The sequence below is a fragment of the Phoenix dactylifera genome, chromosome 13 (genome assembly GCF_051530095.1).
Source record: "Phoenix dactylifera cultivar Ajwa chromosome 13, Ajwa_hap1_PhDact_Kaust_v1.1, whole genome shotgun sequence".
In the NCBI taxonomy this organism is placed as follows: Eukaryota; Viridiplantae; Streptophyta; class Magnoliopsida; order Arecales; family Arecaceae; genus Phoenix; species Phoenix dactylifera.
Genome location: NC_143202.1, coordinates 20,324,963 through 20,385,910, shown reverse-complemented (window position 1 = coordinate 20,385,910; position 60,948 = coordinate 20,324,963). Strand labels below are relative to the sequence as shown.

At 39.8% G+C, this 60,948-nt stretch overlaps 2 protein-coding genes across 8 annotated transcripts; both read left to right on the top strand.

Annotated features, from left to right (window-relative positions):
* The first annotated feature begins 3,760 nt into the window (after nt 1-3,760).
* LOC103700031 (uncharacterized) lies at nt 3,761-9,878 on the top strand. 4 transcript variants are annotated; one of them, XM_039130972.2, is made up of 6 exons: nt 3,761-4,106; nt 4,210-4,338; nt 5,291-5,362; nt 6,109-6,207; nt 8,605-8,687; nt 9,582-9,878. In XM_039130972.2, the coding sequence occupies exons 1-6, from the start codon at nt 3,939-3,941 to the stop codon at nt 9,595-9,597; spliced, it is 567 nt and encodes a 188-aa protein (XP_038986900.1). In that variant the 5' UTR covers nt 3,761-3,938; the 3' UTR covers nt 9,598-9,878. The 4 variants fall into 4 exon arrangements, with proteins under 4 accessions (XP_038986900.1, XP_038986901.1, XP_038986903.1 ...); XM_039130973.2 differs by lacking the exon at nt 5,291-5,362; XM_039130975.2 differs by lacking the exon at nt 8,605-8,687.
* A 5,921-nt stretch (nt 9,879-15,799) lies between these two features.
* Nucleotides 15,800-22,187, top strand: LOC103720276 (uncharacterized). Of its 4 annotated transcripts, XR_016398201.1 has the most exons (6): nt 15,800-16,375; nt 16,479-16,607; nt 17,590-17,661; nt 18,409-18,507; nt 18,588-18,796; nt 21,895-22,187. XR_016398201.1 is itself a non-coding variant. In XM_039130977.3 (5 exons), exons 1-5 carry the CDS (start codon nt 16,208-16,210, stop codon nt 21,898-21,900), a joined length of 474 nt encoding a protein of 157 aa, XP_038986905.3. In that variant the 5' UTR covers nt 15,800-16,207; the 3' UTR covers nt 21,901-22,187. The 4 variants fall into 4 exon arrangements, 3 of the variants coding, with proteins under 3 accessions (XP_038986905.3, XP_038986904.3, XP_089783072.1); XM_039130977.3 differs by lacking the exon at nt 18,588-18,796; XM_039130976.3 differs by lacking the exon at nt 21,895-22,187 and having other exon boundaries at nt 18,588-21,887.
* The last annotated feature ends 38,761 nt before the right edge of the window (nt 22,188-60,948 follow it).

Sequence of the window (60,948 nt, the reverse complement as noted above, 5' to 3'; positions counted from 1 at the left end):
GTTGTCTTTATCCCTGGAGACATTTGATGCTGAGTTTCTTCACTTGCTAACTGAATGTCAGTATGCAGTCTGTTATTCTACAATAATATTGTATTCAAATTTGAATATTATATGAACAATCCTTCAAGATGACAAATTTAGCAAGCAGTCTCTTAAGGGTCTAGTCATGATTTTGTTATTTGACATCAATATGATCTTAAGGAAGTTTTGAATACAATATGATTTTGTTATTTTCTACGTACCATACCCCTAAGGCCCACCAGAATTTGGTGATAATAATTACAGTTGACAGGCTAACAATGGTCAAAGTTCAGTGGTAATTTAGCATTATATCATAACGTACCGCAGGTGGTGATCTAACTCCAAAAGTTCTGCCGAGCCCTAGCTAGGAAGATAACATGGCATTGACATCATGAAAGTTGGGAAATAAGGTTATATTAACCAAAATTTTCTACATATGGTTCTGCACCTACTATGGATTCCCTTCTTAATCTCACTCCTGCACCTGCTTCCTGTAATATATTCTAAGTGTCCTCTTCCCTGTTCCTGCAACCAAACTTAATATTGATTCAGGTGACTAAGTATAGGATGGGTTGCATGCATGAATTGCAATTGCCTACTAAGGGGTTGAAAGATAAAAGTTTGTTGACAAAAGCAGTCATTTTATCTCACAGATGACAGTTCAAGAAATTCTTAAGGCAAACTTGCATGGCTTGTGTTGATAGAGTAATTAGCAAAAAATTGGTTCCAGAAATTACAATGAAGAATGGCGATAAGTTACATGGGATAAGCTTGTCATCAATTCCATAGTAGTAATGACTAAGGAACAAGCTCAGCATGTTGCTCCTAATAAACTTTAAATAGCATCTAATTTTATAATCACTTGTAGCTGGTTGTGAGATCGATCTCACCATCAAATGATACAGAACTTGTCCGAATAAAAGAAAATGGCCTTCTTATGTCCATTCCATTAAACTGCAAGATATAGCAACATTTTTAACATGTTAATTCTCGGTACCATAATACATGCATCAGTATATTACTTGTTAGGTAGCTTGATCTGAACTTTAGATTCTTGACCTGATTTATCATTATGTATGACATGATAATTACGGACCATGTCTCTTTCTATACCTATTCTCTTAATTGGTTCAATGTCTAGGCATTCAACTTTTTTGAGTATTCTAAATCTTCTTTACTGTAAATGTTACATTGTATATTCATTAAAAAAAAAGAAGAAATCTTTATTTCAAGGAACCAATTTGCTAGAATATGTGTAGTATCATCTTCCGAGCCAATTTGCATGAGTTACTGACTGAATAACTGGTTACTAGTATATGCTCCCAGGTTACTCCTACGTGCCACCGACATGGCGGCCGTCGAGTCAAGAGCTGGCATGCCCCTGGCTGGCCCCTGCCAAGGTTCGAAAGGATCCATGCAAGGGCAAGAAGACTCTTGCGCCGCCGCCGCCGCCGCCGCCGCCACCGCCGCCGCAGCTTCGGCCACCAGTCATAACCTACACCGAGTCGCCCAAGGTCATCCACACCAGCCCCTGCGACTTTAAGGAGCTGGTGCAACGCCTCACTGGTGCCCCCCCCTCCTCCTCGTCCTCCTCCTCCTCTTCTGCCAATGCTGCTGCTTCCCGGTCGCCTTCTAATGCTAATACCGTTGGAGCAGCAGGGCCCTCCGCTGACGAGGGGCCGAGAAAGGGCGGAGAGGATGTAATCGATCAACTAGGAATTGATGATGGCGTGTCTGACTTCTTGTCCATGGACCTGAATTTTGACTCATTCCTTGAGGATCATGCCTTCTGGGCAAATTTGGAAGATATAATATGAGGGTAGAATCAAGCTTAGAAAAGGTGCTGTCCAACTGAAATGGGAATTGAATCATTATGGCAGATTTAATGACTGCCATTCTCGCCTCTCTGAGATAATTTCTCCTGAAGTGGTGTCACTGGTATTCTGCTTTGGCGTCTCGGTGTGTCGTTATGAAATCTTGGTTCTGCAGCTCTTCAAATGATGCAAAAATTTTGTCAGTGTTTCTTGTAAAATGTTGACTGTTCATTGGGTTCGGTTCTATTACGATATGTACAGAAGCACGAGGAAGAATTTAAAAATTGAAAACATGATTCCTATTGATTCTTCTACCTTCTCATATCCACAGTAATTTTGATCAAATAAAAAGGGAACATAATATTTTCTTACTATCAGTTTTCTCATCTTAGCTACAATTAAAATGGATGCATCTTTGTTTACTCTGTGCTTTGTCCTGGATGGGCTGATAATTCTATATTTACTATAGCTCCCATGTACGTAGATCTTAGAAATGTCCATTGAATCCCGACGTCAGCCCTTTAACAGCATATAACTGCCTGCAATGAAAATTTAGATCTATATCGTACATGGAACTGAGATACAGGGTCTAAGTTTGAAGGTTTATTTAATTCTTAATACAAGGTTGGTATAGGACCCAAATTACCGTAGCTTGGCTATCATGGTTGGCCAGCCAGTTTGCCAACTTTCTGCTATTGCTGCTACTCTTGTATTTTTAGAATATGCATGACTTCGACAAGGCCTGTGGCATGGACAATGTCCCTGCTATCCAAAGAATCACCTCACCTCACCTCAAATACCCTTTATTATGATAAGGGTATAATTTATTAAACATCACTCTTAGGTTATGTTCTAAGGTTTCATGGAAAATTATTTATATTTAGTACAAAAGCATATTTGATGGTTGATTCGGACATTAGATCAACAATGAAGGCGAATATAATTTAAGTCTGATCCCAAATCAATTCATGTTGGATTTAGGATTTAATTCAAATCCTTTTACTGCTTTCATATAACATGACCTTTGGATTGTGCACCAGGGTTCTATGATAAACTATTATTTATTTTATAGTTTTCACCTGGATATTGAGTCGGCACCAAGTCCAACACAATTTGTGTCGGTCTTAAGTTTTAATTCAGGTCAGATCACGGCAAATTTAGGATTTCGAGTGTCATTTCAATTTTTAATGTCATGGCCCTTGAATTGTGAACCAGTTCCTTGTGACAAATTAATGTGTATATTAGATTTAAATATTAGGTTAAGATTTAAACAGATCATAATTCACATGTATCTTCCAAACTTGGTTCATGTAAGAGTAAGAACTCAAATTAAATTGATTTTCCAAATTTTGTAGGGCACGCCCTTAGAATTGTGCACCAAGGTTAAAGACACATACATATGCATGTACATATATATAATTTCAGTTAATATTGAGTCAATCTAATAGTCATCTTAGACTCAACTACAATTCATATCCAATTCACGTCTGATGATGTTGGATTCATGTGAAATCGATGACCCTTGGATTATACACTAGGGTTCTATGAATTAAAATATGCATTATCTATGGTTAAATTGAATGTGAGTTAACATTAAATCTATCATAGTTTATACTAAATTTCATCTGGATTTTTTTTTATTCATGTCAGATCTAAGACAGGGTCCTCTGAATTATGCATTAGAGTCTGTTATGGATTATTTAAAAGTCCATATCTAATGAAGGACTTGAATCAAATTATATCCTCACAAATTATTTATACATTCTTTATGTTTGAAATAGATTATTAGGTGGTTTACATTCAACCATCCCCTATCTTGATTATTAAGTGCCACGTGTACATGGATCCCGTTGCCGTTCCGGGCCGCGGTACTCCTTTCCCGCCCGTCTCTCAGTATAAAGCCCCTGTCCTCCCACCCCCTCCTACATCCCCTCTCCTTTCCCTTCTTTGGTAGAGAGCTTCTTGTTCCAGGGTTTCGGACTCCCTTCCCCGATCTCTCTTCTTGTTTCCTTCTCCCAACCCGAAATCCCTTCTTGGGGTTCAGAAGATCGCCATTTTCTTCGTCACTGGCTTAGAGTAGGATCGATTCTTAGAGGTGTTCTCATGGCTTCCTGCCCTCATAGTATGGATGAATCCGCCGATTGCTTCTGCCCGGCGACCATGTTGCTGAGGCTTCAGAGCTGTCTGACCGCTCGAAAGCACCTCCAAGAACGCATCTCTTCCCTCGAATACAACCTTAACCACAAGAAAAGTCTCCTAGAGAAACACAAGGTTCCCTTATAATTATTTCCTTTTTCTATTCGATATGATGTCCTTTTCTGATCCCTAGGGTTTTCTTTCTATCATAGCTCTGATTCCGTTGTAATTGTTATAGTTTGATGCTAGAACATATGACGACGCGCTGAAGAAGTGCATCGAGGACAGGGCGGCGCTGGAAGCAAAGTGCGCCAGTTTGGAGAATGAATTGATGATATTGACGATGCCCTGGGAAGAGTTGGCAAAGGTATGAGATAGAGAGCTTCTTGATTCGATTTGAATTGATTACCCTCTGAATATCGTCGGATTTGAATCGTTCTTGATTGAATGTTACATGTTTCAATATTCTTCATTGCATTCTTGGGTCTTGATTCTTGATCGCTGGCTTGTTTCTTGAGAAAAAGGAAGAAAAAAAGGATTGTTGACTTATTCTGGCTGTTGAGACTAATGAATTTAGTAGAGTTAAGCTGTGCGACAACACCATCTTGGATGTCCTGATCTTACAGTTTATCACATAAGTTTTCAAACGTGGATTCTTGAGCGATCCATTTATCCTTTGATTAGACAGTAAATGCTTCACCAATTGTTGTTTTTGATGAAGTTCATATGTTGATACAAGATTATAAGATTCTGCTTATTCGAAAAAGAAATAAAAAGATTATAAGATTACGTCTGTTCTGGACTGAAGAGAGAATGAGTGCTCAGCATTTGAAGAAGTTCATCAAGGAGGAAGTAACCACATCAGAGTGCTGACAATTTTTCTTGACTGTTGAAATGCTCAGACTGGGGAAGATCAAGAAAAAAGTTAAAGCAATGCTTAAATTGTTGATATCTTGAATTTTGAGTGAAATCATTTCACGACACCAGTTTGGATGTCCTGATGCCAGTTTTAATATCTCAGCTCTTCAAACTTGTATGCTGGATGTGGATCAAGTTCATGTACCAAAACATGATCATAGGTTGTTGTCTATCCGATATGGAACACAGAATTATCGGGTTGTGATTGTCTGCATAGTCTTGGAGTGAGTTAAATTATGCAACAACACCAGCTTAAACATCTTGATGCCACTGTTGATATCTTAACTCTCCCATTTTTTCAGATGATATTTCTGTATGATACAAGATTTTTTTGAGATGTTCTTTAAATAGTTCATGGAACTTAACTTATGGCAGTCCTGGTTCTGTCCTAATTGCTGTAGACTGAAGAAAGCACATTTGCCAATGAATCAAAGAGATTGAGGCATGTCAAGCTGGAGAAGAAACTGGGGCAGGTTGGAGATTAACTTTCTCAATTTAGTTCTTATTTATTGGAATATGATATAACAGTGTGTTTGTATTTTATATCTTGATCATAGAAATGCTCAAATTGAGAAGAAAGGACAAGCAGATGAAAGTATTAATTGCATTGTCAACATGTTAATGCCCTTATTTTTGACATGATGGTGACTGAAATTCTTGGATTATGATGGTTTAATTATTAAGAGTTTTAGGTAAAATCGTGCAAAAGCACAAGCTTGCATGTGTTGATGTTGCTTTTGATATCTTGGATGTTCAAACTTGTATGCTGATTATGTTTCTCCATAGAACCATTTGATATTTGGCTAGGCTGTGGATGCTCCTCTAGTTTATCTATATGATGTCCATGAATCAATACAAGATTATAGCACTTTCTCTATCTAATTCAAATTTAGAATTCTTGGATTTCAATTGCTAAGAGAGTTGATTTTTTATTCCTTTTTTTTTTGTTATTAATGCTCTGAGAGTAGAATTTAATTTTGCAACAACATCAGTTTGGATATCCTGATGCCACTGTGATGTTTCAGCTTGAATGCCAATGGCTTTATGTTCACATTCTCAAGGGATATTTTCAGTTAGAACCATTTTTTATTAGATTGGGCAGTTGGTGTTCCAACTTTTTTCAGATATCCTTATGTGTTAATACAATATTATAAATTGTTCTCTGTCCAATTGCTGAAACTCTTTGATGGTAGCTCTAATTCCGTTGTAATTTTTATAGACTGATGTGAGCATGAGCACTGAGCAGTTGAAGAACTCCAACAAGGAGAAGGAGATGATAGCATCCGCGGGCATCCAGCTGGATAATTTGATGGAAAATGTATGGGATAAATTTTTTTGACTTAGTTCTTTACTAAAATTTGGCAACAATTTGATTGAGTTTTATCATCTTGATTATAGAAATTCTTGGATTAAAGCTTAAAGACAAGAAAACGGTGAAAACAGCAATCCTTAATTTGAGAAGAAAATACAAGAACGAAAAGGGCATAGTAGTCGGGCATTGTTTTGTTAATATATTATTTCCATTCTTCTTTGACTTGAGGGTGACAGTATGCACATTGAGCAACATTTTGCAACACCCCAGCTTGGATCTACTGATGCCACTTTTGGTAACAAACTTGCTTGATCATTTTCATTTTATAGGAACATTTATTATCTGTCTAGGCAGAAGGTACTCCATCAAACTTTTTAGATGATTTTCATGTATAATACAAGATTATTAGATGTTCTGTATGTAGGATAGGGAAGGTGATGATAGACTTCAAAAAAGATTCTCTTTTATGCAACACTGTATTTCTATAAGAACATAGAACATGACTTTGAAACATAGGTCTCTACCCGACTCACATGTTTTCCTTGTCGATTAGGTGTTACCATCCTTCTCATTTCCTTCAAAGTGAGGGGCTTTTCCTTAGTAGAGATAGCCTGTCATTCCTTGTTTGGAGCCACCAGGCTCCAACACCACAAACATACATTGAGAGAGTTGACCTTCATTAAGGCTTATATTTTCCTTATTTTGTATGTATAGTTGTTTATGATATTACTAGATGATGCCAATCAGCACGTCTGTTACCATATTTGTCTTGTATCTGTGAACTATATGTGGTATTTTATTTATATCAGTGAACTAAGCCAATCATTGGCCTTTAGATACTTTGTCTAGTTGTCCTTTGATGGTGTTCAGTGGTTCATTCAAACTTGGACATGTTATGTCCTTACGCTATATTTGAGTCTTGGTTTTGTGATCTTGTATGTCTAGAGGATTCTCATTCTATACTGATGCTCAAATGATAAATTTTCAGAACCAAGAAACCTGATTTTTCATTGCTGATAACTTTTTCGACTTTTTGTACTTATCCTTGGAAAATTATTAGTTGAGCACTACAGCTATAGAATGTAATAATATAGTTAGAGGATTTCTGAGTTTTCTTCAGATATTGACCATAGTTGTGTATGGCTTCCTTTATCCTACAATGGAATATGACTTAAATTTAACCCTAACATGCACTAGTCTACCGGTTCCGTATCAAGTGACTTAAGTTTAATCCTGAAAATGCATTGAACATGGATGGTCCTTAATAGCCTGAGTCTGAAAAGGATCTAGACTGATTCTAAAAATGTTCTTCTCTATTGTATTTCTGTTGCTTGTATGTTTGAAGCAAATTTACAGCTTCTAGAGAAAGTTGTACTGAAGGTTGAGTTCTTGTAAATTCTCCACTTGTATGCTTTTGAAAGTTAGCTCCTCTTTGTCGTGGATTTGAAACTGGTCCCAAATGTAATATCGTTCTGCATGATTTAAAGGAGATGACTTTGTTTCTTTCTCGTAGTTCTTAGAGAAGATATAAGATGCAGTGTTTCTTCATTTCCATATAAATTTTTTCCTTTGGATATGCTATCTTGATTCTGTTTTTGATTTAGTTGTGGTTTTGACACCAAGGAATGGAACTTTAGCAATTTGCTCATGTTTTTCAATATCTCTCCTTTTCCCCCTTCTACTATGACTTGCATTTCTTAGAACTTGTATGTTTTGCTGGAGATTTGTACATTATCCAGACAAGAAAATTGCCTGCTGAGTTTGCATCCTTGGAACATGATTTAGAAAGTGTGATTATCAATTTCAAAAGTGCTGGAGAAGAAGTATGATGATGGGAATGCTTGTATCCTTTTGATGAATATAGACATTGGTCTACCGGTTCCCATATCAAGTGACTTGAATTTAATCCTGAAAATGCATTGATTATGGTCCTTAATGGCCTGGAAAAGAAAAAGACCTAGGCTGGTACTGAAAAAAATTCCTGTGTTTTATTTCTGTTGCTAGTATATTTGAAGCAAATTGACAGGTTCTAGATAAAGTTGTACTGAACGATTCGTTTCTTATAAATTGTCCACTTCTATGCATTTGAAAGTTACCTCCACTTTGTCCTGGATTTGAAAGGGGTCACAAAAATACTGCCATTATGAATGATTTAAAGGATATATTTTGTTTGTTTCCCCTAGATCTTAGAGAAGTTATAAGATATAGTGTTTGACCATTTTCATTGAATATTTTCCTTGGATATATGATCATAATTCTGTTAATTTAGTTGTAGTTCTTACATCAGAGAATGGAACTTTAGTAGTATTTGCTCATGTTCTTCAACATCTCTCCTTTTTGCCCCCTTCCTACTAGCATTTCTTAAAAATTGTTTGTTTTGCTGGAAATTTGTGCATTATCCAGACAAGAAAATTGGCTGTTGATTTTGCATCCTTCAAAAATAGAGTTAGAAAGCATGGTTATCAGTCAGAAGAGCTGAAGAAGAGGTATGTAGATAGAATAACTTTCTTTTTGTATTGTCTCAATGAATATTGACTTGTATGCTTATTTTGTTAAATGTCACTTCACTCCTTTGGGAAAAAAGAGCTATGCTGAGGTTCTTAAGTCAAGAAGGATTACTTGAGGGATCTGTGGGCAAGCTCTCTGCAACTGATTTAAAATAAGAAAAATTTTATACTTAACAGCTTTGCTATTTGATTAAGAATTTTAGATCACTTTCTTCATGCATCTGTGGGTACCTATCATAATTATAGATGGAGTGATTGGATCTTATTGTTTTAGTTGCTAGGCACCTGGAAATAGCTAATGTCAGTTGTTGTAATGATTATCAAATGCATAGTAATGATTCCAATTTCTATTTGACATTACATCTCTGTGCCTCCAATTGAGCAACCACCTTTTAATATTGTCACATTATATTTGTTCCTCATCTGGCATGCACTTGTCTATGAGTGTCAAATCCAGTGATCACAGCTTGACTCCTGTAAGCACTTCAACATTATAAAATACAAGTGAAAATTGAAATTCCTTTTTGAGGAATGTTTTTTCATCTACCAACATCTATCCTTTATACTTATTGGCCATTCATAATCATTGAGTATCTTTTACCTTTTATTCTCACCTCAAACTATTGCTTGTCACTCGTACTAATACTATGGCCATTTTACTAGTCATCTTGGAATCATAATTTAGTAGGTATCACCTGATTTCCATCCCCATGTTACTGTGGATGACTAATGAGTTGATTTATGCCATAAATATTTTTATCATTAATGTTATTCAACTAATACGAAGAAACAACAAGAGGTGTTGCTGACGCTCTGTTCTTGTAACATACTTTGCTTGATCTGCTGATTGACGTTTTTAAGTTTTCTTGTCAGTTCTAATTCCTTGTAGCTGGTCTGAGGGAGACAACATCAAGCATAAAGAAATCAAAAGAGCTGAAAGTTGACTAATTTCAGTGGGCAGCAGCTTGAGTAACATGGTGTTCTGTGAGAGGTGTAACATTCTGTCATTATGAAATCTGGGTTATGTAGCTTTTCAATTGATACACAGTGGTGTCACCAATTCTTGTAAAATGTTTGTTCTTGCTCTTGGTTGTGTCCTGCTGGTTTTTGTTGTTGTACAAAGCATTGGAAAGAACTTAGATGACAAACTGAGTTTTGATTCTTTGATTTTGGGCATGTACTAAATCTCCAGCTAACCAAAATATCTGTGCTAAACTTGCAAATTCTCATTAACTGGTTGTTTCATTGGACTAGCCATTTCAATTCATTAAGGCCTACTAGCAGGGCTTCATGGCAAAATTTTAGGGGACGTTTGGATGCTCAAACAACCTGACCTTGGAATAAGTCAAATATGGTTTGTATGTAGGAGAAGCAAACTGTGAGGGAAGAAAAGTCTAACTGATATTAGAAATTTGGATTGATAAAATGCCAAAATAATGGGTAGATCATAAATCATATTCTATAATGGAACTTGGTATCCTGATGTTTTGCAAATACAAGAGCATGATGCTTCTTGGATCTAAATGAAATTCTTCTTGTAAGTTACTGCTAATCCTTGAAACTTTCGACTATAGTTGGTAGTTATCCACTGATAGCTTAATTGGGAATCCAAACAGGATCTAGAGGCCTATGGATGTTGGAAGTTCTTATTTCTAGTGGATCATCATATGGTCTGGATTTGATGCCCACCAAAATTGAAATTGCCAGATTGACCGACCAATGGCTGAGCAACACGTCGTGCATGCAATCAACGCTTGGATGGACCTCCAAGTGAATAGTGTGGATGATTATAGCCCAACATGATCTCAGGGTAGCAAATAAGGAAGGATGAAAAAAGCTGCCTGAGGATCTTGCGGCCAGATTGTAACACACTATTACCTTCCTCTCTATATGAACCAGGCCAGGGGGCCTCGACATCGGATCTTTCATGTTGCTCAAAGCTTGTAGCTCATATATTTTAGCTCTCATTTCTTTTATAAACTTTATTTTGCAAAATGTCCACCTGACATAGGCATCGGAGGGTTTCCCTCTAGATTAGTTCTGATAACTTTTGATTATCTTTCTACTAGTAGGTCGGATCCCAAACTGCGTAAGCCAACCTTACCTGGCCGACCAATCACCATCAACAGCTCCAACTCTGTTTTAGATAGCAACAAATTAGCGTTACCTGTGGGAATAAGAGGAAAGAAGATATGAAACCAGGAAATTCAGAAGGAACAACCACCAATCCATCACCAACCAGGCATGGTTGTCTAATGGCTCCTAACACAACCCCTAGAGATCTTAGCCCCCTCAACTAATCTTTGGGACTATTAAGACTATGCAAATCTATTTGCTCGTGCAACAAATGCAGGCCTTGATGATGATGGTGTGAGTTTGAGGGGACAACTGCCCAAGCTCCCACTTTCAGCTGAGCTCCAACCTAAACAACTCTTTGTTATGCTGGCCAAAAAGGCTCTTTAGGAGGGAGGCCGACCTCAATCATAAAATTGAGGAAATGAACAACAAAATTGAGGCATTAAGGAGAAAGAATGTCAAAACCGAGGACAACCAAGGCCCCCTTCTCTGGGGAGATTGTGGAGGAACTCTTGTTGAGGAAGTTCAAGATGCCCTAGTTCGAGATCAATGATGATACCTCAGACTTGATGGACCATCATGAGAGCTTTAAGGCTCTCATGACGCTGCAAGGAGCAATCAATGCAGTCATGTGTCAAGCTTTCCCAGCCACTCTCAGAAAAATTGTTGGGCTTTGGTACTTCAGTTTCCGACCTGAGTTTATCCATTCCTTCGACCGGCTTAGCTACTAGTTCGTTGCCCATTCATTAGCAATCAAAGATAGAATAAGACCTAGACAAACTTTTTTGTCATGAAGCAGAAGGATGATGAATCCCTCAAAGACTACATCTATTGCATCAATGTCGAGGCATTGGAGGTCTTTGACTTGGACAAAATAGTCATAGTGACTGTGGTGAAGAGAGGGCCGAAGCCCTCACACCTCTTCTTCTCATTGGAGAAAAATCCTCCCAAGGATTTGGCTAAGCTACTGGCTTAGGCAGACAAATGCATAAATGTCGAAGAAATAATAGCTGCTCGGAGGGAAGCAACAGGAGGTTGAGGCGGCAAAAAGCGTAAGGGTCAGGAAGAAAGGGACGAAGCGAGGAGGAAGCAAAGACATGAGGAAAAGAGGCCCAAATGGTTGAGGAGTCCACCTCGAAGATTTGAGAGGTACACTTCTCTCAATGCATTAAGAGTTTAGATCTTGATGGAGATTAGAGACCAAGGTTGCCTGCATTGGTCTAGAAAGATGAAGGCTTCCACCCATAGGCGGGACATCAATAGGTATTGCTGATTATACGGGGACCATGGGCGCAACATTGAGGAGTGCTTGCAATTGAATGATGAGATAAAACCCCTCATCTGGTGAGGGCACCTTAGTCTATTTGTGGACAACCAACAAGGATAAGAAAACATTGGTAGGATGGAAGACCTTTGAAACTAGGGAGGGAAGTAATCAACACTATCTCCAGTGGACTAGTAGCTGAAGGATCTAGTTGAAGGACTTATGCCTGGGTAGGCTAAGTTGGAGAGATGGACCCTAAAAGGCCGAGGACAGGGAAGACATTATTGTTTTCAGATGCTATATTGCCCAGATAGCAACCCAAGAGAGGGTGAATTGGGTTATAAAATTTTACATCTAATGTGAAATTGAATTTTAAAGTATGTGAGTAAAGTAAAAATGCAAGAGTATGAAGCAGAAATATAAGCAGCAAAAAGTAAGCAAGACACAAAATTTATAGTGGTTTGGTGCCAAATTCAGCACCTACGTCCACTCTATCGGATTAACCCCGCACGCATTGCGACGATCGCAACAGAAAGACACGCGTGGGGTCGTTCATCTCATGAACGTTCTAGGGAACGTAGATTTCAAAAATTTTCTAGAGTTCTTTAACTCAGATTTATAAAATCTAAAGGAAAGATTAAAATTAAAAGACTAGATTAATTTCAGATCTACTACAATTTCTAATTGTATAGAATTTATAAAGATCTAATCTTTACCTTTGAGCGGGTGCACAAGAGTTCGGCCTCTACAGGTATCCACACGAGGTACAAATCGCTCCAAAATCTCACCGGGGTGCTTGCTCCCTTGCAGAGATCACCTTTAATGGTTGATTTCCTCTCTTTAATCAACTCATTGATTACTTTGAGAGGAAGAAGAACGAAGACAACGAACGTCGAAGAGGAGGAAGAAGAGGATGGCGGCGGCTCTTCTTCTTCTTCTTTTGCTCATGCCAAGGAGGCAGAAGGGAGAGAGGGTGGAGGCAGTAGGAAGCTTCAATTACCCTTATGCTTCATGCGAGGGCCTTTTAAATAGGCATCTCATGCCCATACAAACAAGGAATAATTTCAGAGATCAATCACTCCTTGATTCATCCCTCCAAAATCTGCAACACCCCTTACTTAATTCTATCACATCCCTTACTTAAAAGAGATTAGAGAGAATCCAAGGGCACTCCTCATGCCATGCGGCAATCCGCATGAAAGGGGAAGGAGGGCTATCAGCCCTCCATGTGGCGTGGACCAAATAAGTAAGAAGGGGCGGACGCCCCTCCTTTCTTCATGCGTGTGAGAAGGAGGAGGGGCGGACGCCCCTCCTTCTTTCCTTCTTTGCTTCACACGCATGAAGGAAGGGTTCTCTCCCTTCCTTCCATGCATGGGTCTCCTAATCAAATTAGGATTTACATAGTCCCACCTAACCAATTGAATTCTAATCCAATTAGAATCTAATGTGTCCTCCAAATTGATTTATATGATTCCTAATCTAATTAGGACTTGAATTAGACTTCATGAATCAAGTTCCTTATCTAATAAGGAGTTCTAATTAATTAGGCCTTTCCATCCTTATCTAATAAGATTAAGTCTAATTTAATTAGATCCAATTAAATCAATTAAATTATAATCCAATTGCAATTCCTTCTACTTTAACTCACTAACTCTTAGCGGGTTAAACCAATTGTCAATTAAATTGATAATCAATTTTAATTTCGATTCCAAATCGTAATCCAACCTTCGGAACGATCAAAATCTCTAATGTGTGTGACTACGTAGGTTATATTCTGACTGGTAGTGAGATATATTATGATCTCTATCATAATATCATCGAAACTCCTTTCAATGGGTTGAAATGATTTCAACTCTACTTTTAGGGTTCACTTATCACCAAGTGAATGCCTTCGAGTCTCACAATCCACTAGTGACACCTAGCAGCATATAGTGACAACCCAGCAGAACGGAAGGGATGAACCTCTAGGTGTAGTTAGCGTATGATACAGTACCTCTATCATGGATTCCGACATGACGGAGGTTATAGATAACTCGTCAAACCCCATCGTCTGTTTTATGTCAGATTTATTTGACTCAAGTTCGAGATTGGAAACTCTTTTTCCATAATTGTCCTGGCCAAGGTCTTTCGAACTTAGTCTCATAAATCACATAGGATCACTCCTAATCTATCAAGGTCGATAGATCCCATTTAGATGCAACTCTAATCCGACAGTAAAACTACTGTAGCCAATCTGTACCACAAAGATCCTTAGGGTCCATGTTTATGTGCTCGTCAAACTACAATAACCTCACCGTGATTAACTGAGGCATCGCAGGTCTAAGTACTAGTCATACAACTGCAGCATCAAGTAAGTCACTGATAAGTAGATAGACATCCAAGTGACTTTTTGTTTTGGTCACGCTCAGACCCTTATTCTCTAACAAGCACCTGCATAATCACCCCAGTATTGCCACACTATGGACTTAAGATTCGTCCATCAAGAAAAGTGATCTGTGCATTAATCTTATCGGATCGATCACCGTCCTTCATGATGATCCTTCGATCAGGAGCAGTTCAGGAATTACTTAATAACACATGTTTTAAATTCTCAACTCTTGAGAATATGTATTATTATCTCATTAATTTCTAGGACGATTTATGGACACATAATAACATGAATGAAAAGAAGACCAAATTTTATTGATGAATAAAATGATCAAGTACAATTGTTATGTCCTAGAATTAATACAATGCGTCTGCCATATTGGCTTGTAGGGCATATTTCTAACACACTCTCCAAGAGATCCTTCTTTAAAATTTTACTATAATCTTTCTAAAGATTATAGCCTGATTGTTTTAGCCAAGCTCACAATCAATCTAGCTGATTTTCTTAGGTAATCAACCACTACCTCTCCTTAGCTTTTCCTAGGCTTGATAAGTATTTCAATAGAACCCTCAAGTTTCAACCTCTGAAACTTGTTAAAATCAACAAAAAAGGATAATATAAGAAATTGGCTCTCTTAAGACTAGAAGACTGGTCGTTGGAGTTTTTGAGGAAGAACTAGATAATTTTGATGTGAGCTTGAAAGCTTTGCAATCAATTCTCTAGTTGTGGTGGATGTGATCTTTTAATGCTTACACTAAATGCATTGATTTTTTCTTATTTCCATCTTTCTTTTCTTTGCTTATTCTTCTTCTTTTCTCTTTTGTTGTTCTTGTTGTCTACCTTAGGTGTTCTCGTGCATTTACAACTTTAAAATATAGTTGGAAGATAGTTCTAGCCATTAGACAGGGTAAAAGAGATATTAGGAGTAAAAACGACGGTTCTAATTTTTCAGAAAAAATTAGCCGTTACTGTTATCAGATGCAAACGTATTGACTCGATTTCTTTAAGGGTCGACTCAAGAAAGCTCTTATTTTTGCTGCATTCTATTTTTCGCCTGCGGTCACTGTAGGGCCAACTCGGCTAGTCTTTGAGGTCGACACATCTATGATTGGGTCGACTCGTTATCCTCCAGGCTTGACTCGCAAAAGAGTTAAATTTTGCTGCTTTCTGTTTTTCTGTCTCTGGTCATTCTTAGATCGACTCGCCATTTGGTAGGGTCAATTCTTGCTCTACTAGAGTCGGCTCATGGTCTTGAGGGGTCAGCTCAAAAATCTGTAAATTTTTACTTGTTTCTGTCTTTCATTTGAAACTGCTATAAGGTTGATTAATGAGAGTGTGCTAGTCTTTGTTAATGTGCGACTTCATCAAATCACTGCCTACGGTACTGTAGCGGATAATGACTTGGTTCGTACATCTTGCTCACCTAGCCTCCGGTTCTGTGATGGCGGAGGCAATAATTCCTCTCATTTCTGCCCCTGATGCGGTTTCCAGAATCACAAGCAACCGTGCCACGTGTACATAGCTGCCGTTGCCGTTCCTGGCCGCGGTACATCTTAACTGACTCGTTCCTTTCCCTCCCGTCTCTCATTATAAAGCCCCTGTCCTCCCTCCTACTTCCCTTCTCCTTTCCCTTCTTTGGTAGAGAGCTTCTTGTTCCAGGGTTTCGGACTCCCTTCCCCGATCTCTCTTCTTGTTTCCTTCTCCCAACCCGAAATCCCTTCTTGGGGTTCAGAAGATCGCCATTTTCTTCGTCACTGGCTTAGAGTAGGATCGATTCTTAGAGGTGTTCTCATGGCTTCCTGCCCTCATAGTATGGATGGATCCGCCGATTGCTTCTGCCCGGCGACCGTGTTGATGAGGCTTCAGATCTGTCTGACCGCTCGCAAGCGCCTCCAAGAACGCATCTCTTCCCTCGAAGACAACCTTAACCACAAGAAAAGTCTCCTAGAGAGCCACAAGGTTCCCTTATAATTATTTCCTTTTTCTATTCGATATGATGTCCTTTTCTGATCTCTAGGGTTTTCTTTCTATCATAGCTCTGATTCCGTTGCAATTGTTATAGTTTGATGCTAGAACATATGACGACGCGCTGAAGAAGTGCATCGAGGACAGGGCGGCGCTGGCAGCAAAGTGCGCCAGGATGGAGAATGACATGATGAAATTGACGATGCCCTGTGAAGAGTTGGCGAAGGTATGAGATAGAAAGCTTCTTGATTCGATTTGAATTGATTACCCTCTGAATATCGTCGGATTTGAATCGTTCTTGATTGAATGTTACATGTTTCAATATTCTTCATTGCATTCTTGGGTCTTGATTCTTGATCGCTGGCTTGTTTCTTGAGAAAAAGGAAGAAAAAAAGGATTGTTGACTTATTCTGGCTGTTGAGACTAATGAATTTAGTAGAGTTAAGCTGTGCGACAACACCATCTTGGATGTCCTGATCTCACGGTTTATCACATAAGTTTTCAAACGTGGATGCTTGAGTGATCCATTTATCCTTTGATTAGACAGTAAATGCTTCACCAATTGTTGTTTTTGATGAAGTTCATATGTTGATACAAGATTATAAGATTCTGCTTATTCGAAAAAGAAATAAAAAGATTATAAGATTACGTCTGTTCTGGACTGAAGAGAGAATGAGTGCTCAGCATTTGAAGAAGTTCATCAAGGAGGAAGTAACCACATCAGAGTGCTGACAATTTTTCTTGAGTATTGAAATGCTCAGACTGGGGAAGATCAAGAAAAAAGTTAAGCAATGCTTAAATTGTTGATATCTTGAATTTTGAGTGAAATCATTTCACGACACCAGTTTGGATGTCCTGATGCCAGTTTTAATATCTCAGCTCTTCAAACTTGTAAGCTGGATTTGATTAGACATTGGATGCTCCACCACTTTTTTGGATTAAGTTCATGTACCAAAACATGATCATAGGTTGTTGTCTATCCGATATGGAACACAGAATTATCGGGTTGTGATTGTCTGCATAGTCTTGGAGTGAGTTAAATTATGCAACAACACCAGCTTAAACATCTTGATGCCACTGTTGATATCTTAACTCTCCCATTTTTTCAGATGATATTTCTGTATGATACAAGATTTTTTTGAGATGCTCTTTAAATAGTTCATGGAACTTAACTTATGGCAGTCCTGGTTCTGTCCTAATTGCTGTAGACTGAAGCAAGCACATTTGCCAATGAATCAAAGAGATTGAGGCATGTCAAGCTGGAGAAGAAACTGGGGCAGGTTTGAGATTAACTTTCTCAATTTAGTTCTTATTTATTGGAATATGATATAACATTGTGTTTGTATTTTATATCTTGATCATAGAAATGCTCAAATTGAGAAGAAAGGACAAGCAGATGAAAGTATTAATTGCATTGTCAACATGTTAATGCCCTTATTTTTGACATGATGGTGACTGAAATTCTTGGATTATGATGGTTTAAATATTAAGAGTTTTAGGTAAAATCGTGCAAAAACACAAGCTTGCATGTGTTGATGCTGCTTTTGATATCTTGGATGTTCAAACTTGTATGCTGATTATGTTTCTCCATAGAACCATTTGATATTTGACCAGGCTGTGGATGCTCCTCTAGTTTATCTATATGATGTCCATGAATCAATACAAGATTATAGCACTTTCTCTATCTAATTCAAATTTAGAATTCTTGTATTTCAATTGCTAAGAGAGTTGATTTTTTATTCCTTTTTTTTTTTGTTATTAATGCTCTGAGAGTAGAATTTAATTCTGCAACAACATCAGTTTGGATATCCTGATGCCACTGTGATGTTTCAGCTTGAATGTTAATGGCTTTATGTTCACATTCTCAAGGGATATTTTCAGTTAGAACCATTTTTTATTAGATTGGGCAGTTGGTGTTCCAACTTTTTTCAGATATCCTTATGTGTTAATACAATATTATAAATTGTTCTCTGTCCAATTGCTGAAACTCTTTGATGGTAGCTCTAATTCTGTTGTAATTTTTATAGACTGATGGGAGCATGAGCACTGAGCAGTTGAAGAACTCCAACAAGGAGAAGGAGATGATAGCATCCGCGAGCATCCAGCTGGATAATTTGAGGGAAAATGTATGGGATAAATTTTTTTGACTTAGTTCTTTACTAAAATTTGGCAACAATTTGATTGAGTTTTATCATCTTGATTATAGAAATTCTTGGATTAAAGCTTAAAGACAAGAAAATGGTGAAAACAGCAATCCTTAATTTGAGAAGAAAATACAAGAACGAAAAGGGCAGAGTAGTCGGGCATTGTTTTGTGAATATATTATTTCCATTCTTCTTTGACATGAGGGTGACAGTATGCACATTGAGCAACATTTTGCAACACCCCAGCTTGGATCTACTGATGCCACTTTTGGTAACAAACTTGCTTGATCATTTTCATTTTATAGGAACATTTATTATCTGTCTAGGCAGAAGGTACTCCATCAAACTTTTTAGATGATTTTCATGTATAATACAAGATTATTAGATGTTCTGTATGTAGGATAGGGAAGGTGATGATAGACTTCAAAAAAGATTCTCTTTTATGCAACACTGTATTTCTATAAGAACATAGAACATGACTTTGAAACATAGGTCTCTACCTGACTCACATGTTTTCCTTGTCGATTAGGTGTTACCATCCTTCTCATTTCCTTCAAAGTGAGGGGCTTTTCCTTAGTAGAGATAGCCTGTCATTCCTTGTTTGGAGCCACCAGGCTCCGACACCACAAACATACATTGAGAGAGTTGACCTTCATTAAGGCTTATATTTTCCTTATTTTGTATGAATAGTTGCTTTATGATATTACTAGATGATGCCAATCAGCACGTCTGTTACCATATTTGTCTTGTATCTGTGAACTATATGTGGTATTTTATTTATATCAGTGAACTAAGCCAATCATTGGCCTTTAGATATTTTGTCTAGTTGTCCTTTGATGGTGTTCAGTGGTTCATTCAAACTTGGACACGTTATGTCCTTACACTATATTTGAGTCTTGGTTTTGTGATCTTGTTTGTCTAGAGGATTCTCATTCTATACTGATGCTCAAATGATAAATTTTCAGAACCAAGAAACCTGATTTTTCATTGCTGATAACTTTTTCGACTTTTTGTACTCATCCTTGGAAAATTATTAGTTGAGCACTACAGCTATAGAATGTAATCATATAGTTAGAGGATTTCTGAGTTTTCTTCCGATATTGACCATAGTTGTGTATGGCTTCCTTTTTCCTACAATGGAATATGACTTAAATTTAACCCTAACATGCACTAGTCTACCGGTTCCGTATCAAGTGACTTAAATTTAATCCTGAAAATGCATTGAACATGGATGGTCCTTAATGGCCTGAGTCTGAAAAGGATCTAGACTGATTCTGAAAAATGTTCTTCTGTATTTTATTTCTGTTTCTTGTATGTTTGAAGCAAATTTACAGCTTCTAGAGAAAGTTGTACAGAAGGTTGAGTTCTTCTAAATTCTCCACTTGTATGCTTTTGAAAGTTAGCTCCTCTTTGTCATGGATTTTGAACTGGTCCCAAATGTAATATCATTCTGCATTATTTAAAGGAGATGACTTTGTTTCTTTCTCCTAGTTCTTAGAGAAGATATAAGATGCAGTGTTTCTTCATTTCCATATAAATATTTTCCTTTGGATATGCTATCTTGATTCTGTTTTTGATTTAGTTTTGGTTTTGACACCAAGGAATGGAACTTTAGCTATTTGCTCATGTTTTTCAATATCTCTCCTTTTCCCCCTTCTACTATGACTTGCATTTCTTGGAACTTGTATGTTTTGCTGGAGATTTGTATATTAGCCAGACAAGAAAATTGCCTGCTGAGTTTGCATCCTTCGAACATGATTTAGAAAGTGTGATTATCAATTTCAAAAGTGTTGGAGATGAGGTATGATGATGGGAATGCTTGTATCCTTTTGATGAATATAGACATTGGTCTACTGGTTCCCATATCAAGTGACTTGAATTTAATCCTGAAAATGCATTGATCATGGTCCTTAATGCCCTGAAAAGGAAAAAGACCTAGGCTGATACTGAAAAAAGTTCCTGTGTTTTATTTCTGTTGGTAGTATGTTTGAAGCAAATTGACAAGTTCTAGATAAAGTTGTACTGAAGGATTCATTTCTTATAAATTGTCCGCTTGTATTCATTTGAAAGTTACCTCCACTTTGTCCTGGATTTGAATGGGGTCACAAAATACTGCCATTATGAATGATTTGAAGGAGGTATTTTGTTTCTTTCCCCTAGATCTTAGAGAAGTTATAAGATATAGTGTTTGACCATTTTCATTGAATATTTTCCTTGGATGTATGATCATAATTCTGTTAATTTAGTTGTAGTTCTCACATCAGAGAATGGAACTTTAGTAATATTTGCTCATGTTCTTCAACATCTCTCCTTTTTGCCCCCTTCCTACTAGCATTTCTTAAAAATTGGTTGTTTTGCTGAAAATTTGTGCATTATCCAGACAAGAAAATTGGCTGTTGAGTTTGCATCCTTCAAAAATAGAGTTAGAAAGCATGGTTATCAGTCAGAAGAGCTGAAGAAGAGGCATGTAGATGGAATAACTTTCTTTTTGTATTGTCTCAATGAATATTGACTTGTATGCTTATTTTGTTAAATGTCACTTCACTCCTTTGGGAAAAAGGAGCTATGCTGAGGTTCTTAAGTCAAGAAGGATACCTTGAGGGATCTGTGGGCAGTCTCTCTGCAACTGATTTAAAATAAGAAAAATTTTATACTTAACAGCTTTGGTAAGCTATTTGATTAAGTATTTTAAATCACTTTCTTCATGCTTCTGTGGGTACCTATCATAATTATAGATGGAGTGATTGGATCTTAATGTTTTAGTTGCTAGGCACCTGAAAATAGCTAATGTCAGTTGTTGTAATGATTATCAGATGCGTAGTAATGATTCCAATATCTATTTGACATTACACCTCTGTGCCTCCAATTGAGCAACCACCTTGTAAATTGTAATATTGTCACATTATATTTGTTCCTCATCTGGCATGACTTGTCTATGAATGTCAAATCCAGTGATCACAGTTTGACTCCTGTAAGCACTTCAACATTATAAAATACAAGTGAAAATTGAAATTCCTTTTTGAGGAATGTTTTTTCATCTAGCAGCATCTATCCTTTATACTTATTGGCCATTCATAATCATTGAGAATCCTTTACCTTTTATTCTCACCTCAAACTATTGCTTGTCACTCGTACTAATACTATGGCCATTTTACTAGTCATCCTGGAATCATAATCTAATTGGTATCACCTGGTTTCCATCCCCATGTTACTGTGGATGACTAATGAGTTGATTTTTGATATAAATATTTTTTATCATTAATGATATTCAACTAATACCAAGAAACAACAAGAGGTGTTGCTGACGCTCTGTTCTTGTAACATACTTTGCTTGACATGCTGATTGATGTTTTTAAGTTTTCTTGTCAGCTCTAATTCTTTGTAGCTGGTGTGAGGGAGGCAACATCAAGCATAAAGAAATCAAAAGAGCTGAAAGTCAATTAATTTCAGTGGGCAACAGCTTGAGTAACATGGTGTTCAGTGAGAGGTGTAACATTCTGTCATTATGAAATCTGGGTTATGTAGTTTTTCAATTGATACATAGTGGTGTCACTAATTCTTGTAAAATGTTTGTTCTTGCTCTTGGTTGTGTCCTGCTGGTTTTTGTTGTTGTACAAAGCATTGGAAAGAACTTAGATGACTACTGAGTATTGATTCTTTCATCTTGGGCATGTACTAAAACTCCAGTTAATCAAAATGTCTGTGCTAAACTTGCAAATTCTCGTTAACTGGTTGTTTCATTGGACTAGCCATTTCAATACATTAAGGCCTACTAGCAGGGCTTCATGGCAAACTTTTAGGGGCCGTTCGGATGCTCAAACAACCTGACCTTGGAATAAGTCAAATATGGTTTGTATGTAGGAGAAGTTAACTATGCGGGAAGAGAAGTCTAACTGATATTAGAAATTTGGATTGAGAGAATACCAAAATAGTGGGTACATCATAAATCATATTCTATAATGGAACTTGGTATCCTGATGTTTCGCTCGCCAATACAAGAGCATGATGCTTCTTGGATCTAAATGAAATTCTTCTTGTAAGTTGCTGCTAATCCTTGAAACTTTCGACCATACTTGGTAGTTATCCACTGATAGCTTAATTGGGAATCCAAACAGGCTCTAGGGGCCTATGGATGTTGGAAGTTCTTATTTCGAGTGGATCATCATATGGTCTAGATTTGATGCCCACCAAAATTGCAATTGCCAGATTGCCAGACCAATGGCTGAGCAACACGTGGTGCATGCAATCAATGCGAACACGATCTCAGGATAGCAAATAAGGAAGGATAAAAAAACTTGCCCGAGGATCTCGCCGCCAGATTGTAACGAACTCTTACCTTCCTCTCTATATAAACCAGGCCAAGGGGCCTCGACATCGGATCTTTCGTGTTGCTCAAAGCTTGTAGCTCATATACTTTAGCTCTCCTTTCTTTTATAAACTTTATTTTGCAAAATGTCTACCTGACATAGGCATTGGAGGGTTTCCTCTAGATTAGTTCTGACAACTTTGATTATCTTTCTCCTAGTAGGTTGGATCCCACATTGCGTAGGCCAACCTTACCTGAGCCGACCATTCACCATCACTAGCTCCAACTCCGTCTAGTTAGGTTTTGGGCAGCAACAAATTAGCGTTATCTGTGGGAACAAGTGAAAAAAAAGATCTGAAACCATGAAACGTAAAAGGAACAACCACCAATCCATCACCAACCAGGCTTGGTCAGAGTCTAATGGCTCTTAGCACAACCCATAGAGATCTTAGCCCCCTTAGCCAACCTTTGAGACTATCAACACTATGCAAATCTATCTAATCGTGCAGCAAATGTAGACATTGATGATGATGGTGCGAGACTGAGGGGACAATTGCCCAAGCACCCACTCTTAGCTGAGCTCCAACCTAAACAACTCTTCGTTATGCTGGCCAAAAAGGCCCTCTAGGAGCGAGGCCAACCCTCGATCACAAATTGAGGAAATAAACAACAAAATTGAGGCATTGAGGAGGAAGAATGTCAAAACCGAGGATAACGAAGCCCCTCTTTTTTTAGGGAGATTGTGGAGGAACTCTTGCCGAGGAAGTTCAAGATGCCTTAGTTCGAGATCAATGATAGTTTTAAGGCTCTCATGACGCTGCAAGGAGAGATCAATGCAGTCATGTGTCGAGCTTTCCCAGCTATCCTTAGAAAAATCGCTCGGCTTTGGTACTTCGGTCTCCGACTTGGGTTTATCCATTCCTTCGACTGGCTTAGCTATTAGTTTGTGGCCCCTTCATTAGCAGTCGAAGACAGAAGAAGATCTCGACAAACTTGTTTGTCATGAAGCAGAAGGATGATAAATCCCTCAAAGACTACATCTACTGCATCAATGTCGAGGAGTTGGAAGTCCGTGACCTGGACAAAATAGTCGCTCTGATTGTGGTGAAGAGAGGGCCGAAGCCCTCACACCCCTTCTTCTCATTGGAGGAAAAGCCTCCCAAGGATCTAGCTAAGCTACTGGCTTGGGTAGACAAATGTATAAATGTCAAAGAAACAATGGTTGCTCGGAGGGAAGCAACAGAAGGCTGAGGCGGCAAGAAGCGTAAGGGTCAGGAGGAAAGGGATGAACCAAGGAGGAAAGTAAAGACACGAGGAAAAGAGGCCCAAATGGCCGAGGAGTCCACCTCGAAGATTTGAGAGGTACACTCCTCTCAATGCATTAAGAGTTTAGATCTTGATGGAGATCAGAGACCAAGGTTGCTTACATTAGCCTAGAAAGATGAAGGCTTCCGCCCATAGGAGGGACATTAGTAGGTATTGCTGATTATATAGGGACCATGGGCATGACATCGAGGAGTGCTCGCAATTGAAAGATGAGATAACCCCTTATTTGGTGAGGGCACCTCAACCTATTTGTGGACAACCATCGAGGATGAGAGAACATTGGCAGGATAGAAGACCCTCAAAACTAGCGAGGGTGGTAATCACTACTATCTCCGGTGGACTAGTAGCTCAAGGATCCAATTGAAGGGCTTATGCTCGGGTAGCCTAAGCTGGAGAGATGGCCCCTAAAAGGCTGAGGACAAGAAAGACAATATTATTTTTAGATGCTCTCTTGCCAAGATAGCAACCTAAGAGGGGGATGAATTGGGTTATAAAATTTTACATCTAAGGTGCAATTGAATTTTAAAGTATGTGAGTGAAGTGAAAGTGCAAGAGTATGAAGCAGAAAATATAAGCAGGAAGAAGCAAGCGAGATACAAAATTTATAGTGGTTTGGTTCCAAATTCAGCACCTACGTCCACTCCCTAAGAGATTCTTCTTGAAAATTTTACTATAATCTTTATGAAGATTACATCCTGATTGTTTTAGCCAAGCTCACAATCAATCCAACTGATTTTCTCAAGTAATCAGCCACTACCTCCCCTTATCCAAGCTTTCCCTAGGCTATATGTATTTCAACACAATCCCTAAATTTCAACCCTTGAAACTTGTTAAAATCAACAAAAAAGGATAATACAAGAAATTGGCTCTCTTAAGAGTAGAAGATTGTTTGTTGGAGTTTGTGAGGAAGAACTAGATAATTTTGATGGGCGCTTGAAAGCTCTGCAATGAATTCTCTAGTTGTGGTGGATATGATCTTTTAATGCTCATACTAAATGCACTGATTTTCTCTTGTTTCCATCTTCTTTTTCTTTTCTTATTCTTCTTCTTTTCTCTTTTGTTGTTTTTGTTGTCTACCTTAGGTCTTCCTATACATTTACAACTTCAAAATGTAGTTGGAAGATATTTCTAGCCATTAGATAGGCTGAAAGAGATATTAGGAGTGAAAAATGATAATTTTGATTTTTCAGAAAAACTTGCCGTTACTGTTGTCAGGCATAAATGAGTTGGTTCGACTTCTTCAAGGGTCGACTCGGGATCTTCAGGGATCGACTCAAGAAAACTCTTATTTTTGCTACATTCTATCTTTCGCCTGTGGTCACTGTAGGGTTACTCAACTAGTCTTTGGGGTCGCCTCATCTATGACTGGGGTCGACTCGTTATCCTCTAGGGTTGACTTGCAAAGCTGAATTTTGCTGCTTTCTGTCTTTTGTCTCTGGTCATTCTGGGGTCGACTCATCAATTGTTAGGGTCAATTCTTGTTCTACTGGAGTTGGCTCATGCTCTAGAGTTGACTCATGAAAGCGTGCTAGTTTTTGTTAATGTGCTGGAGTCGACTCATATTGTGCTGGGGTCGACTCCTGAAATTGCCCAAAATTGAAGTCTTCTATTTTAGTCGTGGATATTCAGCGGTCGGCACCTAGTATTCTTGGGGTTGACTCTTCTAGTATAGAACCTCATAAACTTGAGTTTCATTCTTCTACTTCAAGTGTTTTGAGATGATATTTTCTTCACTTCTTTTGAACATTCTTGTGACTCCAAACAAGTGATTAGCAAACATTTTTTACTCAAGTATTTTATATAATCAAAATCAAACCTTTTGGATCAACAATCTCTCTCTTTTTGATGATGGCGAAACTTTTGAGTATCAAAAGAAAGTAGTATTGATGAAAACATAACACTCTTTTTGATAGTACACGATTTTATGAAATTCACTGTTGCCCTTAATTGAATCATGCATAAATAGTGCTTCAATTTCTATTGATTTGTATTTTCTTAAATTTTTTTAATCCTCTTAATGTTTTTGATTGCGTTCATAACTCTTACATATATCTTCTTTTACTTTGCTCTTTCTTACTAGATTTTTACCATAATTCTCCCCCTTCTTGTCATAATCAAAAAGATAAGATGATGGAAAGTAAGTACTTAGAAGTAAATATCATACAAAGAGGTATATACACAAAAGATAACTTCATTGCATTCTGAATTTTAAAAATACTTCGATAGGGATGGTAAATGGTAGAGCGCCTTAATATATAGGTAGATAGTCTAGAGGAGCCAAGCTAAGTAGATGAGGGATGGAAGGGTCGACTGGCTTTCGTCTCTTAAGTGAACAAACCAATCACTTCAATTAGAGTGGACGCAGATAAAGTAAGAGACTCAATCAATCGCCTTGACTCATCATGAACCTTCTTGAGTTTTTCTTGAAGCTTTGCTCCAATCCTCTATGCCTGGGAAGTACAATGCTTGACGACCTTCTGTATAGAGATTTATAAGGTCCTCATCTCCCACTCAATATCTCCAGTCCTTCTGAGTTGACTGGTAACCAAGAAGCAAATGTCTGAGATGTCGTGCATCAACTTTGCTACCTCTGTATCAGCAAAGATATATGAGGCTCCAATCTTTGATCCGTAGGCAATGAAATCTGTAATAACTCAGGGGCTCTCTTTGTTGGAATTTGTATCCTAAATATCAATCATCAGCATATTGATGATTGAATTTTGTAAATGAATTGACAAATTAATAAAGTGTTATTTGGCATTATTCATCATTTCATCTTCAAATGAACTCTTATATGATGAAGTCCTTAGGACTTATGTTATGATAAAGGAGGATTTATCTTTGAGTCCTTAAACTTGTTTGCGACGAAATGATATGTTGTTACTAGGACGACAACATTATCGAGATTAGGTCGTTGTGTGACATATATGTTGGTTGTCCTCTTAACCAAGGAGTGTGGAGACACTGGTATGCCACACAAGTGAAGTGTAGAAGTACATTTCACTAAACGTGACCAATTCCGGAACGCTCTACTGTCGAGAGATGTTCCGAGTGGATATGGGTATAAGTTTGGCCCTCTGACCTGAGACCACAACCTGTAACTAGCAAGCAACTCACTGTACTTTGGTACCGGACTACCTAAATTTCTAATTCAGTGACGGAAGGTCACTGGGTGCAGTCAAGTACTTGCGTAGTCAGTTGTGAGTCAAGATGGAATTGACCCCTCCTGAAAATAGGAGATAATGTCTTGTGATTAATTTAGCAAAACCTTGGCCAGGGTAATCCCAGTGAGGAGTCACGGGATATCTAAAGTTAGTCACATAATGGATGTACTAATTATAGGGTTGACAGTGAGCTCTAAGTCATCCTGGCATTAGGAGTCAAAGGGATTGAATTATACAGTAACCATAGTTCAGGGTTCCAGAATATTTGCTTCGCATATATTCGACCTATCCGGACGTCGGGTACCATTGCTAGATGGTCACATCGATTAGTGTAGAAAATTGTTCCTATACTACCGGCTTAGGTTCGAACCTATGAGTCACACGCATAGAAGATTCCTGATTGATCAAGAAAGCTGATGAATGATTAAGAATCATTCAGGGGTAATTTGGTCAATTTGATTGGCAAATTATCTTATAAAATAATTAAAGTAATTATTGAAGGATTAATTAGTAATTAAATTACTAATAAACTCAATTTGATTGAGTAATTGTGCTAAGGATGAGCCAAATTGAATTAGATTCAAGTTTGGGCTCAATCAGGGTTTTGACCTGATTGGATTAGGTCAGAACCAAAAAGGACTTAAGCTGATCAAATTAATTTTAAATTAATTTGTTCTTAATTGGGGATTGACCTAATTGAATTAGGTCCAACACAAAGTAATAATTCAATTTGATTGAGTTTGCATGAGCCAAAATTGAATTGGATTCAATTTGAGCTCAATCAGGGTCTGACCTGATTAGATTGGGTTCAACCAAATTGCTTTGTTTTAATTCGGGTTTGACCAAATTTGATTAGGTGCAACCCAAGGAGATTAGGCTCAGATGATGTGGCAATTATTGGTGACATGGAATTGGATTTCATGAATTTTAAATAAACCAAAATTATTGCATGGCACATGGACCCATTGCTTGACACATGGCGACATTGTTTGTTATTTGAATTTAAATTCAAACATTAAGCAATGTGTTAAATGATTTTAATCACTCAAACCATCAGCCAAGGTGGCGTCTGAGTTTTTGAATGGATTAAATTCGAATTTCAAGAGGTGATTTCGAAATTATGAAGTGTTTTACCTTGCCGCATGGATTTCAAATTCCTTCCCTCTTGCACATGTGTTTAAAATTCGAATTTAAATCAGATTTGGTTGAGATCTGATTTGGGTTGTTCCTATTCCTTTGCATGTGCCAACTAAAAGAGGTTTTCTGAAAATAAATTTTGAATTTTGAATGAAAATTCGGAGGCCATTAAAAGGGGTTAAACATGGGCACCAAAAACACATCGATTGCAGCCTTCTTCCTCACCCGCCTCCTCCTCCTCTTCTTCTCCATTTTAGATAGGGTTTTCAGGGTGAATATCTAGAAGATTCAAGATCAGATCTGAGTCCTTTACTTTCCTTACAAACCTCATCTCTATCTGCTTCAAGACGATTGATCAAGAGTTGATTGAATCCCGGCGGGCAGATTTCAGCTTTCAAGTGTTCTGCAGCTGCTAGCACTGTTGCGGAAGAAGATCCTTCAGGACTTCGCGTGTACTTCTCGTAGAGGCCATTCGTGTGCGTGGCTGCGAAGTCAAGAATCAGATTCACAACTTTCATCCATCATAAAAGGTATTAATCTAGCATTAATCATTTATTATGGTGTCAAGGTCTAGGTCCAATTCCCCGAGGTTTTACCCTCTTTTGGGGCTCCTCACGGAGATATCTCCAGAATCCATTCGATGGATATTCGAAGATTAATTGGAATAGAGTTTTTAAGTTTCAGATCTGATAGTTAATCATGCATAAAAGTTTTAGCATAATTGTTTAAACGATTCCGGCATAATCCTATGTGTTCTTAAGGTGCTGATTTCTAGATTTGATCTTGTAAGCATGCATGAATTAAATTGTTTGATTCGGTTTTTCCGCTGCATTTTAAAACTTAAAAAGAACTACGTATGGCTTGATCCCCCTTATGAAGGGGTACGTAGGCAACCCGATCAGGTTCAGCCATGGTTTTCAAAAAAAAAAAAAAATTCAGCATGCTAAACACCGAAGAACCTAGGATTCACTTTCAGTGGTATCAGAGCCAGGTTTATGTTTAAACTTTTATGTTTTAATTCTTGCAATTAAATCTGAAATCATTAACATGTTTAGATTAGATCTAAAGTACTCTTTATGATTGATTTAATTGCTGATTATGCATGATTAAGTAGATCTGAAATTTTGGATGCATATGATGCATGTTTGTGTTAGGATTAGTAACATGAATAAATCTGAAATCATAATATTGTTTAGATTAGATCTAAATAAAGTTTATGATTCATATGATCTCTGATTTTAATGAACAAATCAGATCTGAAAATAAAAGTTAAAAAACAAATACATAAGATGTATGTTGTTTGTATTAATTCATGTTGTTATGTATATGTGATGCATGAACATAAAACATAATGACTTAAACATGAATTAAATCTGATTACATGTGATTAATTACAAAAACTCAGATCTGAAAATGTGTTTTAAGAACTGAAAGATTGTAATTAATATGTAATTAAAAAGAAATATGCAATGATCAAAACTTTCATAAGTCTAAACTTAATTGAGAATTAAGTGTTATGAAATAGAATTGTAACTCAATTAATTGACATTGCATAATTCTTTGGGCATATGGGTTAGCTTGAATCAAGTTCTTAGGATTGGGTTAGACCTAAGGTTAGAATCAAACATGGTCTAATTAGAGTTAATTGATCAAATCTAATTAAGTAGTAACTAGATTAGGTCAAGGAAACCCTAGGTTAAATACAATAGTTGTAGATTGATCAATTCCATGTCTTTGATTAGACCAAGATGGAACTTGATTTAGGCTCAGAGGTGTAGCCCGAGTCATTTGAGTAATCAAATCGAAATTGATTAACCAGTCGGTGTCTAAGGTAAGTTTGGCAGTTTTGACCGGTGGTTTTTAATTGGAAGCTACTCGCACTGATTCGTCTTTGTCGAGTTAATGGCATATCCCTTCCACCGATCTCACTTACCTGGCCGACATGGTCAATCACATTTTGATTGGATCACTTAATGATTCGAGTTAGCCCATGCCTTAAGAAAAATCAGTATGACTGATTTAGGTGTCCCCTTAACCGGTTTGAGTCTAATCTGATTTGGTGAAGTCAGTAGGAGAAATTAGACTAACCGGATCTTCTCATCTATCCTAATTATGAAATCCTCTAAAATTATTAGGTCCTTAAAATGAAATGGTTATAGAGATAACTAGGTCATAGCCTCCCATTAAGTTGGGAGATAATGGGTCCAATGTTTTGATAATTATTGGAGGCGCCACACGCCTGGTACTTATCAAGCATTGAAATTGTCATTCAATATATGATGAGTTAAGTGTACCTTCAATAGGCGGTCAAGTGAGCCGAGCCACACTCGGGTTTGGTCGTCTATTAGTTGATTAGACTTAACCCTATTATTTAATGGTTGGACCTGACTAGGGTATTCGGTGGAGGCGCCACACGCCTGCCGGAAAACCTAGGGCAAAATCATCACTAGAAGTTGCTTGGTGAAGCAATTGGTTAAGAACCTACCAATAGGTGCATATGGGTTGGCCGAGCCACACTCGGGCCTATATGGGATCTATTGGGTTCTAGTGCCCACTAAAGAATTAGGAGTAATTTTTCGAATTAGAGGTAGAGGCTACCAATTTGTATAAAATAGTGGGAATATCTTTAGACTAAAGTCCAAGTCTACTGTGTTTAGTCAATTCATATACTAATAGCCAAATTTTCTTTTTATGCAGAAATGGCCACTAATTTATCACTTCGCTCATTGTTGGACAATGACAAGTTGACTGGTCCAAATTTCAATAATTGGCATAGGAAACTAAAAATAGTGCTAGAGCATGAGAGGATCCTTTATGTGATAACGGATCAAGCACCTGAGCAGCCCGCTGCTAATGCATCAAGATCGGCCAGAGACACTTATCAGAAGTGGCTCAGTGACCGTATCACTATTCGATGCATCATGTTGGCAGCAATGAGTGATGAGTTTAGTAGGCATTTTGAGAATACGCAGCCGGAAGATATCATTCAAGTGTTGAATGAATTATTCGGCGTTCCTGACGACGTTGAGAGGCACAAAACTAGTTGTGCCATCTTCAGCGCCCGAATGAAAGATGGGACCTCGGTAACTGATCATGTACTGTACATGATTGAGTTGATCGAGAGTCTAAGCTCTCTTGGCTTTCTCCTTCATGATCAATTGGGGAAGGATGCCATACTAAACTCATTGCCTGGATCATACCGTCCTTTTCTCACTCATTTTCGTATGACGAAACCTGTAGTGAATTATCACCAATTGTTGGGGTTACTACAGACGTTTGAGAATGATCACCAACTTCTTAAGAAGACGGTGAATTTAGTGGGAGGTTCATCCAAGGGTCGCTCCTTTAAGAAAGGGAAAAAGAAAAATAAAATCCAAAAGAAACAGGTGCACCATGCTCAGCCTAGTCAGAAAAAGAATAAAAAGGCTGATCAGAGCAAGGCGGAGTACTTCTTCTGCAAGAAGCAAGGACATTGGAAGAGGAACTGTCCTCTTTACATTGCATCCCTCGATCCGAACCGGCCTAAGAAAAGTGGGCAATCAGTTGCCAATCAAGGTACTTATATGATAACACCTTGCAATTTTTCTATTTGTGATAATTCGACCTGGGTATTGGATACCGGTAGTCCTTTTAATATTTGCAATTCGTTGCAGGGGCTACAAGTCAGTAAGAGGTTTGAAGAAGGAGAAAGGTTCCTGAATGTTGGAGATGGAAGACCAGTTCCAGTTCTAGCTTTAGGAATTCTTAAACTTGAATTCAGCTCTCATGTAAATGTCCTTAGTGATTGTCACTATTGTCCAAGTTTTCTATTGAATATCATTTCTGTAGGCCTTTTGGCCAAAAATGGTTATGAAATATCAATAAAAAAGGATTATTGCAATGTCATTTGGAATGGTATTGTTGTAATGAATGAAATTCTGAGTAATGGCATTTACATTTTGTCACAGCCTGTTCATGTAATGTATAAATCCAATAAGCGCCCTAGAATAGATAATGTCACGGATGTCTACCTTTGGCATCATAGGCTAGGTCATATTAACAAGAATAGGATGAACAGGTTAAGTAAAGAGGGAATCCTTGATGTTAATGATTGTGAATCATTGACAACCTGTGAATCATGTCTTCTTGGTAAAATGACCAAATCACCTTTTACCGGAAAAGGTGAACGAGCCAGTGATTTATTGACCCTTGTACATTCTGATGTATGTGGGCCAATGAGCACAGATGCTAGAGGTGGGTATTCATATTTCATTACGTTTACAGACGACTTTTCTAGGTATGGTTATGTCTATTTAATGAGACATAAATCTGAATCATTTGAAATGTTCAAATTATATCGTAATGAAGTAGAAAAACAAACTGGAAAGAGTATTAAAACTCTTCGATCAGATCGAGGAGGTGAATACCTCTCCAGTGAATTTTTGATATATCTAGGAGAAAATGGGATTCTCTCCCAATGGACTCCTCCTGGTACACCACAATATAATGGTGTGTCAGAAAGGAGAAATCGAACTCTGTTAGACATGGTTCGATCCATGATGGGGTTTGCTAATCTGCCCATATCCTTTTGGGGATATGCTCTTGAGTCAGCCTGCTATATTCTAAATAAGGTTCCAAGTAAGTCTGTAAATAAAACACCACATGAGATGTGGACTGGACGTAAGCCGATGCTCTCTCACCTTAGGATTTGGGAGTGTCGGCGTACGTCAAACGTTTGAAGACAGACAAACTTGAACCCAAGTCTGACAAATGTTTCTTTGTTGGTTACCCTAAAGAAACTAAAGGATATTACTTCTACTTTGCTGAAGAACAAAAGTTGTTCGTAAGCAATAGAGCAATTTTCTTAGAAAAGGAATTCCTTGGTGAAGGAACAAATAGCTCTAATGTTGAGCTTAGAGAAGTTCAACATGTAGAAGATCCGACACCATCTACTGAACCAGTTGAGTCGGATTTGATTAGATCAGATCCAGAACCCATATTAGATGCACCATTAAGGCGATCGGGTAGAGTACCACGTCAGCCGGACAGATACTACGGTTTCTTGGTCCGGGATGGGGATCCTATCGAACTTGATGAAAACGATGAGGATCCGATCACATATATGGATGCAATGCAGAGGTATGACTCTGATAAATGGCTTGGAGCCATGCAATCCGAAATGGAATCCATGAAGGTCAATGATGTTTGGACATTAGTTGACCCACCCGAAGGAATTAAATCCATAGGGTGTAAGTGGATATTCAAAAGGAAACGGGGCGCAGACGGAAAGGTAGAGACCTATAAAGCCCGTCTGGTTGCCAAGGGTTATCGTCAACGTTATGGTATTGACTATGACGAGACGTTTTCTCCTGTGGCAATGCTCAAGTCCATTCGGATTGTGCTTGCGATAGCAGCACATTTAGACTATGAAATCTGGCAAATGGATGTAAAGACCGCATTTCTAAATGGAGATTTAGAAGAGGAAGTGTATATGATACAACCTGAAGGTTTTACATCTGCAGATGAGTCTAAAGTGTGCAAGCTTCAAAAATCCATTTATGGATTAAAGCAAGCTTCACGGAGTTGGAATATACGTTTTGATAAGGTAATCAAAACATTTGGCTTCATTAAGAATGAAGAGGAACCTTGCATTTATAAATGGGCAAATGGTTCAATTATTATATTCCATATTTTGTATGTGGATGACATTCTTTTAATTGGGAATGACATTCCTGCATTACAAGGAATAAAGGTTTGGCTATCATCTCAATTTGCCATGAAGGATTTGAGAGAAGCATCTTACATCCTAGGGATGAAGATCTATAGAGATAGATCTAGAAGATTGCTTGGATTATCCCAATCCACATACATTGATACTATACTGAAGAGGTTCAGTATGATTAATTCCAAGAAAGGCTATCTTCCGATGGGCCATGGAATTAACCTCTCTAAAAGGGATTGTCCGACAACCCCTCAAGAAAGAGAGAGTATGGATAGAATTTCATATGCTTCGGCAGTGGGATCTATAATGTATGCCATGACATGTACTAGACCAGACGTGGCATACTCACTAGGAGTAGTGAGCAGATACCAGTCTGATCCAGGTAGCAACCACTGGAAGGTTGTAAAAACCATCCTTAAGTATTTGAGAAATACTAAAGATCAGTGGCTTGTCTATGGTGATTCTGACTTGAAACTTGAGGGATATACTGATTCAAGTTTTCAGTCAGATCAAGATGATAGCAAGAGCGTGTCAGGATATATCTTCACTCTTAAGGGTGGGGCCATCTGCTGGAAGAGTTCCAAGCAGCATACAGTGGCAGATTCTACATGTGAAGCAGAATATATCGCAGCATCTGATGCCGCCAAGGAAGCTGTATGGTTGCGGAAGTTCATCACCGAGCTTGGAGTGACACCCTCCATTGATGGTCCAGTCCCTGTATTTTGTGACAATACTGGGGCCATAGCTCAAGCAAGAGAACCCAAAGCACATCAGCGGACCAAGCATATTCTACGTCGCTACCACCTGGTTCGAGAGATCATCGATCGAGGTGATATTGATCTTCAGAAGATTGACACAAAAGAAAATCTGGCTGACCCATTTACCAAAGTCCTCGGCATCAAAGAGTTCGACGAACACAAGTCGAAGATGGGTATTAGATACTGTGCCGATTGGCATTAGGCTAAGTGGGAGTTGTTGGAATTTGTATCCTAAATGTCAATCGTCAGCATATTGATGATTGAATTTTGTAAATGAATTGACAAATTAATAAAGTGTTATTTGGCATTATTCATCATTTCATCTTCAAATGAACTCTTATATGATGAAGTCCTTAGGACTTATGTTATGATAAAGGAGGATTTATCTTTGAGTCCTTAAACTTGTTTGCGACGAAATGATATGTTGTTACTAGGACGACAACATTATCGAGATTAGGTCGTTGTGTGACATATATGTTGGTTGTCCTCTTAACCAAGGAGTGTGGAGACACTGGTATGCCACACAAGTGAAGTGTAGAAGTACATTTCACTAAACGTGACCAATTCCGGAACGCTCTACTGTCGAGAGATGTTTCGAGTGGATATGGGTATAAGTTTGGCCCTCTGACCTGAGACCGCAACCTGTGACTAGCAAGCAACTCACTGTACTTTGGTACCGGACTACCTGAATTTCTAATTCAGTGACAGAAGGTCACTGGGTGCAGTCAAGTACTTGCGTAGTCAGTTGTGAGTCAAGATGGAATTGACCCCTCCTGAAAACAGGAGATAATGTCTTGTGATTAATTTAGCAAAACCTTGGCCAGGGTAATCCCAGTGAGGAGTCACGGGATATCTAAAGTTAATCACATAATGGATGTACTAATTATAGGGTTGATAGTGAGCTCTAAGTCATCCTGGCATTAGGAGTCAAAGGTTTTGAATTATACAGTAACCATAGTTCAGGGTTCCAGAATATTTGCTTCACATATATTCGACCTATCCGGACGTCGGGTACCATTGCTAGATGGTCACATCGATTAGTGTAGAAAATTGTTCCTATACTACCGGCTTAGGTTCGAACCTATGAGGTCACACGCATAGAAGATTCCTGATTGATCAAGAAAGCTGATGAATGATTAAGAATCATTCTGGGGTAATTTGGTCAATTTGATTGGCAAATTATCTTATAAAATAATTAAAGTAATTATTGAAGGATTAATTAGTAATTAAATTACTAATAAACTCAATTTGATTGAGTAATTGTGCTAAGGATGAGCCCAATTGAATTAGATTCAAGTTTGGGCTCAATCAGGGTTTTGACCTGATTGGATTAGGTCAGAACCAAAAAGGACTTAAGCCGATCAAATTAATTTTAAATTAATTTGTTCTTAATTGGGGATTGACCTAATTGAATTAGGTCCAACACAAAGTAATAATTCAATTTGATTGAGTTTGCATGAGCCAAAATTGAATTGGATTCAATTTGAGCTCAATCAGGGTCTGACCTGATTAGATTGGGTTCAACCAAATTGCTTTGTTTTAATTCGGGTTTGACCAAATTTGATTGGGTGCAACCCAAGGGGATTAGGCTCAGATGATGTGGCAATTATTGGTGACATGGAATTGGATTTCATGAATTTTAAATAAACCAAAATTATTGCATGGCACATGGACCCATTGCTTGACACATGGCGACATTGTTTGTTATTTGAATTTAAATTCAAACATTAAGCAATGTGTTAAATGATTTTAATCACTCAAACCATCAGCCAAGGTGGCGTCTGAGTTTTTGAATGGATTAAATTCGAATTTCAAGAGGTGATTTCGAAATTATGAAGTGTTTTACCTTGCCGCATGGATTTCAAATTCCTTCCCTCTTGCACATGTGTTTAAAATTTGAATTTAAATCAGATTTGGTTGAGATCTGATTTGGGTTGTTCCTATTCCTTTGCATGTGCCAACTAAAAGAGGTTTTCTGAAAATAAATTTCGAATTTTGAATGAAAATTCGGAGGCCATTAAAAGGGGTCAAACATGGGCACCAAAAACACATCGATTGCAGCCTTCTTCCTCACCCGCCTCCTCCTCCTCTTCTTCTCCATTTTAGATAGGGTTTTCAGGGTGAATATCTAGAAGATTCAAGATCAGATCTGAGTCCTCTACTTTCCTTACAAACCTCATCTCTATCTGCTTCAAGACGATTGATCAAGAGTTGATTGAATCCCGGCGGGCAGATTTCAGCTTTCAAGTGTTCTGCAGCTGCTAGCACTGTTGCGGAAGAAGATCCTTCAGGACTTCGCGTGTACTTCTCGTAGAGGCCATTCGTGTGTGTGGCTGCGAAGTCAAGAATCAGATTCACAACTTTCATCCATCATAAAAGGTATTAATCTAGCATTAATCATTTATTATGGTGTCAAGGTCTAGGTCCAATTCTCTGAGGTTTTACCCTCTTTTGGGGCTCCTCACGGAGATATCTCCAGAATCCATTCGATGGATATTCGGAGATTAATTGGAATAGAGTTCTTAAGTTTCAGATCTGATAGTTAATCATGCATAAAAGTTTTAGCATAATTGTTTAAACGATTCCGGCATAATCCTATGTGTTCTTAAGGTGCTGATTTCTAGATTTGATCTTGTAAGCATGCATGAATTAAATTGTTTGATTCGGTTTTTTCGCTGCATTTTAAAACTTAAAAAGAACTACGTATGGCTTGATCCCCCTTATGAAGGGGTACGTAGGCAACCTGATCAGGTTCAGCCATGGTTTTCAAAAAAAAAAAAAAATTCAGCATGCTAAACACCGAAGAACCTAGGATTCACTTTCACTCTTCTCCCCTTGTCTAATAGCTTTCGATGCGATCAACCCAGTTATCACTTGTTGAGCTATGGCTCTTGTTTACTTCTCATCCAATCTAATAGTTTGAGTCATACAGCTCTCTACATGTAGAGGCTGAAAGTCAAATAATGCTATAAGATATCCTGCACCATGCTCCACTGGAATCTCAGGCTCTATTGAAGGTATCTCTATGGAGGCAGGTGGCTTGGTACCCTCATCAGTGAGAAGAGTAGGCTGACTAGATCCAGTCTTTGGCTGTCTATCCTCATCCCCACTAGGTTCATCCTATCTGCCACCACCTCTTCTCACCCAATGACCATCAATCTTGTTGTATCTCATCCGATGTAGTGAGTGGTCATTAAAGGTGCCGATGAGCATGTGTTTTCAAGGTCTCTCCCTCAAGCTCCACACCATGTTCTCGGAAACCATGGTCAGGATCATGCCGTAAGGTTAGGATAACTTTGACCTGCTTGCTGCCTTGTGCATCTGTTGGAACATAAGTGCAGGCATGTTCAGGGAATACTCTCTGAGCACATAAAACATTACCATAATGTCTCTTTCTGAGATAAAATAAAACTTTCCCATCTTGGGAAAGAATACTTGCTAATCATGTGGTGGAGGAGCCTCATCTGTACAAACAACTGGTTGGCGCTTACTTCCTCTAGTTCATTGACATCCTTGCATCCCAAAATGTGCTGGAGACAAATCCTTCGCTTGTTCAGTCTGCTTGGAGAGGATCCATCAGTTGGCATCCAAAGTAATCTCCCCAAGCTCATCATATTAAGAAGAATCTGAGTGCCCTTGACTATGGACTCCAAGCTTTCCACTCCAAACTTCGCATATTCATAGAATTCTTTGACTAGATTGGGGTAAGTTGGGACATCCAAAGTATAAACAAACTATCAACCCATCTTCTTCAACTTCCTCCTGATGGTGAAACCCTCTGGTCCAAGAAATCAAAGTCCACATTTCTTCCGATTGTAACAATTCGAGCAAAGAAAAATCTTATTAGGAGAAGCTTGAGGAGGAATGTGAGGAGGGCCTTCAACTGATGGTGGAATAGGGTTGGACCTTGCTTTCATTCATCGTTTTGTCAAATCTAAGGTTTTGGCTCGCTTCAATTGCTGGGTAAGTTGCTTCTGAGGAGTCCTTTGAGACCAAATCAACCACAAAGAGGAGAAATTTAGTGCTTGCAATAGGCGATTTTGGAAGAAAGAAGGGTAGGAGAAAGTTTTGGGTAGAAGGAAGAGAAGTTGAAAGGAAATGGAATAGGGATGACTCGGGTATAAAACCTATCTCCTGACACAAGGGTCGACTCAAACTAATCCTTGAGTCAACTCCTACATGGGGGTCATCCCATCTTTTCTTACGAGTCGACTCCATAGCCTACATGAGATCGAGTTGGCACTCATCTATCTTGAGTTGACTCAAAGCTCCCCCTCACTCCAAGGGGGTAACTCCCCATAACCAGGGCACAATTCCTTAGACTGGGAGTTGGCTCTTCAGACAAAAAAAGGCAATGCAAAGGGATTTACTTTTGGGTTAAAAAAGGAAGTGAAATTAGATTGATCGAAAAGAGATTTAATTAAGAACATAAGCTCTAAGATGTGACTTTTAATTGAAAGGATCGCACACTTTTAGCTCACCCCTAAGCATGCTAAAAATATATTCACTAAGAAGTTTGGTAAAGATATCAGCTATTTGTCTATTGGTATCTTATGAAATGATATCTTATCTCAATGTGCTTAGTTTTTGAATATTGAATTATATTTTTAGTTAAGTTTATTGCACTAGTATTGTCACATTTGATAAGTATATTATTATATTTTATGCAAAAATCTTCAAGTTATGTACAGAGAAATGATAGGTTCTTTATTTTACTTAACTGCTAGTAGACTTGATATTTTGTGTAGTGTCTGCTTATATGCTAGATTTTAATCTACTCGAAAAGAGTCTCACTTAATTGCAGTAAAAAGAATTTTCAGATTATTAATTGGTACTCAAAATTTAGGACTGTGGTATCCAAAACAATTAATGCTTAACTTAATTGGATTTTCTAGTGTTAATTTTCATGGATGTAAGATCGATAGAAAAAGCACTAGTGGTGCTTGTCATTTGTTAGAAGTAAATTTAATATTTTGGTTTAGCAAGAAGCAAAATTTAGTGGCTTTATCTATAGTTGAAGCTGAAAATAATGCTACTAGATATCGTTGTGCTTAAATCTTATGGATTACGCAACAATTAGAATACTTTGGCATAAAACTTAATAAAATTCTGATCAAGTGTGATACAAGTGCAGTTAACTTAACTAAAAATCTTATTCAACATTTTAGAACAAAATATATTGAAATAAGATATCGCTTTATAAGAGAACATGTTCAAAATGGTGACATAATTCTCGAATTTGTAAATATTGAAAATGATTGGCTAATATTTTTATGAAATCTTTAAATGAAGAAAGGATTTGTTCATTTAACAGGGAGCTAGGACTATTTGATCCATTAGATAAATAGTAGAGACCTCTAGTGAAGAAAATTTAGGGCTCAAGGGCTGACTTATGACTATCAAAGAAGACTCCTAGTTGGCTTTCTAAAGTTTCAATTGAAAGGAGCTAATTCCTAAAATTAGGAGAGACGACCCCTAGAATAAAGAAGTTCGTAGTTGAATTAGGGGTGTGGAGTCAGATCCTTGGTTAAAGTGGTTGACACCTAACGATGGAAAGGATACCTAAAGCTAACTCTAAAAGTTCAGAAGTCGATAACTAATAAAGCTACTTGAGTGGAGCTGACTGCCAACTTTCCGGAGTTGACTCTAATTCTGAGAATTTGTATCCCCTTTCAAGCCGTCCCTTCCATTTTCATCCAGAACCCAAAGATTTGAACTTTTTTCCTTCTCCTCTATCCCCAACCCTCCAAAATCTTTTCCAACCATGAATCAAACTATCCTTATCCCAATGGCCCCAAGGAAGGCAACCACTCATAGAAAGAGGAAGAGCAAAGAAACGAAAATACTTGAAAGGAGGATGAAAAGGGCTTCCGAGGTCCAAGAGCAAAGAAGACCCGAACCCTCGACCTCTCCAAGAACCTTGAGCAAAATTCCTTTGTCTGCTTAGATCGTGACAACTGGGAGAAACATCAATTTCAAATTTTTTAAAGAAGAGAGCCTCACCATATTTGTGCAGCTTTAAGGATGCAACTTGTCCCAATTTAGTGAGAGAATTCAACAGCAACATCAAGTTTAGAACTGAAAATTGTGGAATCTCTTGTCAAAGGTATAAAAATTCTTTTAATTTTGAGAAGTTAGCCAAATTCCTGCATATGCCTACTGAGGGTATGTGTTGGCTCTTTTTTCGTAGATCTGAGGATGACTTAAAAAGGGTGTCGTTGTCAAAGTCTTAACTAACAAACAAAAGTTTTTATACTAATCTTACCATCCTCTACTCAATGAATAGTGGTTGTAGGAGGTCGATCCATAGGAAGGCGATTGGAGCACACAAATAAAAAATAGAAACTACATTAAGATTCATGGCAATATATATATATATATTAAAACAATTTCTTGAGGATATTTGATTAATCTCTAACCAACCAGAGCTAGTTTTCTATTCAAGAATAAACAAAGGAAAGACAAAAAACTTTGCAATTGAAATCTAATGCAGAGTAGGGGTCAAACAGCAAAGAAAAATATTTCAGAGTTATTTTAAAATAAGATTTCCAGAATACATAAAATAAATTGCAGAAATTAAACTGAAACTTAGAACATGGATTGTATAAAACAAAATAATGGATCATGAAAAAGGACAATTACAAAAGTAAAATGAAGGTTGGAAGCTTAATGCTTCTTCCCTTCTACAAAATAAAATAAAATGTAAAAAGAAGAAAAGAAAGAACTCCTCTCGGTGGAACTCCCCAAGAAATGATATTTTTTTTCTCCTCCCTTCAAAACAGAGCATCCTCTATTTCTTTTTGAATGAGAGCTCCCTCCTAGCCAGCCGAGAACCATCCCTTCAAATAGATCGCCCACCCCCCGTTGTGGCCAATGATGGATCCCCTGATTGCATGGAGAGGAGGGGGAACAGACGCGCATGTAGTGGGAGAGGGGGACGGCTGGGGTCGTGCGGGATGCGCATCCTACTAGGATGCTTCGTGGATGAAGTGGACGGCCGCGATGATGGTGCTAATCTGGAAAGAAGGACGCGTGGGATCGCTGGGATGCAGTAGGGTGATCCACGGCTGCTGCTGAAGTCGGAAAATCTGAGAGCGCGGGAGGAAGAAGTGTTGGGGTATGTGGAGACCTTTGGTGATGAAGAGAATTGAAGGAAAATCAATTCTGCATAGTTTTCTGTCTGGCGGACTATCGGAGTCGACTCGAGCTTCAGTCGAGTCGACTCGGGAACAGTCGAGTCAACTCGAGGTCAGTCGAGTCGACTCGGGAACAGTCGAAAGGCCGAAAAACCATGTTTCTGTCTGGACTGTCAGAGTCGACTCGAGCTACAGTCGAGTCGACTCGAGCATCGTCGAGTCATACTGGAAGTTGTCCAGACGTGCCCGAGTCGACTCGAGCTCGCGGAAATCATACGGATGAGTTTTCTTTTGGTGTTTTGTTGGCGTTTCGATGGCTATGATCATCTGAAGGTCTTGAGACTATATATAGGACTCATGAGAGCCCTAGGGTATAGCGATTGGCCGTATATTTGAGAGAGACTCTTGTTTGTGAGGCTAGGGTTCTAGAGAAGAAGAGGATTGGGATCCTACTTCTTGTGCAAAGGGAATTCTGTGTGAATCTCTTGTAGAGCGATCTCGTGTGATCGTTCGGGTGTGTGCCATCTCTGTAATCTATTCATCCTAGTTGAGATTTGGAGCGGTGGAGGACGTAGGCTATTTGTAGCCGAACCTCGTTACATCTTTGTGTTTGCTTTGCTATCTTCTTCCTATTTCTTCTTCCTTTGGTTTGATAATCCGCTGCGGTGCTCAAGTGTTTTACCTTATTGATACCACGGGGTAATCTTTTGCCCTTCGTAGGGATAAGCGAAGCGGTGATCCTTGAGTCCGGTGTCGAGGGAGCGAGAGAGTTATTCTCTCTTTGTTTTCCGACGTTGGTGGGCAGTGCCTGTGTGAGTGGGTTCCGGTGCGGTCGGACGCCAACAATTGGTATCAGAGCTATTGGTTTTCTGCAATGGCGGATGAAGGGAAGTTGCGAATTGAGAAGTTCAATGGAACGAACTTCGGGTTTTGGAAGATGCAAATAGAGGATTACCTTTACCAGAAGGATCTCTATTTACCTCTTGGAGGTAGAGCGAAGAAACCAGAGAAGATGTCCGATGAAGACTGGGAGGTCCTCGATCGGAAGACGCTCGGCACCATAAGATTGTCACTTGCATCCCAAGTGGCATTCAACATCAAAAACGAGAAGACGACGATGGAGTTGATGGCAACATTGTCGCGGATGTACGAGAAACCCTCAGCATCAAACAAGGTATTTCTCATGAAGAGGTTGTTTAATCTTCGTATGAAAAATGGCGGCAGCGTAGCAGAATACCTCAACGAGTTCAATGGACTCACGGCCCAGTTGGAGTCAGTGGAGATTAGTTTTGACGATGAGATTCGGGCATTGCTAATTCTCTCCGGATTACCTGATAACTGGGAGGGCCTGGTGATGGCGGTGAGCAACTCTTCGGCAACGGGGAAGTTGATCTTTGATGACATTGTGGGAGTGCTTCTGAGTGAAGAAGCAAGAAGGAAATCTTCTGGAGCTGCGGAGTCGTCTAGAAGTGCACTAAACACCTCTGACCGGGGAAGACAAAAGAAGGACGGTCGATTTCGAAGCGACTCGAAGTCGAGATCCAGCAGGTCTCGAGCACCTCAGAACAAGGGAGCGAAGTGCTGGAACTGCGGGAAGATGGGGCACTTTAGGAGGGACTGCAAATCTCCTAAAGGGAAGCAAGGCGACCACACCGAAGGAGTCAGCAAGGATCTGGCAAATCTTGCTGAAGACGGTGACATGGATGCCCTCGTTCTATCTTTATCTACCGGTGACGAGTCTTGGGTGATAGACTCGGGCGCGTCTTTCCATGCTACATCCCAACGGAAGCTTCTTGGAGGATATGAGAAGGGAGACTTCGGCAAAGTCTACCTAGGGGATGGAGAGCCTTGCACTATACAAGAAAGGGGAAGCGCGGAAGTGAAGTTGATTTCTGGATCTTCACTTGAGCTTGAGGACGTACGACACGTGCCTCAACTGCAGAGGAATCTGATCTCTGTTGGACAGTTGGCGAGCAAAGGGTACAAGACTACTTTCACAGCTGATCAGTGGAAGGTATCCAGAGGTTCGTTGACGGTGGCTAGTGGCAAGAAGATTGGGACACTTTATGTCGCCAATGGCACAGAAAACTCTATTGGAGTTGCTGCAGCAGATGTGGACGCCAAGTTATGGCATTGCAGACTTGGGCACATGAGTTATCAGGGACTGGAGGTGATGCACCAGTTGGGAAAGCTGCAGGATCTCAGGAGTGTTGAGATGGACTTCTGTGAGGATTGTATTCTCGGAAAGCAGAAGCGTGTTTCATTCAACAAAGAAGGTAAACCTCGGAAGCAAGAAAAGCTAGATCTCGTGCACACGGACGTGTGGGGGCCTGCACCGGTTTCTTCCATTGGTGGATCTCAGTACTATGTTACTTTTATTGATGATGCTACCAGGAAGCTTTGGGTGTTCTTCTTGAAGCACAAGTCAGAGGTATTTGGGGTCTTCAGGAGATGGCAGGCAATGGTAGAACTCGAGACAGGAAGGAGGTTAAAATGCCTGAGATCAGACAACGGTGGTGAGTATTGTAGCAGGGAGTTTGAGGACTACTGTGCAGAGGCTGGGATCGTCAGGCAGAGGACAGTTCCAGGGACACCACAACAAAATGGAGTTGCTGAAAGGATGAACAGAACAATTAATGAGCGTGCCAGGAGTATGAGGATACATGCTGGATTGCCACAGCAGTTTTGGGCAGAAGTAGTTAACACTGCTGCTTATTTGATCAACAGAGGGCCATCAAAGAAACTTGAATTTGGAATTCCTGAGGAAGCATGGACAGCAAAGAAGATTGATTTGGCGCACTTACGAGTATTCGGTTGTACCAGTTATGTCCATGTTGATTCCAGTCAAAGAAGCAAACTAGACGCCAAATCAAAGAAGTGCATTTTCGTTGGATACGGAGGTCAACAGTTTGGGTATCGGTTTTGGGATCCCGAACACAGGAAGATCATTCGTAGTAATGATGTGGTATTCAATGAGAAAATGCAGCAGAGCACTGAATCAGAAACAAAATCTGTTGAGCCGTGTTTTGTGGATCCTGAAGAGGAGTCTACAAATTCTGGTCAGAAGACTCAGTCAGAGCAAGAACCTGAAGTATTGGCACCCCCTCCACAACTAAGAAGGTCCACTCGTAGTACTCATGGGAAGCCTCCTCAAAGGTATGATGGGACTCTTAGTTATTTGCTGCTCACAGATAATGGCGAACCTGAATGCTTCACGGAGGCATTGGAGGTTGATACCAGGAAGGAGTGGGAGTTGGCCATGGATGATGAGATGAAGTCATTGGAGCAGAATCAAACGTGGAATTTGGTGGATCTGCCCAAGGGGAAGAAAGCACTGTCAAACAAATGGGTTTACAGGCTGAAGGAAGAGCAGAATGGGAAGAAGCGATACAAGGCCAGGCTGGTTGTAAAAGGGTTTCAGCAGAGAGCAGGTATCGACTTCACGGAGATCTTTTCTCCTGTAGTCAAGATGAGTTCTATTCGGGCGGTGCTGAGCATGGTGGCAGAAGAGGATCTTCACTTAGAGCAGCTTGATGTGAAGACGGCTTTTCTCCACGGAGATCTCGATGAAGAGATATATATGCAGCAGCCGGAGGGATACATTGCAGCTGGCACGGGTGACTTGGTTTGCAAATTAAAGAAAAGCCTCTATGGTTTGAAACAAGCGCCCAGGCAATGGTATCTCAAGTTCGATAGCTACATGCTTAAGATAGGATACAAGAGATGTCAGGAGGATCACTGTTGCTACATCCGGGACTTCGGTACATCTTACATTATCTTGCTATTGTATGTTGATGACATGTTAGTTGCAGGAGCTAGCATGATTGCAAAATTGAAGCTGAAGCTGTCAAAAAAATTTGCAATGAAGGATCTAGGAGCAGCGAAACAGATCCTTGGAATGCGGATCAGCAGAGATAGGTCTAAACATATCCTCAGACTATCTCAGGCGGAGTACATCAGCCGAGTACTCAGGAGATTCTGCATGGAGGGTGCCAAACCTGTTGGCACACCGCTGGGTGCCCACTTAAAGCTTTCCAAAGGGCAAAGTCCGAAGACGTGGGTGAAGGAGCTCAATATGTCAAAAATTCCGTATGCATCGGCGGTGGGGAGCTTGATGTACGCTATGGTGTGTACAAGACCAGACATTGCTCAAGCAGTGGGAGTTGTGAGTCGCTTTATGAGCTGCCCAGGCTTGGAGCATTGGCGCGCGGTCAAATGGATACTGAGGTATCTGAAGGGCACGGAGCACATGTCATTGTGCTATGGAGGTTCTGAGATCCAGTTACAGGGCTTTGTGGACTCAGACATGGCAGGGGACTTGGACGGCAGGAGAAGCACGACAGGGTACTTGTTCACCTTGGGCAGTGGAGCCGTCAGTTGGATTTCCAGGTTGCAACCAGTTGTTGCATTGTCGACTACGGAGGCGGAGTATGTGGCAGCCACAGAGGCGTGCAAGGAACTAATATGGCTTCAAGGCTTGATGAAGGAGCTTGGGAAGGAGCAGAAGGATTGCATGTTATATTCAGATAGTCAAAGTGCAATTCATCTGGCGAAGAATTCAGCTTTCCATTCGAGGACGAAGCATATTGACATACGGTACCACTTCGTGAGGTCATTGCTCGAGCAGGGACTCGTCAAGTTGAAGAAGATTCATACAAGTCAGAATCCTGCAGATATGCTGACGAAGGTCGTCACGGTGGAGAAGCTGAGGAGTTGTTCAGCTTCTGCTGGTCTTCATGCTTGAAGACGTTGAGGAGGCATCGTACCTATTTCACTAGGATGATTCAGTTTCAGTGGGAGCACAGAGGAGAGCCAAGTAACAAGAGGATATACCCAAGGTCTCCAAGTGGGAGATTGTTGGGGTATGTGGAGACCTTTGGTGATGAAGAGAATTGAAGGAAAATCAATTCTGCATAGTTTTCTGTCTGGCGGACTGTCGGAGTCGACTCGAGCTTCAGTCGAGTCGACTCGGGAACAGTCGAGTCGACTCGAGGTCCATCGAGTCGACCTGGGAGAAGAAAGGCCGAAAAACCATGTTTCTGTCTGGACTGTCAGAGTCGACTCGAGCTACAGTCGAGTCGACTCGAAGCATCGTCGAGTCGACTCGAGCCACAGTCGAGTCGACTCGAGATCGTGCCAGTCATACTGGAAGTTGTCCAGACGTGCCCGAGTCGACTCGAACTAAAGCCGAGTCGACTCGAGCTCGCGGAAATCATACGGATGAGTTTTCTTTTGGTGTTTTGTTGGCGTTTCGACGGCTATGATCATCTGAAGGTCTTGAGACTATATATAGGACTCATGAGAGCCCTAGGGTATAGCGATTGGCCGTATATTTGAGAGAGACTCTTGTTTGTGAGGCTAGGGTTCTAGAGAAGAAGAGGATTGGGATCCTACTTCTTGTGCAAAGGAAATTCTGTGTGAATCTCTTGTAGAGCGATCTCGTGTGATCGTTCGGGTGTGTGCCATCTCTGTAATCTATTCATCCTAGTTGAGATTTGGAGCGGTGGAGGACGTAGGCTATTTGTAGCCGAACCTCGTTACATCTTTGTGTTTGCTTTGCTATCTTCTTCCTATTTCTTCTTCCTTTGGTTTGATAATCCGCTGCGGTGCTCAAGTGTTTTACCCTATTGATACCACGGGGTAATCTTTTGCCCTTCGTAGGGATAAGCGAAGCGGTGATCCTTGAGTCCGGTGTCGAGGGAGCGAGAGAGTTATTCTCTCTTTGTTTTCCGACGTTGGTGGGCAGTGCCGGTGTGAGTGGGTTCCGGTGCGGTCGGACGCCAACAAGAAGAATAGTGAAAGAGTTTTGTATCGTAACACTGTTCATATGAACAGTTTCATCACGTAACACTGTTCATATGAACAGTTTCTTCACGTAACACTTTTCATATAAACAGTTTCTTCACGCAATACTATTCACATGAACAGTTTCTTCACGCAATACTATTCACGTGAATAATTTCTTCACGCAATACTATTCATATGAACAGTTATTTCAGCCATGAACAGTAATTTCAGCCATTGTCCATGGGATTGGATGCTAAAATGATCTTCTCTTTTGTGATGAAGTGAGAGTGGTGCAAAGAGAAGGGATCCATGGCTGAAATGTGCCTGATCGCAATTGAACTTCTGTCCATAACAATAGGGATGAGTTGTGATGATGCAGTAGAAAGATAGAGAGTAACTCAAGTTTTAGGTGGGCTTGGCCCGGAAGGACCTTCTATTACAATAAAAAAACCAAAATAAAGAAATACATCGTTTTAAGAGTTATATGCAGGAGAACTTTAGAAAACTAGATCCAAAAGAGTGCTAAAATGTGCATAGTTGTGCACTTAACAGTATGGTAGCAGATAGATTGAAAAATAAAAAAGTTGCGATTGAATGTATCATGGGCAGACCAAGCCTTTCTAGGATTGAAAGAAACATTATAAATCAGTTGACTACCGAGATGAGGCTTCTATATTACTTTGTTTCTCGAATTTTTTTTCCTAAGATTGGGAGATTTGAATATTTCTCAAACTAAGATATTTGTGTGATGTTTCATGTGTTGAATAACATTCCATGGAACCTCACTTTGTTTTTGATTAGATAGATGTTTGAATCAGTAAGCAGAGGTAACTCTCCTTTGCCTTATGATATGATATTAACTGTTATCTTTAAGAACTTTGGAACGGATTTGAGAGTTGAGAAAAAGGAGCCATTTCATTCGAACATGTCCAACAAAAAGATTCTCCATAGAATGGGATACTCCAAGATTGATGGGCTCTGGACTAGGACTAAAGGAGGAAGTCGGGGTAGAATAAGAAGAAGAGCACGAGGAGGAACTAGTTGGTCACCTCCTTCTCCAATTGCAACAGCAGCAATAAGACCCTCTACTTCGGACATAGTAGCAGAGGGTCAGTCTACTAGTTTTGAGCATCCCTCAATCGAACCAAAGGGACTAAGGACTAATTTTGGAGCTAATAGGCCTACTACCATAATTAGATTTGATAAGGATCAGCTAAGGACTATGGTGGTGATAGGAGAGATGATGGCTGCAACACCATCATAGGTGCGTGGGGAATCTTCTAGGAGAGATGAGTAACTCTCCACACCTTCAGCCCATTCAGTTCCTTAAGGGGCATAGACTCTATTGCCTCACTCCTAAATGTAGATGATGGCTGAGGTGAGTTTCAAACTCGGTTCAGTTAGAACTTTGGTGTCATCCTTGCACCGCAAGATGATGAAAATTAAAGGCGACATGAATAATCCAAGAGAATCAATTCATTCAAAAACCACGAGTATCTTGCTAGAAGCTATAGGACTAAAAGATTAAGTAAAAATTGGACTCAAGAGGGTGAAGGACTAGACTGGAGTGTTGAATGACCCCTTGACAAGTGGCTCATCCATGGTGGTCACAACCATTGACAAGCTAGTCAAGCAATTAGGAGGGTTTACTAGAGTAGCCACACCATCTCAGCCCACTCCTCAACCACTTCAAGCTACCTCACAACCTTCTAGGGGAGTCACACCATCTAGTAGAATGAGATCCACTTGAAGAAGTGCTCAACCTTCCATGAAAAATAGCCCTTATCAAGAAGTGGACTCCTGTATTTCCTCTAGTTCTTGCTCCAGCTCAAGATTATTAAAGAAAATGTACAAACTGCATTATTTATTAAAAGAAAAGAAAATGTTATACTAATTGTTCAAAATTATATAGATGATATCATATCCGCAGCTTGTAATGAAGTGTTATGTCAAGAATTTGCCAAGTTAATGTAGGGTGAATTTGAGATGAGCATGATAGGAGAATTCAACTTTTTTCTCGAGCTATAAATTAAGCAAACAAAAAAGGGTATCTTCATCAGTCAAATAAAGTATATCCGAGAAATACTCAAGAAGTTTGGCATAGAGAAAGCAAAAATTGGTACACCTATGAGCTCTTCATGTAAGAAAGACAAGTATGAAGGTGGTAGGCTTATTGACTTAAAGTTGTACATAGGAATGATACATTCTTTATCATATTTAACTGCTAGGAGGCCTGATATTCCCTTTAGTATATGCTTGTGTGCTGGATTTCAATTTTGTGGAGTGATTGATTAAAACCCCATTTGATTTTGATGAGCTCAAAGCATTTGAGTATATCTTGTGATTACTAATGAATTCAATTGAGTGTTTCAGTGAAAAACCTGTCCAAGTGTCTCTAGACTTGGTTCATAGTATATTGGTTAAGTTAAGAAGTCTGCTGAACCAAAGTCTGAGACTCGAGTCGACTCCCGAGTATCACGAGTCGACTCCAAGCGTATCAAGTTCACTGGCACGAGCTCGAGTCGACTCCAGACTAGTACGAGTCGACTCCGACTGAGAACAGAAAGAAGAACAGAAAGCCTCATCTCAGAACCTGTCAACGAGTCGACTCCTGAAGTGCGCGAGTCGACTCCAATGTTCAACGAGTCGACTCCAGGGTAGTAAGAGTCGACTCCAAGAGGTACACAAAGAAAAGTCAGAAAGCAATTTTTCGGGTCTGAGATTCGAGTCGACTCCAGTGGAACGCGAGTCGACTCCGATGGTTGGCAGGTCGACTCCAAAGAAAGCATGAGTCGACTCTCAGCGGAACACAAGGAAAAAGTCAGAGAGCATTTTTGGGACTCTGAGATTCGAGTCGACTCCCGCAGTACACGAGTCGACTCCGAGACTGAGCGACCATCAACAGACAGAAGACCATGTTACTGCCTCTGAGATTCGAGTCGACTCACAGACAGCTCGAGTCGACTCCAAGACAAGCTACACGTCAAAAGGCAGAAGACCAACTTTCGGAAACTGAGAGCCGAGTCGACTCCAAGGAGGTTCGAGTCGACTCCAAGACTGGATGAGCCAAACGACAGAGAATCGAGAGTTCGGGCTCTGAGATTCGAGTCGACTCCCAGGACAGTCGAGTCGACTCGAGTGGACAAAATTCAAATTTGGATCCACGGACTTCAGTGGATGAGCCGACTCCAAAAATTGCCAGGTCAACTCCAGAAGTTGGCGAGTCGACTCCAGGTCAAGACGAGTCGACTCCCAGTCAAGACGGCAACTTTAATTCAAATTTGGAACAGTTGCCGAGTCGACTCAGGAAAAGCGTGAGTCGACTCCTGCTACAGCCGAGTCGACTCCTGATCGCGCGAGTCGACTCCAACCCACCAACGGTCATATTGTCAGGCTGCGCAGAGTGTGCAGAACGGCCAGAAAAAGCAGAGTAACGGCTAGTTTCCGTGGGGGTTGGCTTAAATAGCCACAGAGGACTGTAGCAAGGTAGAGAACAGATATTCCACTCCAAGCATTCAAGTTTTCAAGCTCTCCAAGTGCTCTTAAACGAAAAAGGGGAGATCTGCATTTACTGCTCCAACAACTTCTTCCCAACAATCAAAGCTTCCTCCTCCTGCATTCAAGTCGACCACTCTTTCAAGAGGAGACCGGAGTTCCAGAAGCCATACCTCTTCACCAGCTTAAAAGTGTTTGAGGGCTTCTAACTCCTTTACGATTATATTGTCTTAAATCTGCTTTTTGAGAAGCTATTTTCTGTTTTCTTCTATCTCTTGTATTTACTTGATTCAATCGGGGGATTGAATCAAGGGGTTTAAGGTTGGTTGGTGAGCCAAGTTAAAACCAACGTGTGTAAGGGTTTGATTGTGAGCCCGGAAAAACAATCGGGGTTGGTTCTAGTCGGTGAGCCTGGGAAAACCGACCGAGTTCGTTGTGAGCTCGTAAAACAACAAGTTTGGTTGTGAGCTTGTAAAACAACCGGCTGTAATCCAAGGGGGTTATAGTGAAATTCCCAAGTGAGACTTGGGGAGTGGACGTAGGAGCAAGGGTTAGCTCCGAACCACTATAAAACTTTGTGTTTGTAGTGCATTGTCTCTCATCTCCTTCCCCGCACATTACTCACAGCACTAGGCTTTAATTAAATAACTTGCTATAGTTTTTAATTAATCATCCACAAAGTTTTAATTAGCCAAATTATATTAAAAACCCAATTCACCCCCCCTCTTGGGTTGTCTATCTGGGCAACAAGTGGTATCAGAGCCAAAAACTCTTCCACTCAAGAGTTAAAAGATCAAAATGACAACCCCATTTGGATCTTCTCACATTGAGGGTCAGTCCACCCAAAGACCCCCTTTCTTCAATGGATCTGACTACTCATACTGGAAGGCTAGGATGAGAATATTCATCCAAGCCCAAGACTATGAGATGTGGTCCATTGTAGTAAATGGGCCATACATCCCATCCATATACGTAGATGGTGTTAAGGTACCTAAACTTGAAATGGACTGGGATGAACATGACATGAGGAAGGCACAATTAAACTCTAAAGCAATGAATGTCTTTTATTGTGCCTTAGACCGTAATGAATTCAATAGGGTCTCTACGTGCAATTCTGCAAAAGAGATTTGGGACAGACTTGAAGTGACCCATGAGGGCACGAATCAAGTGAAAGAGTCCAAAATAAATATTTTGGTTCATAAATATGAACTATTTAAAATGGACTCTAACGAAATAATTACATGCATGTTCACTAGGTTTACTGATATTGTCAATGGCCTAAAAAGCCTTGGCAAGAACTATACTAACAGTGAACTTGTCAGGAAAATCCTTCGGTGTCTACCAAGGTCGTGGGAAGCTAAAGTGACGGCAATCCAAGAAGCTAAAGACTTGAACAAGCTTCCACTTGAAGAGCTCCTTGGATCCCTTATGATGCATGAGCTTACCATGAAACAACACAACGAGGAAGAGTCCTCCCATAAGAAAAAGGTAATAGCTTTAAAATCTACTTCTTCTAACAAGGACTTGTCTTGCAGCAGCAGCAGTGAAGAAGAAGAAGATGAGGAAGATGGTGGTGAGGCTCTTCTTGTGCGCAAGTTCAAGAAATTCATCAACCACAAGAAGTCCTATCATCAAAGGAGAGGCCCCTCAAATTCCTACCGCAAGGACAAAGGTAAGGAAAGGGAAAGTGAGGGGATCGGGTGCTATGAGTGCAAAAAGTCGGGACACATCCGAGCTGAGTGTCCCTTACTAAAGAAGAGCAGCAAGTACAAGAAGAAGAAGAAAGCCCTTGTCACCACCCTATCGGACTCCGACGCATCATCTTCATCATCGGATGAAGAACAAGAAGAGAATGCCAATTTTTGTTTCATGGCCAACGAAAATGAGGTAACTTCCGATACGCACTATGATTTTTCATTTGATGAACTTTATGATGCGTTTAACGAACTAATGATTGAATATAAGGATGTTAATGTTAAAAACAGGGAACTAAAAGTAACTAACCAAACTTATATCCGTAAGTATGATTCATTAATTAAGGATAAAGATAATCTTACCAAAGAAAATCTAGAACTTAAGACAAGCAACCAACTCTTAATTAAGAAGACTAACAACTTAACGAAAGATAATGAAAAACTAACTAAGGAACTTTCAGAACTTAAAAACCATAAACAAATCTTAAACAAGGATCTCACAAAAGAACTAAATGATTTAAAAGCAGAAAATCAAACATTAACTAAAGAACTTGGAAGATACAAACCTTTAGTTGAAAGGTTTACATATAGTTCTGAAAAGTTAAATATGATACTTAATAATCAACGAGCCGTATTTAATAAAGCGGGTTTAGGATATAAACCAAGAAATAAACAAAAACTTCTCAGTAACTTCTTTGTTAAAGCTGGGGAAACTAAAATTAAGAAAATAACTTGCTTTTGTTGTGGTACAGTAGGCCATAAAGCAAATGTATGTAATTTTAGGAAAAGTAAAACTAAAAGAAAAATTAAAAGGGTATGGGTTCCAAAAGGAACCAACTTGACTAACCATGAAGGACCCAAGAAAACTTGGGTACCTAAGATGACATGATTTGCTTGTGTAGGAGTGTCTTGCAGCCAAGGTCAACAAAAATTGCTGGTATTTGGATAGTGGCTGCTCAAGGCACATGACGGGTGATAAAGACCAATTTTTCACCCTTGAAGCTAAGAAGGGAGGTGCTGTGACGTTTGGAGACAACAACCAAGGTCACATCATTGGTATTGGTAAAGTTCAAATCACCCCTTCTACTTTTATAGATAATGTTAGATATGTTGATGGTCTTAAGCATAACTTGTTAAGCATTAGTCAATTATGTGACAAAGGATATGATGTTATGTTTAAACCATCACTATGCATTATAACAAATACTAATGATAATAGTTTAGTTTTTAAAGGAATTAGACGTGGAAATGTATATGTGGTAGACCTAGAAGACCTTGCAAAACATAACCAATGTTTAGTTGTTAATGAAACTAAAGATAATGATGCTAGTTGGTTATGGCACCGTAAGTTAGGTCATGCAAGCATGGACACAATAACTAAATTAGTTAAAAGAGATTCCGTGATAGGTTTGCCAAAGTTAAAATTTGAAAAGAACAAAATCTGTGAAGCATGTCAATTTGGCAAACAATCTAGGAATTCTTTTAAACCCATAAAATGTGTCTCTACCTCTAGGCCTCTAGAATTATTACACATGGACCTATTTGGTCCAACTAGAACAACAAGCCTAGGTGGAAATAAATATGGTCTAGTCATAGTAGATGATTACTCTAGGTACACATGGGTCATGTTTCTAGCACATAAGGACCAAGCATTTTCCATGTTTAAGAAGTTCCATAAGGAAGTAACAAATGCTAGAGAGTCTTCAGTCACAGCCATTAGAAGTGACCATGGTACCGAATTCGAAAATTAATTATTTGATGAATTTTGTAGTAAAAAGGGGATAACCCATAATTTTTCTGCACCTAGGACACCACAACAAAATGGAGTTGTGGAAAGGAAAAATAGAACTCTAGAGGAAATGGCTAGAACGATGTTATGTGAAAGTAACCTCCCTAAGTACTTTTGGGGAGAAGCCATTAATACTTCCTGCCATATATTAAATAGAGTTTTATTAAGACCCATCATAAAGAAAACACCATATGAACTGTGGAAAAACAGAAAACCAAAAGTTAATTACTTTCATATTTTTGGATGTAGGTGTTTTGTCCATAATAATGGAAAAGATAATCTAGAAAAATTTGATCCTAAATCTGATGAAGGAATATTCTTAGGTTATTCTACAACTAGTAAAGCCTATAGAGTCTTTAATAAAAGAACCCTAGTTATAGAAGAATCTATACATGTTGTTTTTGATGACTCTAGTGACATCTCATCTAGTAAGAAGGTTAATTTTGATGATGATGTTGAAATACTTGAAGAAAAGATAGATGAGATGGGATTACAAGATGATAATCAAAAATTGATTGAAGAAACATCATCAAACCAAGAGCCTATTGTGGATCATGGGCTAACAAAAGCTTGGAGGTATGCTCACGGGCATCCTAAGGAACTAATTCTAGATGATCCATCACAACCGGTTAGGACTAGAGCATCTCTTAGAAATTTGAATAACCATCTAGCTTTTGTTTCACACTTTGAGCCCAAACATATAGAAGAAGCCGAAAATGATGTAAATTGGATAAATGCAATGCAAGAAGAACTAAACCAATTTACTAGAAACAAAGTGTGGGATCTAGTAGAGAGACCTTCTGAATATCCAATAATAGGTACAAAATGGATATATAAAAATAAACTGGATGAAAATGGAATTGTTATAAGGAATAAGGCTAGACTAGTAGCAAAGGGTTATAATCAAGAAGAAGGCATAGATTTTGATGAAACCTTTGCTCCCGTAGCTAGACTTGAGGCGATTAGACTTCTATTAGCATATGCATGCTCTAAGGACTTCAAGCTATATCAAATGGATGTAAAAAGTGCTTTTCTAAATGGGTTTATTAATGAGGAGGTGTATGTAGAACAACCTCCTGGTTTTGAAAATCATCAATACCCTAATCATGTGTATAAACTGAACAAAGCGCTTTATGGACTAAAACAAGCACCTAGAGCATGGTATGAGAGACTTAGTAAATTTCTATTAGAACATGAATTCTCTAGGAGAAATGTAGATACAACATTATTTCTGAAAAAGAAAAATAAGGATATGTTATTAGTACAGATTTATGTTGATGATATCATTTTCGGTGCTACAAACAATCACCTCTGCGAGGAATTTGCTGATTTGATGCAGAGTGAGTTTGAGATGAGCATGATGGGAGAGCTGAACTATTTCCTCGGGCTTCAAATCAAACAAGCTGAAGGAGGCATCTTCATCAATCAAGCAAAATATATCAAGGAGATGCTCAAGAAGTTTGATATGGAGGGAAACAAGTCAATCAGCACCCCCATGAGCTCATCATGCAAGTTAGACCAAGATGAATCAGGTAAATCTGTAGATCAAAAACTTTATAGAGGTATGATAGGTTCTTTATTGTATCTTACTGCAAGTAGGCCTGATATTATGTTTAGTGTGTGCATGTGTGCTAGATATCAAGCTAATCCTAAAGAATCACACCTAGCTGCAGTTAAGAGAATCTTTAAATACTTAATTGGAACTAAGAACATAGGGCTGTGGTACTCTAAAGAATCTAGCCTAAACTTAATAGGGTACACAGATTCAGACTTCGCTGGATGTAAGCTTGATAGAAAAAGTACCAGCGGGTCTTGTCAATTTCTAGGAGAAAACCTAATCTCATGGTTTAGCAAGAAACAAAACTCGGTTGCATTATCCACTGCAGAAGCTGAATATGTTGCAGCCGGGAGTTGTTGTGCTCAAATCTTATGGATTAAACAACAATTAGAAGATTATGGCATTAAACAAGATAAAATTCCCATTAATTGTGATAACACAAGTGCCATAAATCTAACTAAAAATCCAATTCAACACTCAAGAACTAAACACATTGAGATAAGACATCACTTCATAAGAGATCATGTATTGAATGGTGATGTGTCACTCCAATTTGTGTGTACTGATAATCAATTAGCAGACATTTTTACAAAACCCCTAAGTGAAGAGAGGTTTAGTGTACTTAGAAGGGGATTAGGAGTGATTGATCCATCCTAGTGGGAGTTTTTCACTAGATTAATTGATTTTGATGATTAGAATGAGGTTAAAATAGAGTTTCTATGCAGTGATCATCAAATCAGTCCTTAATTAGGTGATTTTCCCTCATTTGGCACGATTATGGCATGGTTTTTAGGTGCGTGCCAAGGTTAGAGACGACTCGAGTAAGTTTCAGAGCCGGCTCCTAAGGGGGAGTCGACTCGCGCATTAGCGGGAGTCGACTTGCAAAGTTGACAGCTGAGGGGGAGTCGACTCGCACACTGTCGGGAGTCGACTCGAAGTCTACATGCGCTAACAGAGAGTCGACTCGCGCATATTCTGGAGTCGACTCGAGGTCGAGTCGACTCGCGACTCAGGGGAGTCGACTCGCAGTCGGGATCCGACTTTTTAACCCTAGGTTTGTCGTTTCGCAAACACTTTTCCTCAAGCCGCCACTGTTCACAAAGCCCTAGAGCCGACTCCTAGGTCATCCCCGATCGTCTCCAAGCCCTTTTTCCGTCGATTCTTCGCCGGACATTGAGTTTCCGTCCGTTCCTAGGTCATTTCCGGTCCGTCCCGAGCTTCCTCTGTCGGTTCTTCACCGTCCTCTAGGTATTTTTCTTTCCGTTTAAGTCAAGATGCCTCGTAAGACCGTCGTTAGGAAGAGGTCCCGTCCCGAGGCCGGTCCCGAGCGACGCTCCAAGGCGCGGCACGATCCCGCGAGGCAACCACCTCCGGATCGTTCCCCGCCTAGGGTGGTTCTCGTTAGGCCGTTGGCCGGGAAGGCCGTCACCTCCGGGAGGTTTGTCGATTTCGACTATCTCTCCCGGGAGGGGTTCACCATAGGCGATAGGCTTAGAGCCCAGGGCCTAGAGTACTTCCTCACCTTGGACCTTCCCACCTATCCTGGCCTAGTTCAAGAGTTTTACAGTACCGTCCATCAGGGAGATGGAGGTATCGAGGGTACGGTAGTAGGTGTCCCGTTGCGTGTCACAGAGGACCTCATTGCCCATATCCTTCACCTTCCATTAGTAGGGGTGGCTCCCGCACACCCTGAGGATAGAGTTGCGGCCCTTACGGTCGTCTTAGGGCATCCACCTCAGTCCCCCCTAGATGAGGTATCTGCTAGCTCACTTCCTATTGAAGTGAGAATCCTTTTGAGCATTCTGTCCAGGTCCATCTTCCCTAAGACAGGGAGATTTGATTTTGTGAATGAGAGGGACTTAGCTATTATGTCTTATATCCTTCAGGACACCCCGATCAACTTCCCAAAGCTCATTTATAGGTATATGTGTGAGCCCCTAGATAGACCTAGGCTCTCACTCCCATACGGGATGTTATTCACTCTTCTTTTTAGGCAGTACGAGATTCCCATTCCTGAGAGGGAACCCTCTCGTGCCTTGCGATGGACTGATCGCTTGTGTACGGGGACTATGCACAGGATGGGATTTCGGAAGAGAGAAGGGATCTGGGTTAGGAAGTCTACTCTCACTGCTCAGACCACCAGACCATCACCCAGTCCTGAGCCAGATTCAGACTACCCAGACCTTCCAGACCATCCAGACCTCCCATCCACTCCTCCTGCTCCTACCACCTTTGCCGGACCTTCCTCCTCAGCTACACCATCTATGGAGGTTCGGATTGATCCAGAGCAGCTCCGGGAGCTGCGGCAGGAGATCGTCCGAGATCTGAGGGACGAGCTGCTTCGGGAGCTCCGAGGTGCGGTGCCTGCTCCCACTCCTGCACCCGTATCTTCTCAGTTGGTCCCTTCCTTGACAGCCGTGACTGACATGACGGCTCATGTACGGGAAGAGATCTACAATATCCGGAGTTTGGTCCAGGCCCAGTTCCAAAGCATGAATGAGGTCACGAGCTCCACTCGACAGATGCGAGAGGAGATAGGTCGTGACATGCACACCACCACCGAGGGGGCCGAGCGCTTGTCGAATGTACTCATCGACAAGCTGGACGCACTACAGACATCGGTGACTGGGCTTCAGGCGTCGGTGACAGAGCTCTCCACTACACATAGCAGAGCCACCACGTCTATTATCACGCAGCTCGGACATGTGACAGATGCAGTCACCCTCCTCATGGAGCAGAGCCGATTGAGAGGAGGAGCACCATCCTCGAGAGGGGGAGCCTCATCCTCGAGGAGGCCATAGATGTTTTTGTGTGATGTATTGTTTTACCTTACTTATTGTATGCTCAAATGTGTTCACATTCATATCAATACAATGAGTAGACATTTTATCTTCAATTATGTGCCATTTGATGTGCCATTTGTTGATTGTGCCATTGATTGTGTGTGATTACCTCCTTTTTGGTATGATGACAAAAAGGGGGAGAAATATGTATAAAATATGGTAAAATATGTAAAAGGGGAGAAATATTGAAAAAAATATGTAAAAAAAATCAATGGAAATAAATAAAACGATAAACTCTTAAAAACACACACAAATTTGTTCTAAGTGGATTCGGTACCTCGAGGCTCATTATCTCTCTTTTGGGGCTCCTAATGGAGTAATCTCCAGAATCTATTCAAGGGATATTCGGAGATTAGCTGAATCCTACTCAAGAACAAATTGACAGATTTTCCCTCTAAAAAGATAAAATTCAGTTCAAAAAAAAACTTCAAAGCATGAAGAGGAAATTCAGAAAATCAAAATATAGTTGAATGCATATGTTGAGGGAGAGAATCTGAATTTTAATCAAGCTAAATCATTAATGACATATAAGCCAAACAATTGATTGCATAATATGAAGGCTTATATAATTCCAAATGAAAGGGGGAGCTTTAACTCCGAAATTTAATGTTTCACTCCTTTCAAACTTGGATAAATTAAATTATCAGACATTTGAATTCATTTATGGATTTTACTTCATTGTTTTATGAGCAATTCATTTTACATATATTCAAAGTTTTGTCATCATCAAAAAGGGGGAGATTGTGGAGTGATTGATTAAAACCCCATTTGATTTTGATGAGCTCAAAGCATTTGAGTATATCTTGTGATTACTAATGAATTCAATTGAGTGTTTCAGTGAAAAACCTGTCCAAGTGTCTCTAGACTTGGTTCATAGTATATTGGTTAAGTTAAGAAGTCTGCTGAACCAAAGTCTGAGACTCGAGTCGACTCCCGAGTATCACGAGTCGACTCCAAGCGTATCAAGTTCACTGGCACGAGCTCGAGTCGACTCCAGACTAGTACGAGTCGACTCCGACTGAGAACAGAAAGAAGAACAGAAAGCCTCATCTCAGAACCTGTCAACGAGTCGACTCCTGAAGTGCGCGAGTCGACTCCAATGTTCAACGAGTCGACTCCAGGGTAGTAAGAGTCGACTCCAAGAGGTACACAAAGAAAAGTCAGAAAGCAGTTTTTCGGGTCTGAGATTCGAGTCGACTCCAGTGGAACGCGAGTCGACTCCGATGGTTGGCAGGTCGACTCCAAAGAAAGCATGAGTCGACTCTCAGCGGAACACAAGGAAAAAGTCAGAGAGCATTTTTGGGACTCTGAGATTCGAGTCGACTCCCGCAGTACACGAGTCGACTCCGAGACTGAGCGACCATCAACAGACAGAAGACCATGTTACTGCCTCTGAGATTCGAGTCGACTCACAGACAGCTCGAGTCGACTCCAAGACAAGCTACACGTCAAAAGGCAGAAGACCAACTTTCGGAAACTGAGAGCCGAGTCGACTCCAAGGAGGTTCGAGTCGACTCCAAGACTGGATGAGCCAAACGACAGAGAATCGAGAGTTCGGGCTCTGAGATTCGAGTCGACTCCCAGGACAGTCGAGTCGACTCGAGTGGACAAAATTCAAATTTGGATCCACGGACTTCAGTGGATGAGCCGACTCCAAAAATTGCCAGGTCAACTCCAGAAGTTGGCGAGTCGACTCCAGGTCAAGACGAGTCGACTCCCAGTCAAGACG

Coding starts and splice junctions, on each gene's coding strand:
- LOC103700031 (XM_039130972.2), top strand. CDS start 3,939: ATGGCTTCCTGCCCTCATAGTATGGATGAATCCGCCGATTGCTTCTGC. Junction 4,107..4,209: donor GTCTCCTAGAGAAACACAAG/GTTCCCTTATAA, acceptor TAATTGTTATAG/TTTGATGCTAGAACATATGA. Junction 6,208..8,604: donor TGGATAATTTGATGGAAAAT/GTATGGGATAAA, acceptor TGCATTATCCAG/ACAAGAAAATTGGCTGTTGA.
- LOC103720276 (XM_039130976.3), top strand. CDS start 16,208: ATGGCTTCCTGCCCTCATAGTATGGATGGATCCGCCGATTGCTTCTGC. Junction 16,608..17,589: donor CCTGTGAAGAGTTGGCGAAG/GTATGAGATAGA, acceptor TAATTGCTGTAG/ACTGAAGCAAGCACATTTGC. Junction 17,662..18,408: donor TGGAGAAGAAACTGGGGCAG/GTTTGAGATTAA, acceptor TAATTTTTATAG/ACTGATGGGAGCATGAGCAC.